Source organism: Gymnoscopelus microlampas (assembly GCF_963454915.1).
Source record: "Gymnoscopelus microlampas genome assembly, chromosome: 14".
NCBI lineage: Eukaryota > Metazoa > Chordata > Actinopteri > Myctophiformes > Myctophidae > Gymnoscopelus > Gymnoscopelus microlampas.
Genome location: NC_139951.1, coordinates 47616317 through 47688170, shown reverse-complemented (window position 1 = coordinate 47688170; position 71854 = coordinate 47616317). Strand labels below are relative to the sequence as shown.

At 41.3% G+C, this 71854-nt stretch overlaps 5 protein-coding genes across 9 annotated transcripts in view; all 5 read right to left on the bottom strand.

Annotated features, from left to right (window-relative positions):
- Nucleotides 1-6291, bottom strand: part of LOC311060824 (H-2 class II histocompatibility antigen, I-E beta chain-like) — an 11051-nt gene extending 4760 nt beyond the window's left edge. For all 3 annotated transcript variants that reach the window (XR_014602324.1, XR_014602325.1, XM_084079168.1), the window contains exons 1-4: nucleotides 6169-6291; nucleotides 5170-5442; nucleotides 4548-4761; nucleotides 1769-1836 (exon numbers count right to left, since the gene is read on the bottom strand). Coding sequence is in view for 1 of the 3 variants with exons in the window: in XM_084079168.1 (XP_083935294.1) it covers nucleotides 1769-1836; nucleotides 4548-4761; nucleotides 5170-5442; nucleotides 6169-6229 (616 nt within the window). In the remaining 2 variants the exon portion in view is untranslated. The remainder of the gene's footprint in view (nucleotides 1-1768; nucleotides 1837-4547; nucleotides 4762-5169; nucleotides 5443-6168) is intronic.
- Nucleotides 6292-17474: 11183 nt separating this feature from the next.
- LOC311060817 (H-2 class II histocompatibility antigen, A-U alpha chain-like) lies at nucleotides 17475-25149 on the bottom strand. The gene is made up of 4 exons (XM_084079160.1): nucleotides 25057-25149; nucleotides 23462-23719; nucleotides 20503-20784; nucleotides 17475-17799 (listed from the first exon to the last, which is right to left on the bottom strand). Exons 1-4 carry the CDS (start codon nucleotides 25121-25123, stop codon nucleotides 17669-17671), a joined length of 738 nt encoding a protein of 245 aa, XP_083935286.1. The 5' UTR covers nucleotides 25124-25149; the 3' UTR covers nucleotides 17475-17668.
- Nucleotides 25150-37467: 12318 nt separating this feature from the next.
- On the bottom strand, nucleotides 37468-44936 carry LOC311060736 (uncharacterized protein). 3 transcript variants are annotated; one of them, XM_084079043.1, is made up of 13 exons: nucleotides 44823-44936; nucleotides 43048-43204; nucleotides 42807-42942; nucleotides 42077-42190; nucleotides 41887-41969; nucleotides 41308-41388; nucleotides 40906-40980; nucleotides 40666-40713; nucleotides 40430-40526; nucleotides 40164-40292; nucleotides 39766-39857; nucleotides 39339-39539; nucleotides 37468-38187 (listed from the first exon to the last, which is right to left on the bottom strand). In XM_084079043.1, exons 9-11 carry the CDS (start codon nucleotides 40506-40508, stop codon nucleotides 39808-39810), a joined length of 258 nt encoding a protein of 85 aa, XP_083935169.1. In that variant the 5' UTR covers nucleotides 40509-40526; nucleotides 40666-40713; nucleotides 40906-40980; nucleotides 41308-41388; nucleotides 41887-41969; nucleotides 42077-42190; nucleotides 42807-42942; nucleotides 43048-43204; nucleotides 44823-44936; the 3' UTR covers nucleotides 37468-38187; nucleotides 39339-39539; nucleotides 39766-39807. The 3 variants fall into 3 exon arrangements, with proteins under 3 accessions (XP_083935169.1, XP_083935168.1, XP_083935167.1); XM_084079042.1 differs by lacking the exons at nucleotides 41308-41388; nucleotides 41887-41969; XM_084079041.1 differs by lacking the exons at nucleotides 41887-41969; nucleotides 42077-42190; nucleotides 42807-42942; nucleotides 43048-43204; nucleotides 44823-44936 and having other exon boundaries at nucleotides 41308-41880.
- Nucleotides 44937-48916: 3980 nt separating this feature from the next.
- Nucleotides 48917-53254, bottom strand: LOC311060828 (HLA class II histocompatibility antigen, DR beta 5 chain-like). The gene is made up of 7 exons (XM_084079172.1): nucleotides 53141-53254; nucleotides 52102-52374; nucleotides 51501-51714; nucleotides 51244-51311; nucleotides 50438-50551; nucleotides 50079-50109; nucleotides 48917-49060 (listed from the first exon to the last, which is right to left on the bottom strand). Coding segments are annotated over exons 3-7 (372 nt in total). The 5' UTR covers nucleotides 51659-51714; nucleotides 52102-52374; nucleotides 53141-53254; the 3' UTR covers nucleotides 48917-49059.
- Nucleotides 53255-66094: 12840 nt separating this feature from the next.
- LOC311060818 (H-2 class II histocompatibility antigen, A-Q alpha chain-like) lies at nucleotides 66095-71167 on the bottom strand (the record flags this gene model as incomplete). Its single annotated transcript, XM_084079161.1, has 4 exons — nucleotides 71044-71167; nucleotides 70224-70481; nucleotides 67617-67898; nucleotides 66095-66225 (listed from the first exon to the last, which is right to left on the bottom strand). The coding sequence occupies exons 1-4, from the start codon at nucleotides 71108-71110 to the stop codon at nucleotides 66095-66097; spliced, it is 738 nt and encodes a 245-aa protein (XP_083935287.1). The 5' UTR covers nucleotides 71111-71167.
- Between the last annotated feature and the right edge of the window lie 687 nt (nucleotides 71168-71854).

The window sequence follows — 71854 nt, the reverse complement described above, 5'->3', positions numbered from 1 at the left end:
TGTGTGTGTGTGTGTGTGTGTGTGTGTGTGTGTGTGTGTGTGTGTGTGTGTGTGTGTGTGTGTGTGTGTGTGTGTGTGTGTGTGTTTTTCATAACATGGACTTCAGATAAGGCCATGGGAACGCTGTGTCATTTTAAGATTTATTTGGCTATTCAAAAATAGCAGATATACAAGCTCATAGCATTCCTCCTACTGCATGTAATCCATGAAGCTATGAGCTTGTAGATCTGCTATTTTTGAAAAATCTTGAACAATTTTGTGCAAATCTTTGAATATATATATATTTATATACCGAACATTTGTAACTCAAATCTTTGCTTCTGGGGGGTCCCTGGAACAAAACATTTTGAGATGGGGGTCCGCGGCCAAATACATATCTAAAAATGTTTTCTAAATCCTAACAGTATGTTTCTATATCAGTGGCGCTCCAACTTTTTCATGTCAAGGACCACCCGAAATTATACGTATTAGGCTGCGGACCCCCATCTCAAAATATGTTGTTCCAGGGACCCCTAGAAGCACAGATCGGAGTTAAACATGTTCGCTTTAACACACGCACGCACGCACGCACGCACGCACGCACGCACGCACGCACGCACGCACGCACACACACACACACACACACACACACACACACACACACACACACACACACACACACACACACACACACGCACATGTATATGCATATTTTGGGCCAAGGACCCCTTAGCTGATAGAGAGATGAAGCAGGGACCCCATACTGTATATATTCTTATATTTTAGAATGCTTTCCATTCTGTCATACAGAAACGTGCATTGTGGCCTTGCATAGAACTTTTAAATTCTGTTCAGCTCACAACCCAGACATTGTCGTTGAAATGGTCAGCCAGCTCTGTGCTGTTTTGGAGAAGTGAATCTCCTGACTAGACACATAACTTCCACATGCGTGAGAACACTGTTCTGTGTGAAACCCATGAAACCTCAGAATGGTGAAGCAGAGCAGTGTGTTCTTCACAGCTTCTTCACGGCTTTCATGACATCTGACAATACAGCACTTATTTCACTTTCAAAAAAACTTTTGGTCCTTTTATCATCTACTCAGGCCTTTGTGAACCCCCCAGACAGTTTTTAAGTTGCTTGATTCATTATTTAGATATTTGATATTCATTTTATCAGACACCCCCCCCTTCCTATACAAACCCATTGTAACATCAAACTCCATTTTTAACCATGTTAGATTCATCAAAAACACCCGTCCTTGGTTCTGGTGACTCATCCTGCCCTCCTAATGCGTGAGGGGGCGTGTTTTTCCAATTACTTTTTTCATTTATTTTATTTAAATTTTTTATTGTATTTTATTTTTTTCATTTTCCCCAAAACCTCAACAAACTTTGTTGAGGTTTGAATTTGAAGTAGTTTTAAATCTATGCGTGTGCCTGCGCGTGCTAAATAGGTTCCTGCATGGCGTGCAAGGCCGTCCAGTGAGCATTGCACCCCTGTTCTACACTGACTCTGCGCGTGCGTGCGTGCGTGCGTGCGTGCGTGCGTGCGTGCGTGCGTCGGTACAACTGGTGTGTCTTTGATCATTGCTTCTCAACCTTTTAATTTCAAGGACCCTCTCTAACGATAATACATATAAATAATATAAATAAATAAGTAATAGTAATAATATAATAAATAGTAAATGTAAATAAATCAAAAAGTGACAATATCTGATCTATAAGCTCACAACACATCACATTAGATTAGAACAGATAACAGTATAGATTACAGTAGAGTAACTGACCCCAGTGCACAAATATAGGCTCGGTCAGGCTGGGGTGTTCCACCATGCATGAGATCTTCTCTCCTGATCTGTAACACACACACGCACGCACGCACGCACGCACGCACGCACGCACGCACGCACACACACACACACACACACACACACACACACACACACACACACACACACACACACACACACACACACACACACACACACACACACACACACACACACACACACACACACACACACACACACACACACTTAGTTTATTGCATTCATTATTAACATTTAAAGTGAATTAATTCATGTGTTTACTGATAATGGATCTGTCATGATTTGTCCCTCTGACTGTGAATTCCATCTAAATAATACAATAATAAAAGCATATAGAATACCACTTTATGAATTAGTATAGAATCAAATAGACAAGATTAAAACTGCACTATGTTTCCTGCGCTGAAGTGCTGGCATTTATACCATTGAGCTAATAGAGCCTGCTTGCTCAGGGGATAAATTGAATCTTGACCATCAGCTCAACATTCGTGTCAGATCCTGTGTCTAGGTGAGACATGACCTTTGACACCATCTAAATGTCTCAATAGAAGAGCAGGGAGACAAAATACAACCATGCACCCAATTATATAAGTTATATTGTATTAACATACTCTACCATACATAGTGCCGCTTTAACAGAGCTATATTAATTATAATATAATTAAATGTACTAGAATAATACTTAATGAATAATACAAGATTTGTACTGTAGCTTCTAGCTAGACATCTGATCTCCACTCTGACAACCCTCTGCTTGACATTCTGTCATTTTGAATGATTTTTTTAGCCATCTGGTCAGGGATTTTAACCGGCGACCATGCAACCAGTCCACTCTGTCTCTCAGGTTGTTCAGATCAACATGTCTCTCCCTAGTAACTGGTGATGTTTAATAAAACAATGATCCTGATTGGCTGCTGAGTGAACGAGGAAGTGAAATTAGTGTCTGGGGAGTTTCCTGTAAGAAGCTTCAGCAGTGAGTTCAGGTTTCAACACACACACACACACACACACACACACACACACAAACACACACACACACACACACACACACACACACACACACACACACACACACACACACACACACACACACACACACACACACACACACACACACACACACACACACACACACACACACACACACAGTGTGTTTTAAGGACATGTGATGATGTCAGCAGTCAGATGTAATGAGGCTTAGAATGATGTTTAACCCTTTAAGACCTGAGGCCCATTCTACAAATGCTTCTAAATCAGTCGTTCTCAAACCTTTTCGTGTTAAGGACCCCCAAAATGATATGTATTTTGCTGCGGATATACATATATATATATATATATATATATATATATATATATATATATATATATATATATATATATATATATATATATATATATATATATATATATATATATATAAAATAAAAAAATATATAAATTATGACATGCTGAATGGAATCTGGAATATGTTTGTGGTTCATGTAGTTAAATGCTGCTTCACCATGAGTTTGTTCTAACTGTGGGAACCAGTGGTGTAAAGTAACTAAGTACTGTACTTAAGTAGCCTACACTTTTGAGGTAATTTTTAACTTTACTGGAGTATTTACAATTTTCAATAATTTTACTTCTACTCCACTACATCTCAGAGACAAATATGGTACTTTTACTACTCCACTACAATTATATGAAAACTTTAGTTACTAGTTACTTTGTAGATTTGGATTATTATTACAAAACACACTAACCACTTCAGCCCTATACGTATATATTTCGGCCATTTGAAAATAGCAGATCTACAACCTCACAATATGCCGCGATGCGACGCATTGTGAGCTTGTAGATCGTCCTTTTAGACCGTACATTTTGAACTTGTGAAATGGGACATTCTGTACAATCAGTTCTTTTACTCTTGGTACTTTAAGTATATTTTGATGCCGAAACTTTTGTACTTTTACTCAAGTACATTTTGAATACTGGACCCATGTGGGATGAGTCAAGAAATTGTCCGGACATTGGAAATAAAATATCCATTAATTCATTGTACTTGTAACAGATATACAGCATATCTACATTCCGGTATTGATACTTTTACTTAAGTAAAACATGTGAGTACTTCTTCCATCACTGGTGGGAACAACCAGTAGGCCAGGCCCAGATGACCTAAGGGTTCTAGAGGGTTCACATGGTCCAGAGCCACAGAAACATGTTTTGTAGACAAGTAACAACATTTTAAAATCTCTTCTCTGGAATCAATGACCAATGTGTTTGTTTTTAAAGTCAATCGATGCTTTTAACAAAAGATTTGTAACAGTGAGATGTGATGGAGTTTTGAGAAACAAAGCTTTGTGGAAAATAATAATGATTGATTAATATGCAACTATTAAATCAAATCTCTCTCTCTCTCTCTTGCTCCCGAGCGCCGTAGAATGGCTGCTCACTGCACCTTGTAGTTATAGGATGGGTAGACGACACATTTCACGTAGTATATACAGATAATATACAGTGACAAAACACACCCTAAGGAGTGGGGACTATTCTATTATATCTATCAGTCAGTAGAGGTGTGTAGTGGTGTGTACTAACATGGGTGTGTATTTCTATGTATAGGTGTGTGTTAGGTGTGTACCGGGGTGTGTATTTCTATGTATAGGTGTGTGTTAGGTGTGTACCTGGGTGTGTATTTCTATAGGTGTGTGTTAGGTGTGTATTTCTATGTAGGTGTGTGTTAGATGTGTACCTGGGTGTGTACTCCAGGTAGGCGTGGTACTGGTAGTACCAGTCTCCATCAGGCAGCTCATCAGTAGAGGACACATCAGAGGTGATAGGTTCTTCATCTCTCAGCCAGGTCACCAGGATCTGTTTAGGATAGAAGCTGTAGGAGCTGCACACCAGCATGTGAGTGTGTCTGCTGCGATGGGGCGTTTCTGAGGTCACTCTCACATAGGGCTCCACTGGAGGAACAAGAACATAATAACAATAACAATAATTAGTAGTAGTAGTAGTAGTAGTAGTAGTAGTAGTAGTAGTAGTAGTAGTAGTAGTAGTAGTAGTAGTAGCAGTAGTAGTAGTAGTAGTATTATCATTATTATTATTATTGTTAGTTGTAGAAGGTCTCAAATGTTGGAAAAACAAAAACAGAGACCTTTACTATGATACATCATCATCATCAACCTCTACATTTCAGTACAAGAGGCTCTTTTTAAAGTTCACTTAAAATGATGAGTTTTGTATCCATTAGAAGATCAATGTATTTTTTTTTTACTACCATTAATCACCTCTGAATAGCAATTATTTATTATGATTTCATGTTATTGTTTATGAGGTGATGAGTGTTGAGTGATGTTCTGAGATCAGCTCACCTCTCTTATCCAGAGCAGCGGGGTAGTCGTTCTCAGCGTTGTGTTTGCAGTATCTCGCTGCCTCTGCTCTCAGCCTAGGCAGGTTTCCAGGTATTTTATTAAAGTGGTCTGCCACCTTGATACCATACTCAGTGTAGCCAACAAACTGCCCCACCCTGCTGTCAAACCTGACAAGCTGTTGTTTATTGTAATACCATGATCTTATGAACTGTATGTCCTTCAGGTCAGTGGAGTTAAACACACACTTATCAACATCATAGTTGAGAAATCCATCTGGAAATAGAAAAGTAAAAATAGCATCAATATACCTATTTCTATAATCTCTATAATGTCAACACAGACACATTGGGCCTGATTCACTAAGCTTGGGTATGCGCACCATATGCACACATGTTATACAAATATGCCTTTTTCCACAAGCAGAGTCTGATTCATCATTGTATGTGTCTGTGTTTTTTGGCGTCAGGTAGGCTACACTGAAACTCATGTCTGCTCTGGGGGCGTTGTGTGTACCACACATCATGCGTAGCTGTTATTAGCATAACTTATTCTTCACGCAAAATCAATTACAATAGGGCCAAACCTCAAATAAAATGTGTGTGCGCCCAGTGTTGTCATAACATATACAAGAAAAGAAAAAAAAATCAAACCAATGTTGTTTGTTTTTCAGTTGACGTATTTAGAGCTAAATATAATTATGTCCCTCAGTGTTTTTGCCTACAAGGCTAAGCATCTAATGAAGATGCAGTTTGGGTGAAATCTGTGTCCATTCCCAGTCCCGATGGATAGGATAGGTTTTCCTCTCAGTAATCAATATAAAATGATCAGTGCGATTTTTTCTTTCTCTACCTCAGCAAAGGCGAGCAATGCTTCAGTAGCCTAGAAAAGGATTATATACTATTCTGCCATGCTTTATTAGCCCATTATTTTATTTGTATATGCAAGCAATTCAATTCAACTCAAAGGAAAGCAATATTTAAGTAATAACATAAAGTTTACCTGTGCCATGGAAGGAGATGAAACACAGTGAAACACAGAGCCAGAGATTAGTAGAAGTCATGTTGATGAGTTGAGACGTTTCAGAGTTTAGTTGAAGTCGGGTTGATGAGTTCTGATGTGGAACTGAACACTGACTCACTTCTCCACCACCAACAGTCTACAACAACCAATGAAAAAACACCATTCACCCTCATCACTTGTTACCAGGCAGACGTCAAACCAAAACTACACCAGATTGTGACTTGTAATGGAAAGAAACCTTGTAAACTATCTAAGTTTAACTCTAACCATAAGACAGGTCTGGGGAACATTTTGGGACAAGAGATCATCTAAATTAAACTTCCATCTAGATGGTAAAGGTAGATGGTAGATTCTACCCTCACCAGCCAAGACTGTCATCACCAATGAAAAAACACTTTTCACTCTCGTCACTTGTTACCAGGCAGACGTCAAACAAATACAAAGGCTCTAAGTCTACATACTCACTCCGTATTGCCTCGACAGGACACCATTTTATGATTTTAAGACGTTTTAGTCCACAACCTTGCATTGTGTACAGCATTGGGACTGTACGTTTTTTTATTATTAGAGGGGGTTAGAGCTGATGTGATTTCGTCCCCCCCCAACCTCCAAATATTTTTTCCGTGACCCCCCTGAGTGACTGGAGGAAAATGCATGACCCCCCAACACCCACCACCATAAACCAGGAGAAAATAAAAGGAATGCTGATTGTTTTGTATAGGCGAATTTAACGCCCTATTTGACGTCCGGGGTCCATTTGGTTCCCTTATGTGCCCTCTTGGGTTTCAAAAGCACCCCAAACAAAATACAGATTGAGCATGTTCTTTTTTCATATTAACTAAATATAATCATGGTTTACAATCAAGCTGCGCAATCAAGTTGTCAAGTCGGGCGTGAGTTGTTTTCTCTCTCTCTCTCTCTCTCTCTCTGGCTCTCTCCTTTACCTCCTTCCCAGCCGGCAGGACGGCACAGGGTTGGCAGAGCAGAATGTCAGTTGCCATATTCAACAGAAAACACTGCATACGCATACAAAGTTTCATATCTGCATGACTGCATCAAATAACCAAAGTAGACAAAATAGTTAAAGAGGCTAACTACAGAGTGCAAAGAAACAGTAGCCTATACAGTCAGAAAACTCAAAATGCGGCACCTCTGGCAGCCACAATAAAGTGATCACATTGGCATGAAATGTGAGACACAAAAAAACAATCCAACCTATTTAAAAACTAACTGGCTCTCTTTTTTATTTAACCTTTATTTAACCAGTACAATCACATTGAGACCATAGTCTCTTCTACGAGTGTGCACTGGCCAAGAGAAGAGGCAAATAAATGTTACACAGCTCTGCCAGTAACAACAAATACTCTTGAGCACGCACACGCGCACGCACGCACGCACGCACGCACGCACGCGCGCGCGCACGCACACACACACACACACACACACACACACACACACACACACACACACACACACACACACACACACACACACACACACACACACACACACACACACACACACACACACACACACACACACACACTTCCAACTAAGATCAAAATATGAATCTGGCAGCTATAGGGGATACATTCATTCATGTGAGGTGATGAATACAGTCTGTTTATGTTTTTAAATGTTTCATTCTTAATTTTACAATGTCTCTGCTACAACTACTTCCACTCACCGTCGGGTGCATGACGGTCCCTCTCTCAATATAAACACATGGTCACTTGACCACAAATGGCCATCTCTCTCTTTCCCTCCCTCTCCCCCCCTCCCTCTCCCCCCCTCTCTCTCTCTCTCTCTCTCCCTCCCTCTCCCCTTCTCTCTCTCTCCCCCCCCTCTCTCTCTCCCTCTCTCTCTCTGTCTCTCTCTCCCCTTTAGCACAGCTGGCATGATGTACAGTAGGCTAATTAATTATTTGGGAGCATCTGTGTAAGATTCCAATGGTATAAACATTTCAGAAATGTTGTGGGGAAATGAATTGCTGAGAACATCCCTACTGTAAATGGATGGTTTCATCAGCAGAAAACCATTCTTTCACCTCTTTTTTAATTTAAATGGATTACAAGTTCCAGCAGGTCTGTCTGTCAGCCTGCATGCAGATGGATAGGGTGACCATATGTCCCGCTTTGTGCGGGACAGTCCGGCATTTCAGTGACTTTTCATGCGTCCCGCAAATTGAGACGCTGTCCCACATTTTGATTGATAGGCTCCAGTTTTCAAATGTGCGTTTAAAATCTTGGTTTTATCAACTAACTGGCTGTGCGCAGCAGAGCAGTGGAGCCTGTCATCAGGGGGCGGGCCGAGTGTGTGTGTGTGTGTGTGTGTCTGTCGAGAAACGCAGCCCAAAACACACTCACCCCAAAACACACTCACCTGTATGTTTTTCGCCGACCGAGGCCGCCGCATATACCCGGGGCGAGTGTGTTTTGGGACGAGGCGTTCTTGTATTCCACCAGCAACACTTCATTTCATTCACTGGCTTGTTTACAAGTCGGAAAGAAAATAATCAGGAGCTCAACAACATAATAAGAGGATACAAGAGCTATCTGTGCTAGCTGCAAAGTGTGCATATTTAAGCAAGTATTTTAAAACAGTGAAAGCTAGCGAGGAAAAAGAAACAGAAAGTGATAGACCCCCGCCACGACTCAAACAGTAAACTAGCGACAGCTCAGCTGCATTTAAGCAATATTACACGAGAGGGTGTGCTTTACCGTCATTATTGGCACGCCAGTGATGCAGTCAGGAACGAGGCGAAGCCGAGTTCCGCGCGCATCACTGAAGTGCCAATAATGTAAGGTAAAGCACACCCTCGAGTGTAATATTGCGATTATACAACAGTTACCAACACACATCCAAATGTATTCATATTGTGGGGCAATTAATAATAAAAATGTTTCGCTATTGTCCGTTTCCCTGTAAAGAGAAGAGTTTTTGACTGAGAGACATGAAATAGTCCCTGTAGCAGTGCTTTGAGTTTGAGGCACCGTCTCATCAACACAGCTGAGCTATCAATGCTTGCGCAGTGGAATGAATTCCAGTAGGCTATATGCTCCGTCGTACGACCGTGTCACGTGGCCAAAATAACTGATCTACAAGCTGACAACGCGACCCGTTGTGAACTTGTAGATCGGCTATTTTCGCCGTGCGATACCTTCGTACGATAAAGTATAACATACACTGGACTGTTAACGAAATGGGAGTAATTTTACTTTACACAGGAGGATATTTATAACCTTCTAACCATTGATCAACCGTAAGTCCACCAAATAAGTCAAAATTAACATAGTCCATTTTGCATAGCTGTTTGTTCTCCGGTGGCGGCGGTGGGTCAGGCTACTGTCTGTTTGTTTTCCTACCGTGGGACAGCGTGACTTCACAGCACAGCTGTGCCATATATGGTCTAATCAGGTGCGGAGTGATTTATTAATGTGATTAGGCCCGTGCTATGATGCTGGTTTGAAGCACGGCTAGAAAGCTATTTCAACCAATCAGATTGCTTGGTCGGAACTACCTGTTGTATAATTGTTATTATACAATAATGTACCTTACATTATTGGCACTTCAGTGATGCTCGCGGAACTCGGCTTCGCCTCGTTCCTGACCGCATCACTGGCGTGCCAATCTTGACGGTAAAGCACCCCCTCTCGTGTAATATTGCTTAATTAGTGTCCGTCTATCCTCTGAAACAATGGGGTTTATAGTGAGAACTTCGCATCACGGCCATTCACTGTGCGTACGACACGACACCCTCACTCTCACAGATGCGTGATTTCATTCCATTTTTTTTTATTGATTTCATTTTTTTTTTTTTTTAATCGGTCAAATCAGGCAAAAATAAGAATTAAATAACATAACCCTAACCTAATCCTAACCCTAAAACCGAAATAAAGTAACCAAAAATCGATGCATCACCAATGCCTTGTCTCACATGCTTACAGTAATATCTCACGTGAGTAGCAAGTAGGTCTACTGTACTCATGCTTCCGCTAAGAATGAGAAGGAATGTAAGGCATTTGAGAACGTCAGAGAATATGGAGACTCATCGGTATCATTCCTTCCTCCTCTGTAAAGTTTGGTGCCAGGACAGACTGTAACGGAAATACAATTTCCTTTCCTTTTAGGCTATTGATTTATCGATTATTGATTATACATTTAGTATTCATCTCACTTCAGTTATGTTAATATATGACTGTATGCTGATGTGTCTGAATGTAATGTTCCAAGGGAAGTAAATTAGTCTGATAATATGTCTTATGAGTACACCCTCAGTGTACTTATTAAGCAGCAGGCTCATACAGCAAGGTCAAGTAGCTATTCCTCTGTAGGCAAGCGGCAGACCTAGACAGCAAGACGACGAGTTATAAGGTTTTATGAACGCAAGGAGAATGTTTCTCGTATCAGTCAGTATTCTGGCTAGGGCAGTGACTATGGCCTCGGCATAATAGTGGGCCTTCCATTCTCAGTCAATGAGAATGGAACACATGTTTATAGTTGGTCGAGGGTATAGTGGGAGAGCTTAACAAGATAATCGAAACGAAGCGGATAAAAGCGCCAAATTTTTTATGAGGCTTCTTTAGGACCTACTGATGGATTCTAGCCTTGGGTACCAAACTTTATTTTGAAAAGTATCCATACAATTAACCATATCAATATTCATTAAAAAAAAACAGGCCGATTCACTTTTTGGCCTATAACTCTTGAACCGTAGGTCATAGGATAAAAAGTTTTTTTCCCTGGACTCCTTGGATCATGACGCAACTTCCCATATAGGTCCCGCCCCTTTTCCGATTTCAAAATTTTACGCCATTTTGTGTTATTTTCAAAACACACATTTTGCTATTACTCCTACAAATGTTGTCCAACTCATACAAATCCTGGGTGCGTTTACATGCACAATATTTATTCATTCAGAATGAACTCATTCCGAATAGAAATGTATACCCAACTGTTTACATGGCACCTGAATAAAAGTATTCCTGTTCCTCAATCGTTTACATGAGCAAATTCATTCGGAATAGAACTCTGGTCATGCGCAGAGTGCTTCGGGCCAGGTTGGGGACGGGGGGAGGGGGAGGGGGCGGGGGTGTTTGACAGGTAAACATATGTATTATTTACCTCTGGCAGCCTTGGTAATGAATAATAACAATTTTGGCTACACGTACATGGATCTTTTTCTAAACGCACATTTTTGTGTGCGTTTGGACCTTTCACTTTCAGCCACACGCAAACGGTGTTTTCGGCCGCTAAAACGGATATTTTTGTAAACGGATAAATAAGTGAAGGTTTTCCAAAACATGCGTTTCAGTGGATCTGTGTGGACATGTAATCCGGAGATTTTGAGAAACGATGACGTCATCGCGCATTCGCACATGGTCATTATAATAATAAATAATACAATAATACATAAACACCGGACCGCTCATGGTCATTATTATAATAAATTAAGAGAGAGAGAGAGCAACACTTACACTAGTCTATGAAACAAGGCACGCTCATTTATGGCTAAATAATGTCATACTTAATAATAAGACAGTGGTGGGAAAAGTAGCTCATTCACTGTGTGACGAAAACCCTCTTTCTCTGCGCCAAGCAGAACACACGGCGCGCACACAGATTGAATATGGGGTCTGTCGTCCTAAAACACAATCGCCCCGGTGCCGAGAGTCCCTGCTTTATAGTGGTGTTCGATGTTTTTACATTGCCAACTCTCACATGTACATAAACGTTCAGATTTCAAATATAAAGTGCTTACCCCTGAGCCACGGACGTTACAAGGCGATCCGGACCGCGATAAGTACCCGTATCTCCCGTATTGTTCAATAAAAAGCATTTTAATCCGATCGTCGGCCATTTTCTCCAAATTTTCTCCGATGCTTTCAACCATGCGACACCAATGGTTGGAAGGTGTATTGCACTCTGATACATTACCAAAATAAAAGAACAGAAAAAGAAAATGGCCGGCGATGGGATTAAAATGCTTTTTATTGAACAATACGGGAGATACGGGTACTTATCACGGTCCGGATTGCCTTGTAACATCCATGGCTCAGGGGTAAGCACTTTATATTTGAAATCTGAACGTTTATGTACATGTGAGAGTTGGCAATGTAAAAAAAAAAACGAACACCACTATAAACCAGAGACTCGACAGCGTCATGTGAACCATGGCTGTTTGTGCTGCAGCTGAGCCCTAATAATGTTGTTTTCGTTTATGTTCACGTATGCTGTTCACGTATGCTATTAAAATAATGCAGCTATTGCGCCTTAACATGTGATTACAAATGTATTTGTATTTGGCCCCTCATATATATAATTATAAAATAAATGTAAATATAAAATCTGATATAAAATTGAAACATGCAGCTGATCGATGCGTTTCTGCGTCTACGTGTGGACAGGGATTTTTGTTTATCTTTGTCATGTGGCCAGGGATTCTTTTTAAAAACGGAGGACTAAAATATCCGTTTAGTAAAAGATCCATGTACGTGTAGCCAAGGCCTAAGTCACGGCTGCCAGAGAGAAATAATAACAAGCCACAGCTTACAATCAATCAAAGCTGCCAGCTATAGGCCTATAGGTAAATGAGGAAGAAGAGAAGAGAGACAATAAAACAAGTTAAGAGAGAGAAGGTAGAGAGAAGGTTTGATAATGGAAGCACACCGCATCCTGGCTACGGCCATGGTCTGCTATTGATGAGTTTAATGCAGCAAAATCAGCTCCTGTTATATTTGCTGCTGACCCGGAGGAGGAGCCGGTCGGCGGAGAACTACGCGCGTCTGAGACTTGGGCTTGGAGCGCCAGACTCCACATGGCTTGCGCCTCTCCCCCCCCCCCCCCACCCAGAAGCACCGCGCTAGCCAATGACACATGCGCAAAAGAACAAATGTATACCAGTCTGATACCAGTGCGTTTACATGGGCAATGTAGCCCGATTCTATCGGTATATACCAGCCCTTCAAACCCGAATGAAATTTCATTCGGATCAGACCGGTATTGCCATACCGATGCGTTTACATGAGCATTTCTATTCTGAATGAGCATTCATTCCGAATTGAAGTGGAATAAACCTGTCCATGTAAACGCAGCCACTGTGTCTTTGGTCATGTGGAGAAGGAGAAGTGACGAGCTAATTGATTGCAGGGGAGTTGGCTGCCAAGCGCATTTAAATGCAGGTGTACAAATTTTAGAAGCCAATCGTAGCCAATCTGAGGGGAATATGAGAAATCGGACTGATACATCTACATCACATGACCAAAGACACAGTGTGTGCCGATTTATGTGAATTTTGGATTTAATAAAATGAAATTGGATTTAATTTAATTGAAATCGGAAAAGGGGCGGGACCTATAAGAGAAGTTGTGTCGTGATCCAAGGAGTCCAGGAAAAATATATTTTTGATTCTATGACCTACGGTTCAAGAGTTATAGGCCAAAAAGTGAATCGGCCTGTTTTTTTTTATGGATATTGATATGGATAATTGTATGGATACTTTTCAAAATAAAGTTTGGTACCCAAGGCTAGAATCCATCAGTAGGTCCTAAAGAAGCCTCATAAAAAATGTGGTGCTTTTATCCGCTTCGTTTCAATAATGTAAAAAAATGGGGTTAAGTTTCTCCACTAGTAGTGTTACCGCTCTTGGACGCTGAGCTGACCTTCCACTCAAGTGCTGAGAACACATCTTTTGGTCAGACAGAGGAATGTCAGTCCTCAGAACTATCCTAACAATGTGTATGTATCCTTGTAGATTCTGTATTTAAGCTGCCCCGACATCCAGATCGGTGTCAGACTCCCGTTGCCTTCCGAGACAACCGGACCCTGTCCACCTTTCCTTCCATGTCCTTCTATCCATTTCCCCCTGTCCACCTTCCCTTCTTCCATCTCCTTCCACCCCTGTTCCCTTTCCCTCTCTGTTCTTTATTCTTATTTCCTCATTATTATTGATTGATTGACATTTTTATTAGGCAAAACATGTAAAACATCACAATTACATTTATAATACTTTGTCTAAAAGGTCCGTCCAAAAAGTCCTTGCGGTCTTGTTTCCATTGAGGTCCTTAATATTAATTTCATAGACATATTAAGTAGCAACCAAACAGTTCAAAAATCAACACAAAAATACAAAGAAAATAACACTATGTACAAAAAAAAAAAGTACACAAAAAAAATGATAGGAATTATTGTTATATTATTGTCATCTGTTGTATTTAATACATCTACTGAAACCATATCAATATTAACACTTTTTTTTTTTAAATGAGTTTTAAAATCGCCCAATCTGGCAACACGTTCTCTCTCCCGTTCACTACGTCCGGGCGGGTTTGGTGGGACCGGTTGGACGTAAACAGAAGTGGGAGATATAGTCAAATAAGGGTCCTAAAAAAAGAATACAACTTCAAAGTTTAGTTCAAAGAGAAATACAGATGTGATAATTGTGATTTGCACATTTTCTGCTAGTGTTTGGCTGTTTATGTCCTGAAATAGTCAAGATGTGCTTTAATAATAATGTGCTTAATAATAACCACTTTAATTAATTCCTTGGGTTGTATAGAAAAATGTGCTAATTGGTCTCTGTAGGTTGTTTACTTCAAGAGTTATGGTATTCTCTGTTATCTCCATGTTATGGTTCAGAAGAAGGGATCTTACGTTCTTGGCGTGGGACAGAATTCTGTAGCTACAGCCGACGGCGAGACTTGAGTCAAACCGTTTCATGTTTGCTCATTACTTTTATTTGGGTTGATAGATTTGAACTCACTGGTAACACTCCTGAGGTGGTGCTTTCTGTGTCCTCAGGATAATGTAGGCTATATTAAATTGTCGGGCCAGTGAAAGGACAGAAGAGTTGATTTTGCAGATACAGAGACAACAACCTGCCGTGAATGGTGTCCCTTGATCAGTGTGTGAATGGGCTCCATGGGGTGTCACAGTCATGCATGTGTTTTTGAGTTAGCCACGCCCACAGCTGTTGTTGTATGATAATCAGTGTTGGGATAGTTACTAAAACATAGTAATATGTTACTTATTACATATTACTTGTTTAAAAAGTAATGTAGTTACTTTACTTATTACTCCCTGCCAAAAGTACCTAGTTACTTATTACTTTAGTTACTTTTTTTTTCTCGCCCCCAGTAATTTGCATCCTTTCTCCCCAAAAGTCTGACTTTGCATTTTCAACATTAGCAGTTGTTTTTTTTCTCTTTTCTGCAGCCTACATTGTAAAATCCTCATTGTACACTCATTTGAATTATATTAACACTAAGACTTTTACAGTGTATGAATTCATAACTTACAGACTAAATGAAAACCATTTGACGACTATGAATTGAATACTAAGGACCTCAATTATTTTAAATGTATTTAATGTATTTTTTGCCTAATAAAATATTCAAATTCAAACACCTGGGCTCAAACAGATAATGACTCATCATGAGACACAATCTGCGTCAGACAGAAAACAGACGTCAAACAGTCAGTGACCTATAGTATATATATATATTGAAAATAGCCGACCTACAAGCTTACGGCGCATCTTCATCGGTTAACAAGTCGCTTATAATAAGCAGACATGGCAACACTGTTTGTTCCGGTTTAAGGGCGGCCCGCCCTTCCGCAGCTGATAATAATTCACACAGACAAGTGCGCAACGTTTCCGTATCCGCTCTAGACCGGATCAGCAAGCAGCCTGCATAGCAACTCGATCCCAACCAGTCTATCATTATATCAATGGACCAAAAACAACACAGGATCAAATAAACACACTCAAACCCAGAGTACCACCGAGGCTCGTGAAAAAAAGTAATAAGTTACTTTTTGAAAAAAAGTAAAGGTAATATTATTACTCAAAACGTGAAAGTAATTAGTTACGTTACTAGTTACTGGGAAAAGGTAATAATATTACTTTAAGTTACATATTACTTTAGTTACTTCCCAACACTGATGATAATAAGGGGAGGGGATGGTTTTAGCACGTAGTAAAAGTGGTGCATTTCGATTGCGCCTTTTGACACAAAAGCTTTCAGCCTACAGGAAGAAACCAAAAATCCATCAAGACATATTTGCATATTATAACCACATCAGGGGGTCTATTAGAGTAATGTTATCTTCAAAGACACATACAAAACAAAAAGAAAGTACAAAACCGTGGCACCCCGTCTTTCATGACAGTGAGATTGAGCCAACAGTTATGTTTTGTTTGTCTATGCGTTCAGTTTGGGAAAAGTTGTCTAGCTCACAGCCATCAAAATGTTTTGTCTGGAGTGGCTGAGTAAACAGGTACTCTGTCTCTGTCAGACCACATGTATTTTCAGGATAACAGAGATAACACTTGAAGAAAGGTTGTTATTTTGAGAGCAAAATGCCCCACAATATGAATACATTTTTAGATGTTTTATTTTGATGGTAACTGTTGTATAATCACAATATTACACTCGAGGGTGGCTTTATCGTGATTATTGGCATTTCAGTGATGCGGTCAGGAACGAGGCGGAGCCGAGTGCCGCAAGCATCTCTGAAATGATGAGCCAATGATGTGCCAATAATCATAATAACGCACACCCTCTTGTATAATTAAGCAATATTACACGAGAGGGTGTGCTTTACCGTCATTATTGGCATGCCAGTGATGCGGTCAGGAACGAGGCGAACGCGTTGTGAACTTGTAGATCGGCTATTTTGGCCGCGTGACACGGTCGTACGACGGAGCATATAGCCTACTGGACTGTTAACGAAATGGGAGTCATTTTACTTTACACAGGAGGATATTTATAACCTTCTAACCATTGATCAACCGTAAATCCACCAAATTAACAACATAGTCCATTTTGCATAGCTGTTTGTTCTCCGGTGGCGGCGGTGGGTCAGGCTACTGTCTGTTTGTTTTCCTACCGTGGGACAGAGTGACTTCACAGCACAGCTGTGCCATATAATGGTCTAATCAGGTGCGGACTGGACTGCACTGCGGAGTGATTTATTAATGTGATTAGGCCCGTGCTATGATGCTGGTTTGAAGCACGGCTAGAAAGCTATTTCAACCAATCAGATTGCTTGGTCGGAACTACCTGTTGTATAATATTGCTTAATTTAACTCACTTTTGAATGGAAAACAACAAATGCACGGTGAGAACTTATCACCTCATCACCAGATATGGCAATAATAATAATAATAATGAGACAGAAGACCAGGTAGAGTTGCACTTTAGCTTCACTTTAGTGTAAACTATAGACTGCAGGTTACACAGAAGTAGAACATGAGACCGAAAAACGGGAGGCATGACAGTAGCTCAAACTATAGGGCTATCATACAAAACGCCTTGATTTTAATTTGAATGAAAAAAATAAACAATGTTATCCTGCAGACCTGTTAATTTATCATATAGTTATATACTGCATGTGTACAATGAAGATGATGTTAATGTTGATTGATTAAATTAACACATCATTTACAACATGAGTATCTGTGTTTGAATCAATTGTTTTAGTTGCATTCATTTCCTTTGATGAGGAAGAAGGTTCCCATGGCAACCCCCAGCAGACCCAGGGTCAGCCCCACCCCACAGAACACATCTGGACCCACGCTGGGCTGAGCTGGGATGTGGTGATCCACATCTGGAGACACACACACACACACACACACACACACACACACACACACACACACACACACACACACACACACACACACACACACACACACACACACACACACACACACACACACACACACACACACACACACTGAATGAGTGGAGTGTTCATGATGACATGATATTTGTGACAGAAGGGTACCAGCAAGAGTGAGAGGGATGATGTACAGTATAATGCTGCGTTCACACCAAACGACGCCTTTGTGAAAAAAACGCCTATTGTCCATTTGACTTGGCGTTTTTTGATCAAACTGGGCGTGTCCAAGGAGCTGTCACTCAAGTCTCCTCAAGTGAGCTTTTTCGAGGCGAGACGAAAACAGGCTGTTTGAGCAGATGCGCATTATGAAGTCAAAAATGAAAAATAGCAACTGTAGATGAGAAATAAGTCTATATTTAGTTACTACATAACCTATTTATGGAAAACAAATCTACAGAATGTTTATAAACAAGCTGATAAATAACTGAACGGGCCGTCTGGTCGCTACCCCCCCACGCTGCTTTCCATGAGCCCGTCATAGGGCACTCTGTCACGGGGAGCACCACTCGGTGTTTCCCCATGCTAGAAATGACCGAAAGCGAACTTAATAAATCTTAACAAAAAAGCACAAACTACCTACTTCACAAGAATAATGTTGGTGTAATTAGGAGATTCGACAGGGAATCTATATTTTATATACACAAATTAACAAGTTAAAGAAAAACTCATGTTGCAGTATTTCCTGTTTTTTTGCGGACGTTCACCTCTCGTCTCGCCGCTCAGCTGCTGCTGTCTCGGGCAGACTGACTGCGGGAGTCCCGCTCCCTCCAAGGCCGGAGCCCGTAGACAGCATCCCTCTGATGCTTCGCTATTAGTTGAGCGACATATACACTGACTATTTAGGAAAAAGAGAGAGACGTGTGTGTGTGTGTGTGTGTGTGTGTGTGTGTGTGTGTGTGTGTGTGTGTGTGTGTGTGTGTGTGTGTGTGTGTGTGTGTGTACACACATGCCGTGCTCCTCTCCTTTGCCCGAGGAGAGGGGTCGAAGGACAGCACGTACAATGCCAATTCAGAGCTCCTAGACCAGTGGTTTTCAAAGTGGGGTCCGGGGACCCCCAGGTGTCCTTGAGGGGGTACCAGGGGATCCCCAGCAAAAATGTGGTAATACAGCATCACAATAATTTTAACCTTTTATACTTTGGCTATTAAAAAATAGCAGATATACAAGCTCATAGCGCGGCACCGAGTGCCAAAATATTTTCGCTCCTGTTTTAGCATTATTACGGTCATTTCCGGGTTGCGCGGCCCAATTTTTAGTTACGTTAATGTTTGGGCTGGGATGCTTTCCAGCAGGGGCCTCAGTGCGGCTGCAGAGTTCATGTTTGGGCTGGGCTGAAACAGTGAAACGCTCTGAAACTGTGGCCATTTACAATTATTAAGACTATAATATTACTATTATTAGTATTTGCATTTATTTTGATAGAAACTAAGGCATACAAAAGTAAAAAGTAAAAAAAAAGAAGTAAAAAGTAAAAAAAAAAAAAAAAAATCTTAAATAATAAAAAATATATAAAATTAAAATCGAATTTTCAAAATCATTTTCGATTATGGAGACTGTAACGAATATTCAAAAATTCGAAAAATCGGTGGCATCCCTAGCAGTGAGAGAGGACATGCAGAGAGAGAGGACATGCAGTGAGAGAGGACATGCAGAGAGAGAGGACATGCAGTGAGAGAGGACATGCAGTGAGAGAGGACATGCAGTGAGAGAGGACATGCAGCGAGAGAGGACATGCAGTGAGAGAGGACATGCAGTGAGAGAGGACATGCAGCGAGAGAGGACATGCAAGTGGAGTGACCGAGGAAGATGCAGAGAACAGAAGCAGATGGAAACAGAGGATCGCTGTGGTGACCCCTGAGGGGAACTAGACCAAAGGAGAAGAGTTTTATTTTATTTGTTTACGTGTGGACAGTGGTCATCAGGACACTGTTTATTTATGTACAGTGTTTATTCAACAGGACAGTGTTTTATTTATCAGGACAGTGTTCTGATAGTGGCCATTTACAATTATTAAGACTATAATATTACTATTATTAGTATTTGCATTTATTTTGATAGAAACTAAGGCATACAAAAGTAAAAAGTAAAAAAAAAGAAGTAAAAAGTAAAAAAAAAAAAAAAAAATCTTAAATAATAAAAAATATATAAAATTAAAATCGAATTTTCAAAATCATTTTCGATTATGGAGACTGTAACGAATATTCAAAAATTCGAAAAATCGGTGGCATCCCTAGCAGTGAGAGAGGACATGCAGAGAGAGAGGACATGCAGTGAGAGAGGACATGCAGAGAGAGAGGACATGCAGTGAGAGAGGACATGCAGTGAGAGAGGACATGCAGTGAGAGAGGACATGCAGCGAGAGAGGACATGCAGTGAGAGAGGACATGCAGTGAGAGAGGACATGCAGCGAGAGAGGACATGCAAGTGGAGTGACCGAGGAAGATGCAGAGAACAGAAGCAGATGGAAACAGAGGATCGCTGTGGTGACCCCTGAGGGGAACTAGACCAAAGGAGAAGAGTTTTATTTTATTTGTTTACGTGTGGACAGTGGTCATCAGGACACTGTTTATTTATGTACAGTGTTTATTCAACAGGACAGTGTTTTATTTATCAGGACAGTGTTCTTACCCCACATCCTGGTCTCAGGTCCAGGCAGTGATTGGTGGTTGACTGTACAGCTGTAGATGTCTCCCTGCTCTGGTCTGAACTTCACACTGGAGAACTGGTAGAAGGTTCCATCTTTGTTCAGGAACGGCACGGTGGTTGTGATGTCACTGGTCAGGTTGAGGTTGTTCCTGGTCCATGTGACTTGAACCGGGGCGGGATAGAAACCAGTCACATGACAGATGAGAACGTTGTCCACTCCCACTTGAACCTCGTCTCTGGAGTAGATCATGGTGTCAGGAGCATCTGAAAACACATAAAATACACAAAGACACAGAGACATTATGTATTCTGCCCTCACCGCACGTACAGTATGCATATGTGGCTATGCAGCGAGCTTCTACAAAATCAGCCAAGACAGTAGCTTATCTTGACAAATCTTTAATAGAAGCCGTGAAACTACAAAAGAGGAAAATAAAGCAAGTGTAAATTTCACATACATTATGTTTGCATTAATCTATCATCAAACCAATGAATGATGGTAAACTAATAATATAACATTAATTATCACTGTAGCAAATAGCAATGAGCTGTTGATATCCTTTACACAGTAGCATATCTAGCAATAACACACAGGAATGGACTAAACAGGTAGGTATACTAGGCAAGTATGCACAAACACAAGTAAACATACAGGTAAGTATACAAATATACACAAAAAAATACACCACTCTTTCAACTAAGCGCAAGGTTTACAATGTATTCAGAAAAAAAATCTACTTAAAATCTTTGCTTCTTAAGAGCACAAACTAAAAGCATGACTGTCAAATAAAGCTTCCTTCTCACACTGCCTCAAAAACCTGCCAGCTGCTAGTAATCAATGGCTGCGGTTACATGGACAGTTGTATTCGGAATGAATACACTTCTATTCGGAATGAATGAATGGATGAATTCATTCCGAATAGATTTGCTCATGTAAACACCCCAATTGGAATAGAATATTCCATTCCAGTCTGACCCGAATGCATTTTCATTCGGAATAGGAGGGGTGGTATAGACCGTTTGAATCGGGTTAAATCAATCGGAATTGACCATGTAAACACTTTATTCCAAAGGCTCCTGTCTGTTTGGAATACATGCATTCCTTTGCGCATGTCCGTGCTTAGTAGGGCTGTCAGAATTGTCCAAAAATGACCTATCAAATCTCTAATTCGGCCACGGTTGGTGCTGAGAAGCGCTCGCTCCTGCGGGATAAAATGAATGATTCTAATAGCGTCATTTAATAAGCCTGTAAATGGTTAAGCCCAGACTTGTCCAGGAGAAAGGACGCTCCGAGGATTGCTGGCCTAGGCTACACTTATATGGATCTTTTTCTAAACAGGTATTTTAGTCCTCAGTTTTTAAAAAGAATCCCTGGCCACATGACAAAGATTTTTTTTTTAAATCCCTATCCACACGTAAACGCATTGATCATAGACTGTAGTGTTGCTCTCTCTCTCTCTCTCTCTCTCTCTCTCTCTCTCTCTCTCTCTCTCTCTCTCTCTCTCTCTCTCTCTCTCTCTCTCTCTCTCTCTCTCTCTCTCTCTCTCTCTCTCTCTCTCTCTCTCTCTCTCTCTCTCTCTCTCTCTCTCTCTCTCTATTTATTATTATAATGACCATGTGCGAATGCGCGATGACATCATCGAACGGTACCTACATGAGAAATGTGACAAATACTATAGGCTAGCCTACGTTTTACCGTGTCTGGTACCAATACAAAAAAAGAAACTGGTCTGAACTTGTAGATCTGCTACTTTTGCATTAAAACGGCGATGACAACGGAACACAGGCTTGCACCGCATACAACGCTGCCTGGCCAGGAGTCGGTGCGTTGCTTACCGGCCTGCCTACGACCGATAGACCGCCGCCGCGGAGGCACAAGGGGGCTATTGCCTCCTCCCATGCCCACCAGGGGAAGCTCTGCTCCGGGTAGTGGCCCCTGGTCCATGCCCGGGCGTAGGCGGGAACCACTTTGTGCATGTCAAAAGTTATATTCTGAATGAATGCTTTGGTCATGTAAACGAGGAATACTTTTATTCAGGTCCCATGTAAACAGGTGAGTGGATCAGATTCCTCTATTCAGAATGAGTTCATTCGGAATGAATTCATTCTGAATGAATACATGAGTGTCCATGTAACTGTGGCCATTGATTGCTGATAGCCAACACCTAGAGCATTCACAGCTGCAACTAAACAGCACTGAGAATGTCAAAATATGAAGTCCTTGTATAGTGGGGGCAGAATATTATGTACATCATCCAGCAGACCCAGGGTTGTTACAGATTAAGTGTTATTTATAACACTTTATAATCATGGCCAAGCTATGTTTAAAATGCTTTTATTTATCAGAATTTGTATTTGTATTCATTTATCTTCTAAGCTTGATTTCAATCAATTGTTAAATGGGTCTACACAGATACGCAGCTATTCTCAAACGAATTGACTTAGTGTTAACATCAGACAAATCTAACATCTCATTATTGTTTTTAGCAGTAGTTCACAATCTTGTCCCAGTAAAGGTAGTTAGGTTTAAAGTTACAACTGAACCCTGGATCAATGCAGATATTTTAGAGGCTGTCAAGAAATGACACTTTTACCAAATCTATTAAATCTAGGGATGAACGATGCAAATTGGAAATGCATACCCCAACCGTTTATGCAATACCCATTATACTTGTTGTCAGAGAACCCTTTTACCCATTGTCAGAGCACCCGCTGTGGTACTACTACCATACGAACAATCAACTAAATATGGAGATACAGGGATTCCTGATGTGGTCAGTATCTTACATGTTTATTTAATCACAACTGTACTTAATAATTATCTCTATCTGAGATACAATAGGAGCCTCTCTCTCTCTCTCTCTCTCTCTCTCTCTCTCTCTCTCTCTCTCAAAACTGATGTTCAACAGTTGTTGTGTTAATATAGTTAGTATTTATGTACCTTGTTCCACTGGTGGGTTCTTCAGAGCGGTGCGAGCGTGGTTCAGGTTGAATTTGCAGGCCTCCTGATAATTCACAGCTACTTCATAACCGTCTGGGTAGGTCATACGATCTACAAACTTAGGCTGAGGCTCCACCCCCTTCCTCTGGTTGAAGTCTGCGTACCACATCACTTCACCATCCAGTCCATACACAAATTCTTTATTTATGTTTTTATCTGTGTCTGAACAGCCTGCGACTCTAATCTCCTCGTGTAAGACTGTAAGGAAAACAAAGATGACATTAAATTAAATGACTTTAACTTCTTCACATGATCTGGCCTTCAGATATTAAACACTCAAACAAAATACAAGTATATATTTTTTTAAATAAATGAATGACTACTATAACTACTTCTTTGTGCAACAGTGTTGCACAAAGGTCACATAAGATAGCCGATCTACAAGCTCACACGTGTCGCATCGTGACACTCATACTGTTACATCATACTATACTGTACAGTTACACCTGTTTCTTCATAGCATTATTCATCCCATCATACTGTACTGTTACATCTGCTTCTTTAACATGTTGAACAATAAACAACACCGCTGTCAGGATAATTGGGCTCCTCACACCCAACCTCACAACTAAACATACACGCACGCACACGCGCGCTTACGCACACACACACGCACACGCAGAGAACAGTGGATCGTCTTCTTAAATTGAAGGTGTATTTTCTGTAGATTTCCTTATTCATATTTGATTTCATTACATTAAAAGAATAGAAAATTTAACACCAATATAAACAACTCTTTCTTACTCTGAGGGCAGGAATTAAATGGAGGCCGTGGAGGCCGCTTTACGTGTGAAAAAAAAAAAAAAAAAAAAAAAAAAAAAAAAAAAAAAAATAATAATATATATATATATATATATATATATATATATATATATATATATATATATATATATATATATATATATATATATATATATATATATATATATATATATATATATATATATACATATATATATATATATATATATATATATATATATATATATTCAAAGATTTGCACACATTTTCACGATTTTTCAAAAATAGCAGATCTACAAGCTCCGCAGTACGGCACAAAGTGACACGCGGCAAGTTGTAAAAATCTAAAATGACACAGATGCTTTCCTGGTTTTAATGGGTTAAAAGAGTCCAGTGACTCTGACTAGTCCAGGGCTGAGCATGTGAATTTTCTTTCTTTTTTTTTGTTGGACAAATTGTAATTTGTAAATATCAATAATTTATTTTTGTGAAATAAACAGCTTTATTAGTGAGTTATTTCACTGATTGTTACAGTATGCTATGTTTAGAAAATGATGTAGCCTAATTAAATAATCAATTATTTCCGTGGACTTAGAAACATTGTTTTATTTGATGGTCTTCCTGCCCTGGCATTCAGCCTTTGTGCCCACAAAGAATGTAAACCACCAAACTGACAACCTGACCTGATGCCCCCTTCCTATCTGTGCATGTGCCTGGTAGAAATATAAATGTATATTTTATATGATTACAATACAGTTATAAATGTATATGTTATATAACTCTGATGTACTTACCACCTGGGATGGCTTTGACATGAAGCACAGAGGAGAGGATGAGGAGGGTGGCTGTAATCTTCATCATCACGGACGGACACAAAGTGAGCTGAACTGAACAGATCAGAATAAACAGGCGTTTACTTCAACACAAGTTCTGCTGTCTGACAAAAGGAGTGGTTTAGAAGAATCAGCCAATCAGATTACAGATACAGTGTTGTGTCATCTGTCTCCAGAAAGACCACATTCTGAATTGTTGAAGGTAAACATATTTAATAGAGTCAGAGGCTGTGTTCATAAATACAATATGAAGGTAAACATATTTAATAGAGTCAGAGGCTGTGTTCATAAATACAATATGAAGGTAAACATATTTAATAGAGTCAGAGGCTGTGTTCATAAATACAATATGAAGGTAAACATATTTAATAGAGTCAGAGGCTGTGTTCAGAAATACACTATGAAACAGGGGTCTTCAATGTTGTTCAGGTCAAGGACCCCTTGGCTGAGAGAGAGATGAAGCAGCGACCCCCACCACATATTGTATCAAATGAAAATGTTTTATTGATTTCATAGACTTAACGTTGCGTTGGATTCATGTTCATTTATTTATGTTATTTTCAGTTAACCAGTTAAACCCTCAATGCTTAGAAAACGTGTACTTGGTCTACTCTTTTTTCCCACTACACCAAACCTATTTTCGGCTTATATTCCCCTCAGAAAAGGTTACTATAGGGTTCAAGTTGTTAAATCTAATGTAAAAAAACAGTTCCTATCACACAAAGATTTGGCAGCCACCTGTAGTACCTCTGAGGACCCCCTAGGGGTCCCGGACCCCCTGCTGAAGACTCCTGATCTGAAGGTAAACATAGTTAAATAAAGACAGAGGCTATGTTCATGAATCCATTGAAAATCTGCTCTGTTTTTACTGTCACAATAATGTTCTCATTTCACACAAAAGTGATTTAGTGACAGTAAAATGTATTCATGTTCATCAAATGATTTAGTAACAGAAGATTGAATTCATAAAGTGATGTTTATTCATAAAGTGATGTTTATCAAAGTGATTTAGTGACAGTACACAGTTGTTTAAAAATGTATTCATGTTTATAAAATGATTTAGTGACAGTAGACAGCTGTCACAGACTGTAGTCACATGATTAAAAGCATAAGATGGAGGAAGTCCAATGATTCCAACAGAGTGTGTGCGCGCGTGCCTGCGTGCGTGCGTGCGTGGTCGAAACCTGAACTCACCACAGAAACTTCGTACTGGAAACTAAACAAACTCTATTTTCACTTCCTGATTCACTCAGCAGCCAATCAGGATTATTGTTTTGTTAAACGTCACCAGTTACTAGAGGCAGACATGTTGAGAGACGTTACAAGGCTGGTTGTAATGTTATATCAGACTGGGCTGGTAGGAATAATAGGTGGACCGTGACACCTTGGATGACAGGTAACCCAGAGGTTAGAGAACATATAGTAGCCTGAAGGTTGCTGGTTCCAACCCCTGGCTCTCAGGCCTCTCCAGCTTATGGCTGTGTGACTGTGATTGTGTTTATGGGCTGTTTGAATGGGTTCAGTGTAGAAGTTAAATTTCCCTTGGGCATTAATAAAGTACTATCATACACTATGATATTTTATTCTACTCTAATGTATAAATAACTATTTGAGGCAGGGAAATATTAAAGAAGCATTTAAGTTTGCTGCTAATCTATTATTATGAGTCGGTGGAGGGCAGATTGGTTTAACATTAAAATAAAAATCACACCCTGTGTGAAGGAAGCGGCGCCTTTGATGAGCCTCGTGCTCAAACATACACGGATGTTGTCATCAATATTTGTTTATAGCCCAGCCAATAAGAATACAGCGGACACACGGACACACGGACAAAGTCAGATATAGAGCGGCTGGCGCCGCTAAAAATATCTGTCTAATCAGTGATATGTAAGGTATTTGTTGTGACCATAGATGGCTCTGACTCCTGACAGTGTGGATAATCAACTGACACACACCCTGAGAGCTGTGCTGGCTGGCTGACAGACAGAGGCACAGACAGACAGACAGACAGACAGAGAGAGAGAGGAGAGAGAGAGATTTAAAAAGTGTTTTTGACATTCTGTCAGAGAGTGGTTTTATTTCATTTCAAGTGAACCTGTAACCATGTGACAACTACCCTCGGATCAGGAGCATTATACCAAATTAATCACACCTGTGGGTGCGACGACACCCTATAAGTGCGTCACGCACCCACACACTCTCCCTCTTTCTTCCTCCTGGTCGGTAAGAGCTTATACCAGCTTGTGATTTGACTTTAATTCCTCACGGTGCTGGATGCCTACTCTGGGCTGCCTTATATGTGGCACCCCCTTGGCGTGCCGTGAGGTTGTCTCATCCTCTGTCATAACGCAGCACTTTAATCCGCCCTTGAATTGGGCTTGCATGTTAAATTGCTGCATGTGTAATTTGAATTTGATTTCTCACGGTACTGGATGCCTACTCTGGGCTGCCGTTGAGGTACCCCCTTGGCGTGCCGTGGGGCTATTATTCATCTGTGTTGTTGTTGCAGGTGACAATTGTGTTTGTTGCGTGCAATACACGTTCCTCACGTTCCAGTTTGGTAGCAGTTGTGCGCTCGTTGCGCGTGAGGGATACTCACATTCCTATTTTGGTAAGTGTGTTACATTTTTACTCCTGCAAGCATAGCCTACTGGCAGCACTCCACAACAATGGAGCAGGCTTGTGTTAGCCTAGCGCTGCTGTTTACACTGTCGGCTACGGCCGTTTTTCTCCTGTGGTATTGTTGGGCCACCCGCATCTTGGACAGTGCGCTGTCGCCACCTATGCCTCCGGAGTGTTGTTGCAATCAGGCTTTGCATTGTTTGGAGGGTTGTTTTGATTTCATTGTTATAAAACAGCAATTCTGTCCGCCCATAAATTGGGCTTGCATTATTTCATGTTACATGCATGCATGTGTGTGCTATGTGTGCATGTGTGTTTCTCCAGACTATTTGGTGAGAGACATATTGGCTTTTCCCTGCCATATGGAGTATCAGGGAGTGATGAGCGGGACAATGGCCCAGAGGATGGTGTGCCACCTGGCCAGGATCCGGTTCCTCACGTTTCGGATGCTCCAGCCGTAGGACGGAAGGCCGGTGAGAAGCGGAAGCGGACCGAACAAGGCCGCATCTGTGACCCAAGAGTGGACCTCATGCAGAGGCACTTGGAGGATATGCGTAAGACCATTGAATGTATGGCTGCACAACAGCGCCACAGCGCGCAAAGGTCGTGGGCACGACCCAGGGAGGCTGCTGCACCCCGTTCTACGCTCAGCACCCTGAATGGTGCGGCAGAGCATGGCCTAGATGGCATAGCCAGAGTGGGCCCAACTTTTGCTCTGTTGGCTGGGGCTCCAGCCACAGGCAATAGGGCTGCCCGTCACCCAAATAAAAAGTGCCGGTCCACTGATGGGTTGGTGGTGAAGGCTTATCAGTCTACAGCCATGGCCTCTAGACTGGCGAACACAAATACACTTGCTGTCATGGAGGCCTCAATAACACCTGGGGAAGTGTTCGGGCCTGCAGCAGATGCTGCACTGAATGAGGCCCGGAAGGTCAGGCAGCGCACTCGGGCCATGCTCCAGCCTAAGCCAGAAAGGCGAAGGGGCTTCTGGCAGCCTCGTTCTTCAGAACGGAGCTCCTCTCGGCAGGGGCGGGATCCTCTGCGTTTCCAGCCTCGATCTCGAGAGCGCACCATGGGTGGATCTGCCAAGCCCCACCAGCGCCCCTTTTGGTGCAAGTTGTCTGGCACTGTTTTTTCCAGCGCCAACCTCAGCGCTTGGCGTCAGTGTACCACTTGTCCGTGGGTGATCGGTACTCTGGAGTTTGGGTACCGTCTGCAATTCAGGGACCGCCCCCCCTCGTTTTCGAGGAGTTTTTGGAGACAAAAGTAAGAGACCAGTCTCGTTCTGCCGCTCTGGCCAAAGAGGTTTCTGCCTTGCTGGGGAAAGGTGCTATAAGGCTTCTCTCTCCAGGAGAAATGAGACAGGGGTTTTATTCCAGCTACTTCCTTGTCCCCAAGCGGACCGGAGGCTTTCGCCCAATTCTGGATTTGAGGCAACTGAACAAGTTCCTCAAGGTGCTTCCCTTTCGAATGCTCAGGTTGAGAACTGTGTTTCAAGCCATAAGGGCAGGCGATTGGTTCACGACAGTGGACCTTCACGATGCTTATTTTCACATTCCAATCAGGCCGGTTCACAGGCAATTTCTCAGGTTTGCCTTTCAGGGGAGGGCTTTCGAATACAACGTCCTCCCGTTTGGTCTGTCCCTGTCACCCCGAACGTTTACAAAATGCATGGATGCTGCGCTGATCCCCCTGCGGCGGAGGGGCATTCGGGTGTTGAACTATCTCGATGACTGGCTGGTGTGTGCACCATCAGAGAGCCTGGCACGGAGCCACACAGAGGTTGTGTTGGCACATCTGGTTTCGCTCGGGCTGCATCTGAATGCAGAAAAGAGCAGCTTAGTCCCAGCTCAGTCAGTTGAGTACTTGGGACTTCTTCTGGATTCTGTCACCATGAAAGCATGCCCGACACAAAAAAGGAAGATGACAATTGGGAATTGCATCACAGACTGCTTGTCACGCAGGTCGGTGTCTGTGATGCAGTGTCAACGGCTATTGGGCCTCTTTGCAGCAGCTGCCCAGGTTGTACCAATGGGCCTGTTGCACACGCGTCCGCTCCAATATTGGTTTGGACGCCACAAGTTCTGTCTGCCCAGGGACAAGTCGAGGGTTATTACCCTGTCCCGCGGTGGCCTCAAGGTCCTCACATGGTGGAGGCGATCCCAGGCCATCCACAGAGGCGTTTCCCTGGGCCAGGGTGGCTCCAGGATGACCATAACGACCGACGCCTCTGGCACAGGCTGGGGCGCAGTCATGGAGGGCAGGTCTGTTCGGGGTCGTTGGCCTCCTGTACAGCAGGGGTGGCATGTAAACCTCCTCGAGATGGAGGCGGTTCGCCTGGCTCTGAGACACTTCCTCCCACTTGTGTCGGGGAAGCAAGTCATGATAAGGACAGACAACACAGCCGTGGTGTGTTACATCAACCGCCAGGGTGGGCTGAGGTCCCCATCTCTGCATGCAAGAGTGCACCAGTTGCTCCTGTGGGCACAGTCCAATGGTGTGACCCTGAGGGCTTTCTATCTTCCGGGACCCCGGAATGTAGCGGCAGATCTGCTGTCGAGGGGAGGTCCCCACCCCGGCGAGTGGCGCTTGCACCCCCAGGTAGTGAACCAGATATGGTTTCACTTTGGTCGGGCAGAAGTAGACCTCTTTGCCACGGAAGAGAACACTCACTGTCCTCTCTGGTCATCAATGCATGGACCACCAGGACCACTGGGGATAGATGCTCTGAGCCTTTCATGGCCACAGCAGAGGCTGTATGCTTTTCCCCCACTTCCTCTCCTGCCGGCTTTCCTCAGGGTGGTGAGGTTGCTGCGCGCCCATGTATTATTGGTGGCGCCAAATTGGCCACAGAGACCATGGATGGGAGAGATCTACGAGATGCTGGAGGGCCAGCCATGGTGTCTTCCAGTCAGACCTGACTTGCTGTCCCAGGTGCAGGGCAGGATATGGCACCCCAAGCCTCAGATGATGAGGCTTCATGTGTGGCCCTTGAGAGGCGGCGTTTGAGCACGCTTGATGTAGATGCGGTGGTGGGATTGGCTGGAGTGCCAATCTACCTTCACCTGAGTTTATTTTGTTTACTGTTAAATATGGGCACCCTGGGTTTGCGCTCCAGAATGTTGCTTTCCTTGATTGGAACACTTCAGTTTATTGGTATTAACCTGAAAAATGATGTGTTCACATGTGTTTCAGTTAAAATAAAATGCTTGAACTCAATTGGTTGTGTTCTGCTGCATTACTGTGATGAGGTTTACTCCTCCTGTATGGCTTTTGACCTGTAGGTTTGGCCACTTCACTCTCCTCATGACTAATTTGGTATACTGTACTATGTACCCATGTTGTCACATGGTTACAGGTTCACTTGAAATGAAATAAAACGTATGTTTACGTATGTAAACACGGTTTTATGAATGAAAAGTGAACCTGTAAATCAACTAAAAGCAAGAGTGAAGAAATAGGTCTTGAGCTGTGCTTTAAAGCAGTGGTTCTCAAACTTTTTCACGTCAAGGACCCCCACATTGACACTTATTAGCCCGCGGACCCCCATTTGAAAAGATAAGCCAGGGACCCCCACAAGAGAAGATTTTTACGGCACTAGCAGTGATTCTCAACCATGTTAATTTCAAGGACCCCCAGTTTGACATGCATTATGCTACAGACCCCATTAATGGCATCTCTATCTCTGGGACCACAATTCATATCGTAAAATCAATGTTAATTTAACTCTGAGAGTGTACAAATGGAACCAATGGACCCATAAGGTTCCATTTACAATGACATTTTGTCCAATCTGTATGGTAGAGTATGTTAATGCAATATAACTTATATAATTGGGGTGGCCTATCCATCATTTTGCTGGGGACCCCCTGGAACCCTCTCAAGTACCCCTGGGGGTCCCCAAACCACACTTTGAGAACCAAATATGCTTTAAAGCTATCCACAGAGGCTGCCTGTCTTAGGTGTAATGGGAGTTTATTCCACGCCGTCGACCCGTAGACCTCTTGCTTCATAAATGTATCTTTTTCTTTCAAGACCGCAAGTCCAGTCTTACCGTTCCACGCTGGAACGTACGAGCACTAAGGCTTCACTCTATCTTTTCCTATGAACCCGGAGTGCACGGGGCCGTTACTGGTGAACGTAATATCGGACTTCACCAGCCAATCTAACAGGACATCATGGGGTACAGGGAATTCAAATGACTTAGTGTTGCACAAAACAACATTAAAATAGCAAAAACTTACTTCATAAATGTATCTTTTTCTTTCAAGACCGCAAGTCCTTTTTTTATGAATACAATGACATTTTGTCCAATCTGTATGGTAGAGTATGTTAATGCAATATAACATATATAATTGGGGTGGCCGTATTTTGTCTCCCTGCTCTTCTATTGAGACATTTAGATCATGTCAAAGGTCATGTCTCACCTAGACACAGGATCTGACACAAATTTTGACCTGGTGGTCAAGATTCAATTTATCCCCTGAGCTAGCAGGCATGGATCTATCTCATTGGTAAAAAAAAAATCAGCACTTGAGCAGGAAACCGGGATCAAATCCGGCGTCGAGCGGGAAGGTTTTTTTTATTTATTTTTTATAGGGGACCATACCTCTGTATTTAAAAAGTTAGACTACTAGAAATGTCTTGGGCCCAGAAATGTTACATTTTATTATTGAATGTTGATGTGTGCCTGTGCCAGAGCCCTTAAAGCCCCCTCCCCACCAATACTTTTGTACTTTTACTCAAGTAAATTTTGAATTCCGGACATTTACTTGTAACTTATTTTTTCTAGATTTTTTTGATACTTTTACTTGAGTAAAACATTTGAGTACCTTTTCCACCACTGCTAGGAAGTCATGGCATGACGCTGCAGTTATTTGGAAGGTTATTAATTTAAGCAGCTTTAACGGCTGTTTAGACCACAGCTGCTATAACGATCAATGCGTTATCAAGCCTGAAGTTGCTTACCAGGGAGCGTACTCTCATGTTAGGCATCATGACCCTTAACGCTTAACAAGCATCATTTAATCTCCATGCAGTGATTCAGGTGTCATAGCAGCAACAGCAGTAATAATAAACCCATCACAGCATACAGTATTATACAGTACCTGCTCTAACATACAGTAGCTGGACGCTTTGTATTTGTATCAGCCGTGACGCGTCACACAACGCGCCATGGGGAACTCTCAAGCATGTCAGCAGTATAGCATCTCTCTCACACACAGTGATATCGTGAGTGTTCATTGAATCAATTTGTAACTGTAACATGTATTTATGTTACGATATTGGATACTTTTGTTGCGCTCCTGCCCCTCTAATTATGGATAAAGGGCCCAGAGTTATTTTGGTTATCCTTAAAATACGATTACATTTAGTTTGATTTATTTCGTATGTTTCAGGTGCACGCCGGTAAGATTTTTTTATTGAATAAATTCACAGCTACTGTAGATATAATCAACACTCTTTTCTTTCTTCCAGGTAATTAGAACGTAAGTATCTTAATTCCCAGGTTAACAGGTGAGTATCACTTTGATTCAGGTTACCAGGTGAGTAAAAGTAAATGGTTCTATTATTTAAATACCCAGTAACCAATTTCCAGTCAGGCAAGTATAATAAAATCATAATATTTACTTAGACAAACACAGACAACAGACAATAACATGACATGGATTGTTCAAAGTTCAGTGAAAGTGTTCAGCCTACCTAAATGTACCCTTTTGATACTATTTCAAATTAGACAAAACATTAACACCTTTGGCCTATATTAAATGAATCCTTTTAGATTATAAATTAACCCGGTGGATTACCTCATTAAACCAAATACACTTTGTTCAAAGAACAATATATTTCAACCTGAAAATGAAGCAATAAATGTGGGCCCACAACCTTTCACACCTTACACACTAGCAAGCAGCAATAAAGAATTAAACCCAATTATTTAAAACCCAGGCCTCTAGTGATGCTTGGGTACGTTGTGTTCTAAAGCGGATGGCCCCTTCGCTCTCCTGAGCAAGGAAAATAAAACGGTACCTTTTGTGTGATGAGTGTCTGTAGGTGATGATGCAACAGTTTAGAGGCCCTCTCCAGCAGCACACCTCGGTCCCAGCTTCCAAACGGGAGGAACAGCAGAAGAATGTTCAGGATGCATGAGCTGACAGCTCACTGCAGAAAACATATCTCCTCCTCCATTATCTCGACGTATAGCAGAGACTTTAAAGGCATTTTGACTGTCTTTAGCTCCACCATGTCTCTCTACACTAGTAAGTAGTAACTAAAAACGTCACTTGCCCTTCCTGGTTTAGCAAGCACTGATTCACTCTTTCTGACGTTCAGTCCACTTCCACAAATGATTACTGCAACTTCACTGTAATTGTTGAGCAGACACACACAGAAACTACAGCTTATACTTTTTTTTACATAATAATATCACAACATTTTGGATCACTGACAAACTGACACAGCCTAGTCTGTGCTCCTGTCTTCTCCTCTCTCTCTCTCCTTGATTGGAAACCACACGCACCTGTCCACTCACTCACTCCTGGCCCCTGACTCCACCCATCCCCCACTTCTACCAAGTAATCAAGTACACTAATAATGACATTTGTATGCTTTTCAGCTTTAACCAAAAATACAGAGACACATTACAAAATAAAAACACCAGTACATTTGACAAAATAAAGTCCACCAAGTTAAAACAAATTACCCACAACATAAAATATCCACCGGGTTACACTTTGTTAAATAAAAAATGTGGATTTCCAACACCCTATCTTGCATATAGTAACAGTAATGGTTGTAAAACAGAACAAATTGTTAGTCTCAGGTACCTATACTATACATTTCAGGTATATTTCTAACAGTGGAGTTATGACAAGCTTCTCTGCATAATATGGAGGCGGTGTTGACATACAGTACTGCCCCACTGGCCAATGGGGCGTCTACCTCAGGGACGTGCAGAGAATGTTAGCCGGGCTGGGGCTGAAGTTTCTAAAAGGGCACTTTTGGCGAAAATACCAAAAATAGCAGATCTACAAGCTTGCGACGCCCACACACACACACACACACGGGCAGCCGGACGGACCCTCACGCGCACGTGTTCCGTTGCCGCGTCCTGGACCCACAGTGAACACTCACACGCGAACCCACACAGATGCACATACACACACACACACACACACAGACACACACACGCAAGTTTAAGCACGTTCTCTGTGTGTGCTTGTGGCAGACAGCAACAGTGCAACACAGTGCAGTGTGGATTCGACGCATGCGCAGTTTGATCATTCGTCCCATAGCTCGGGGGGCCATCCCATAGTTCGGGGGGCCGTAACCATGGCGACATTCTTTTACATAAAAACGCTAATAAACAGCTGACATTTGGGGAAAGCGAAAAACAGGCTTTGGTGTTCCGTGCACATGGTAATGGTCAATGGCTGTGTGCAAATGCAGGCAAACACAGAAGGAGGGAGTGCACACCTGTGTTGATGAGGTGCTGGCCACGGCAGGTAACAGTACTGACAAAGGGTGAGGTTCAAACAGCTCTTAGCCACGATGCAAAATGTTTATTTTAAAATTAAACCAACGTTTTGACCGTGAAGTCTTGTGTGCAAATGCAGAGCAAATGCTCCAGCCACTGAGGAGAACCGGACAGAAGAGATTTTGGGCTCACCGCACTGACATCCCACAGAGCTTTGTAGAAGACCCCTTAACAGACAACGTCACACTGATAAGAACCAGTATGCGTGCAACCAGTATGCACGCGATGAAACCCATTCTATCAGGTCTCGCAAGGACGCGCCTCACTAGCCAACACACAAGAGGGGTTTGGGGTGTGCTGAAACCAGCGCATCCCGAAACAACAGGTTGGGAATTGATTGCGTGAAACAATCACCTGTGCGTCCAGTCTCAATGTTAGTAAACAAATAATTGGTCTAGGAGGATGCTTAAAACTACTCTCTTCAATAACATATAGAATCATACTGCCACCTATTGGACTGATGGGCACATGTCATTACTAGACGTTGACTAGACCTTGCCTCCTTGCCTCCCTCCCTGCCTGCTTGCCTCCTTGCGTCCCTGCCTTCGTGCCTCCTTGCCTCCCTCTCTCCCTCCCTCCCTCCCTGCCTCCAGCCTCGCCCTGCTCCTCTCACCACTCCTAACCAACACCACCAACCTCCCCAATTCCTCCTTTGTTTAAATAAACACCCTTGGACTTAAACTTTAGACTCTGTGTTGTATCTCCAGTTGTTCTCGTGACACACATACAACACAACAACAGAAATAAACACAGGTGAACAGAAATTAAGACGTTGTCAAATACAGACAGAAACATTGTTTGATTTCATCAAAGAGCTCAGCTGTTGGTGGAAGAAAGTTGGACATAAAATATTTGAAAATATATATTTTTTTTTACACAGAATCAAATGCTTTATGGTCATGATTCACCAGGAGCCTGGATGGCTTGATTCCAGGCTTAAAATTATGTATATAAATATTCGGTCTGGTGTCTCTACTTATTGAGCCCCTGGCTCAAGTATGTGTATAATGTTATAATAAATAACCGAATCATAAATTATACATAGTAATTATAATAATATATGCATCTAATTTTTGTTTTATTAGAAATACATGGCCATATTGTTGGGTTCATTTTGGCTTGTTTTTCAAGGCCAGATTTGGCTTATTTCTCTCTCAAGATTTGGCTTGTTTTTGGAGGTGGGTTGGTTTATTTCTCTCAGGAGAGTTGGCAACAGACCAGGTGCCACCCCATACACACTTTGTACATTCAAAAATACGCTCAGAGAGCTTTGGAATGCAGGGAGCTCTTTCTTGGTCATTAGGAGAGAGCTCAGAGCATCGCCGATCGAAAATTCAAAGCACTGAACTAAACGGTTTTCTATGTGTCTTAACATTAAGTGACAAGACAAGACAACAATGACGGTTAGATGCAGTGTCATTGCAAAATACAACGGTTGTGGCTTCTTTGCTACTCTATAGATTATTCAACATACTTCTACATGTAACAAAACAAAACAGATCATAATCACGTTTATACGTGGGATGAACGATCATTTGAATGTATTTTAAAAAATCTAAATGGAAAATGACCGTTCTTAAATAAATCAGGCCTACAGTATGCACTGTCTAGAGCACTCTGAAATCTGAGCAGATTCTTACAACTTATTTACGAATCCACACAAATATTACATGTGTATGGTGCCACACACTCGTATTGCAACTAGTAGGTGTATTATCTTTAAATTGTTCTGTTGTTCCCAGAGGAAAAATCTGCTTCTCATTTTAATCTCAGATGCTTCTCTTGAGCAACCAGCTTTTATTTCTCATTTGAAGATCACTTAAAGATCACCTATGGATTTTATGGCTCCTAACTTGAATACTAGGATCCGTAAGCGAGACATAGTGGGAGACAGCGGTATATACATTAGAGCTGTATTTGAGAGATAGATGAGGAATAGACAAGATACATTAAGAGCTGTATTTGGGAGATAAATGAGACATGGGCGAGATACATTAAAAGCTGTATTTGAGAGATACATGAGACATAGGCGAGATACATTAAGAGCTGTATTTGAGTGATAAATGAGGCATAGGTGAGATCTCCCTATTGGCTTTGTTAAGTCTCTTTAGCTTCTCATTGAGACATACATTAGCAATAATTGAGATTTAATTTCCCATTTCTCATTGAGGTATAAATGAGTGAACATGCTAATAAATATTTAAAAAACAGCATTAATTGTGGCAAAAACACATTTATTGAAGTATCCACAAACAGCAGGCAGCTTTAACATATATTTATATGTACAAAAACAAAAATGTATTGGCATCAATTTACATAAAAGTTGAAACTTAGGTATACTGGGAGTGGGGAGACTAAAACTAAGACGAAAAATGTTCTACCTTTTTCCACTGACAAACTAAATGGAAACTAAATAAAAGCTATGATGACTAAATATACTGACAATTTCGTCAACAAATAACTAGACTAAAATGTTAGGAAGGGACTAGTGGACAAGCGATCTAGTATATGTCATCTTACAATTAGTTGCATGCTGAAAATTGCAGATCTACAAGCTCACGTGTCGCGGTGCAACGTGTTGTGAGCTTGTAGAGCTATTTTCAGCAAGTGCAAAAACAGTCATTACGACGGCATCAAGGCCCGACAAAATACATTTTTAGTCGACTAAATCAACTGTAGATTTAGTCGACTAAAATCTTATGACATTTAGTTGACTAAAACTAGACTAACACTAAAACATTCCAGGTGACTAAACTAAGTGAAAACTATTCAAGAGACTAATGACTAAAACTAAAATCTGCTGCCAAAAACACTGGGGAGTACATAGTCCTTTGCAGCACGGCTTCGGCACTTGTTGGTCATGGCTTTCTTCAAGCCCTCTTCACTGAAACCATTGGTCCATGATGCCAGAGAGGAACACCGCAAGACGTAGTCTGCAGACAGAGAAGATGACATGACACAAGTCAGTCAACATGGGTTTCCCCCGGTTAAATATATACATTTTAAAGACTATATGACTCTACAGACTGAGCACAGCATAGCCACAGACGAGGCCAACCTGGTTCAGAGTGTACTGTACGTCCCACCAGCGCAACATGTTGGAACATGCATTTTTTTTACTGCACAAAGGCAGCCAAATTGCCCAATGATAATGTATTGGTGACATCATAAATTGAGAATATAATTTACAAAACCAAGATTTGTCAAGGATCAAGAATATTTATATGTCCCAAGCTGGGCCTTTCACAGCAGATAATAAACGCCCTAAAACACAATACAGTAAGACAGACATGTGTATATTGTCACAAGATACCCCCAACAATCTTTTTAGCCCCCTTAAAAGGAGAATTCCATGCTAGAATGCTTTCTTACCTTTCTTTGTAGTTGTTACGTCCCCACCAAAGAGGTCCAGGTGTTTATTTTGTGCAAAAACTCCTTATTGCCTATTTCCCCTACCGTAGGCCCTCAATGAATTGCATTGAATGGAATGGGAATTGAATGGGGCTATGGGGTGTTGTGCTAATTCGCTTATTTCCATCGAAATAAGTAGTAAAGTGTGCCGCTTGGGATATTATTTACATTATGGAAAGAGGATATATACAAAAATAATAATAATTTTGAGCAAAAGAAATAAGCGAATTAGCACAACACCCCATAGCCCCATTCAATGCAATTCATTTAGGGCTCATGGTAGGGGAAATAAGGCCAATAAGGAGCTTTTGCACAAAATAACACCTGGACCTCTTTGGTGTGTACTTAACAACTACAAAGAAAGGTAAGAAAGCCTTTTAGTATGGAATTCTCCTTTAAGGGCATTTTTCTGTCTAATACCTAGATTATCATACCAGCAAATAGCAGCAAAGTATATGACATTCATATCATTGATTTGTTTACCTGAAACCTGGCTAACTTCCTTAAACAGAAAAGGCACTGCTGGCCTTTCTTGCAAACAATTTCAGTATTGGAATCGAATTTCAGACGATTGTCGATTATGGTCCCAAGATATCTATAAGTGGTTACCAACTCCACTGACTGGCCATCTATAACACTACTCTGAGGAACTAGTGGTGTGACAAATACTTACTGAACAGTGCATCCCTCTTCGCCTCATCCAGTTTGTTCTTCCCCTCTGGGATGACACCATGCTTTCCGCATATGACGGCATTGCGGCACTCCTCATGGGTGAAGAACACCTCGAACAACGCGTGGAATAGCCTCTTGCAGTCCTTCCTGGCACGCTGGTGTATGGCTGCCAGCTGCACAGAGGAAATCAACTGTCCACAGCCTGTGAATAGAGAGCGAGCAATTAACCAACTGCATTTTAAGACATCAGTTTTGCACTTGTAAGGCTCAGCTACATTGACCCCTTTCTGCGCTCAGTGCACCATGAAAACAGACAACTGTGACCTTCTGAAAACTTCACTATCTAGTTGCAGCTCACAACACGGATCACTCGCTACCAAGAACGTCAGGTTCAGTGTGAAATGTATGGCAAACGTAAACATCCATACCTGGATATAGCTCCTGCTGCCCGAGACTGGACACTCCAGACTCTAGGTCACCAGGGTGATAAAGCCCTTCAGTGCGTCTAGTTGCTCAGAGCCTAGAACAAAGACAAAAAAATCTGAGTCTACTGAGTGTATTTGTAAAACAATAAGATTGAGTACTGTTCTATATAGCTCTACAGTATATTCTGATAGCAGTCATTGATGAGTATTTGTTCAGTAGCAGGGGTCGATCTCCCCTGCTCTTCAGTAAACAGAAAATGTAGGGATATTTTGGGATACCAAAGTTTTCCAGTCATGTCAGAGAACTCACAAAAGAGGTACAGGATAAAGTAAAGTTTCAAGTGAGACAAAGACATTAGCAGACAACTGAAAACTGCAACATTACAGGCAATAAAACTTACTGATACTGGAGAGCACAGTGGTTATCCTCCTCAACTGGAGCTGGAGCTTCTCCACCTCAAACCGACAAGAGTCGCAAGGCTGCCACCCTTGACCCTCTGGTATGCTCTGGTCCGATGGATTTGGTTGACCTGGAAAGATTGAAAGCACGTCAAAAACTGTAAAGAAAAGTAAAAAAAAAAAAAGTAGAATGCAAAACTCATCTATGAATCCTGAATTTGAAGGACAACAGTGCCAAGTCTGCTGACACTTAGCTGAGGAACCACACCTTCTACTGGAGCATCACTGGACGGAGATGGAGGTTGCAGTACACTGGGTGTTTCTTGGTTCCACTGATCCAAGTCCATATATGTAGCTGCATACGGCTGTGCAGAAAAGAGAAAAGGCCCTTAATTGTACTTGGTCAAAAATCATCAAAACTATAGGCTACTATACAAGCTCATAGCGCAGCACCGAGTGCTGTGCTCCGAGCTTGTAGGTCTAAATGGGTTAAGAAAGACATACCTCATCAACAGGTCGGCAGGCCTGTGTAGAAGAGGCTGGAGGGTATGGCTGTAGATCGGGGTAAAAGGTATCACAAGGTTGCAGAGACATAGAAAAGTAACCTTAGTTTGTAGTCTGTCAAAGATCTTTAAAAAATAGCTATGCCTTTATGCAATGCATTGTGGATTTTAGATAGACCAATCAAAAGCAATGTGGAATGTAATACAAGTCACAAATAAATTCAATCTAAAGAAAACATACCTCTTCAACAGGTCGACAGGCCTGTGTAGAGGCCGGAGGGCATGGCTGTAGACCATAGTTAAATGGGTCATAAGGCTGAGAGACAGAAAAATGACATTAGTTTGTAGTCTGTCAAAGATCAGTACAAATACATTTACTAAATGAAGTTGTGTTCAATGGAGTGTTGTGTTCATCACATAACATTCACCACAGTATAAATACACCCGAGATCAGTTGACTCAAATGAATTCCCCCCTCCTCCCCAACAAACCTTCTCATCCACAGCTTTGCCCTGCGATACTGTTAAATTTGAGCAGAAGGTGTGGTCTCTTACTACTAGTGAACCCAACACTTACAGTATATCTGAAATGTTACAAAGTCACAACTTAAATGTAGACATTAAATGTATTGAAAACATTTTACCGTGTCAAGAGCTGGGCAGAGGGCCTGGGGAAAGACCGGTGTGGCCCAAGGGCTAGCCCCACTTGAAAACGGATCATAAAGCTGGAGACATAGCAAAATAACATTAGCGGTAGTTTGTAGTCTGTCAAATTGAAAATCTACAGCCAATTGTAGATTAACTAACCAACACTTACGACATTTTTATCTTTAACCCATTTTGTACGGGACTCCTTTTGGTGTTTTAAGCATTATGTTATACTTTAGCTATTGAAAAATAGCAGATCTACAATTTCATAGCCCGGCACTTTTTGAAAAAACGTGAAAATGTAGTGCAAATCTTTGGATATTTTTTTTCAGAGCGTTTTTAACTGAAATCTTTGCTTCAGGGGGGTCCCTGGAACAACATATTTTCAGATGGTGGTCGGCGGCCAATTACATATAATCTTGGGGGTCCTTGACATAAAAATGTTTGAGAATGACTGACATAGAAACAGGGTTTTTTCAGAAAACTGTCAGGATTTAGAAGACATTTGTAGAATCGTTCCCAGGTCTAAATGGGTTAAGTAAAGACCTTACATAGTATTGAAAAGAACATTGTACCGTGTCAGGAATCTGTGGACAGAAGCCCTGGGTGTGATGGCCTTAGGGCTTGCTAGCTGTGGTGCAGACCATTGAGCAGAAGGCTGGAGAGACATGAAATCTAACATTAGAAAAAAATATCTGAAAATAAACCAAAACAAAAAAAGAGAAAAAGGGCGTGGAACCAAAACTCTTGAGGCATAAAACTCACACGGCAAACAAGTCCGTTAAGGAGATGTCAAAAGTCCATTCAGGCAGGATGTCTAAACCAGCAGGCATCCACCGGGGTGAGGAACTCATGGTTGGAAATCAGTGACATGACAATCTGGAAGGGCACAAAAAAGAACAATATAAGTATTGAAAGCTGATTATGAGGTGTAGGTGGGAAGACAAGCAGAGAAGGTCAGGTATCTACAGGGCTGAGAATTGGGGACAGTTGTCATGTGATACAGGTGATGAGGAAAGGTGTGTGGACAGTTAGAAGATGGCAGGTCTGGGGAGGTGAGGGGCAATCCAGAAACTGCCCTGTGATCCTTTCTTCTTACATTAGTTGACTTTCCCTTTTCTGAACAACACCTAATAGGTAAAGTCCTTTTGCACACCTACTTACAAAGGACATGCAGTTACACAGGAGATGACAGCCAACGTAGAGAAGAAAATAAGTGGTCCTGCACACCATATTCAATTACTTAAGATTTATTTGCTTAACTACCTAATGAAGGTCAGCTAATCGAAACGTTCTTACAAATAGATAAATAAAATGTAACTTAAGACAGTGTTCTGACCACTTCTTTACTTCTGAACAACTCCTAAAATCAGAGCCTGAGATAGAGATCTAAAAAAAACTAATTAAGTAATAAAACTCTACTAAAATATGACCATGACAATGTCATTCATATAGTGGGGAAGAGAATGGTCCAAATGTTTTGCACATAACTTACACTCAAAGCCAATCGAAGTCCATCAATTGCTTCAGGAGGGAGGAGACAGGAGGACAAACCCACTTTTCTGGCTGAGCAGCTTTGTTGTTTGGTGCCACCGCCAAATTGCGCCAATGGGTTGATCCCAACGAAACATCTGAAATCACAAAACACATATGGAAAAGGTGCACTCACAGCTGTTCTACAAGAGAGCACATCTTTTGAGTTACACATGATGGTTCTACTTCAAGCAGAAAGTTACCTTTGAATGAATTCCAGTGTGTAACAGGCGTGCTCCTCCTGGTACACCAAAGTTGTAATAACTGGAAAACTGCCATTCCAGCCAGGAAGTTGATCTGTGGAGCCACAACGACCGACCTCAATGCTCAGCATCCATTGTGTAGCTGTGAGAACTTCACCTAAAGATAATTTGACATATATGGTTTGCATGTTAACAGTGTTTGTCTGTTGCTTTCCACATAACAATAGACTGTTAAACTAAAACATGACCTCCATATAGTCTCCGTATTTGCAATGCTTTAAAACAGATTAGAAAAAAACAGTAAAAAGTGTGCAGACTAAACTCAGTGTTAATTTAACTGTCTTAAGCAGGGGTCTTCAACAGGGGGTCCGGGACCCCTAGGGGGTCCTCAGAATAACTACAAGGGGTCAGAATTACTACAGGGGGTCCACCAAATCTTTGTGTGATATGATTATGTTAATTTAACTGTCTTAAGCAGGGGTCTTCAACAGGGGGTCCGGGACCCCTAGGGGGTCCTCAGAATTACTACAGGGGGTCCGCCAAATCTTTGTGTGATATGATTATTTATTTTACCTTAACCAATTGAACCTTAGCATCCCTTTTGTGAGGAGAACTTTAGCCAAAAATAGCAGATCTACAAGCTCACAACGCCTCACGCTGCAAGCTTGTAGATCAGCTATTTTTGGCAAAGAGGGAAAAAGAGCAGACCAAGTAAACAAAAAAAGTTGAATCTGAAACACAATTTTATACAATATAGAGGGGGTCCCTGCCTCATCTCTCTCTCAGCTAGGGGGTCCATGGCCTGAAAACGTTGAAGACCCCTGGTCTTAAGGATCCATTCATTCCATTGGTACATTTGTACTCTCTTTCCCTAAATTAAATGATTTTACTTTGTACTGTAGGTTCAAAACAAAATTCATAGATGTAATAATAATAATAATAATAATGAATTACAGTCAAAACAAATGAGGCCAACATTAGCTCTCACTGATGTGGTCTGATTTATACCTGAAATAAACAATGACATCATGCACCACATGGAAATTAATATGCTAATGCCATGTCTAAGACTGTGTTGCACGCCCCAAAAAAACTGATTTGAAAGCTCACAATGCGTCGCTGTGAGCTTGTAGATCAGTGATGTTTGGGCATGCGTGAGTCTGTATAACCCCCTGTATTATGACAGTCATGACGAAACTTCAACCTGGTGTTTGCACGTTCTCCATGTAATGCCCTACATCTACATTAACGTTCAGATTTCAAATATAAAGTGCTTACCCCATGGCCACGGATGTTACAATCCACTTCGGGTCGGTGTAAGTACCCGTATATTCCGGATTGTTAAAAAAAAAAGCATTTTAATCCGATCGGTGGCCATTTTGTCATAGAGTTATAATGTAACAGAGTGCAGTACTCCTCCCAACCGATAGGGTCAAGTAGTTGAAAGCGTACAGAAATACGGAGAAAATGGCCATCGATCGAATTAAAATGCTTTTTATTGAACAATACAGACGATACGGGTATTGCCGAGTGCCCGAGTAGACTTGTAACATCCGTGACCATAGATTGAGCACTTTATATTTAAAATCTGAACGTTTATGCAGATGTACAGGTTGTAAATGGAGAAAGTGCAAAAAACTGGTTGAAGTTCGGCCGTGACGCTCGTGATGGACGAGCGTCGTGTGATCCATAGCTAATACACGACAAATGCACGACGTTTACGATACTAACAAGTTGGATAACACACTTTAATTCCATAAAGTAATTCATCTTACCTGTTATCTAGTAGAGTAGAAGCACGGAAGCAACTGGTTTGTAAATAAATGTTCTCTTAGCCGACGGTTAGTTTCTCTGGCTGAACCCGACCGGCCGGTTCAAAACTGATAAGCTCCGCCTTGAACAGCTGCGTGACGTAATGACGTAATGTCGCACTGTAGGTCTGGTCAGGTTCTCAACCTGTGGATCGGGACCCCCAGGGGATCCCCACCTGATTGGGGGGGATCTGTAGGTGGCAGTGACAGTGAAGTGACAATTTAAGTAACCCTTTTAATACCTAAAAAAAAAAAAAAATACTGCATCAAAAGTAATCAACAAACTATATTAAAAAAATGGTCGAAGAAAAAAAAGAAAATAGCTGATCTGCAATAAGAAGTTATAGATTTTTGAAATAGTTCAAAGTTAAGCTTTTCTCACATTTTTCAAAAATATTTTTTTTAAATTAAAAAACATGTTTTCAGACTCAAAAGAGGACGCTGAATCAAATAGGCTAGGTCTCGATTTTGTATGACCCTTATAAAGTGGTTTAAACAAGCGTTAAAATTTCATAAACTTGGAAGCTTTTTTCACAAACATATTATTATTATTATTATTTTATTTTGACCCTTCCACCCTCTTATTTAGATCATTTTGAGTCGAATGGTAGGTTACACAATAGTCTAGTATTGTTTAATAGGGAAGTTATAGATTTTTGAAATAGTTCAAAGTTTATCTTTTCTCACATTTTTTAAAAATATTTTATTTTTAAATTTAAAAACACTTTTTCTGACTCAGAAAAGGACGCTGAATTGAATGGAATAGGTCTCGATTTTCTAGGACCTTGGGAAATACAAAAGCTCACCAAAAAGATTGGACGTTGACTTTTGTCACAAAAGTTAGCACAAAATCTGGAACTAATCGCTCCAGATATTTTTTTTAAATCTAAAACTTCTCTCCATCCATATTGAGAGTAAGCCGGATATTTTGGCACCAGCCCTGATTTTTTTTGACACTGATAAAGCTCAAAGTTCAGCGAAAAGACTGCAAAGGTCAACTCTTGCTAAAAGAAGAAAGAAATTATATTTTTCTTCGAGACTCTGGTTTTAGACAAATATGATGACACTGATTCCAAATATTTACGTTTTATTTTTCTCGGAAAACAGGAAGTGCCTCAAAAGGCCACTTCCTGGTTGGTTTTAGGGTGTTCCAGGCCCGTGATTTCCCCGATATATTTTTTTCCTAAATCTACACGTAAAATAATGCCAAAAGTCGAGATGATCAAACACTGATATCAAATCATGATTTAATTATCCTTTAATTGGCTATGGTTACGGCTTCGCTATCTTGCTCAATATCTCGAATACGATAAGGACTTAGGGTCCACTTTTTGGATATGTTGTAGAACTGGCTGAGACGCACGCATGGATGTCTTGTTTGTCCCGTTACGGCACTTTTTTTTTTTGACTTTGTCCTTTGGTATGGTCTTAAGGTTTAAGACTCTATGAGCCTTCCAAAAGTATAGAAGGTCAACTTAGGAGTGTCGTACCGTGACAAACAAGACGTGTGCGCCTTAGCGAGTTGTACAACATATCCAAAAGGCAGATTCTAAAGATGTATGGTTATTGAGATATATCACTTTATTGCACGTATTAACTTGACATTGGACCCTAGCCAATTCTCTCGTAGAAGCGCTGCTGCGCTGAAAATAGCAGATCTACAAGCTCACAACGCGTTGCGATGCGACCTGTTGTGAGCTTGTAGATCTGCTATTTTCAAATAGCCAATGCAGCCATACAGATCTGCAAGCTTAACCGAATGACTGTTAAAGAAGTTTGTTTAAATTAGTTTATAAAATGATATATTTTCACAGCGATTATTTATTAGTGTAGATATACATTTATGAGTGGATTATGTGTCCAGATGCCTCTCAGTCAAACAATGCTTGCTCCGCAGGTCTAGGATGGAATAAACGGGTGCAGCCAACGTCAACAACTGGTCTCGACCAGACGTGAGATTTCAGCCTACCGTAGGATAAAGCCCACGTCAGGATATATTGATAAATGCCGAAAGGTGCGGTGATCTCGCCGTACGCCCATTATTTGGGCTGCACCGCGTTGATAAATGAGGGCCAAGGTGTGGGCCAACATGCATGCTGTTCAGTTTGTCTTTCAGAAGGGGGGGGGGGCTGTATGGTGTTAAAGGCGCTTCGAAAATCAAAAAATAATATCCTCACAGCACCACTTTCCTTGTCCAGGTATGTACTGTAGTCGAAGCTATTGAGGTCAGAATTAAAATCCCTGTATAAGGTTGCAGGTACCCCAACTTTAAGCTGGTTCCCTAGGCCTAGTAGAGCCTAGGGAAGTTGAATCGCATTCATTTTAATTGTTTATGATACTAGTCACCTATTTCTTGGATTATGAACGTTGTCCCAAACGTTCATAATCTATCACGTGGTTTCCCAGTTTTTGTTGCCAGACCCAGGGGGTCGGCCTACATGAGGCTTTGTCCGTCCCCCTTTCGTCCATACATGGGCATAACTCGGTCCCTTTCGTCCTTACATGGGCATAACACGGTCTGTCCCCCTTTCGTCCATACATGGGCGTAAAAGTCTGTCCCCCTTTCGTCCATACATGGGCATAAAAGGGAATTTATTCTGGGTCTGGCAGAACCAGGTCTCCTGGTCTTGTTGTATTTGTATTTCATAGTAAGTCCCAGAAATAATGAATTAATTCCTTATTGGTGTCAAATGAGATATCCTGAAGGCTTTAACAAATTGTTAATAATAACTGAAATTAAATCACTGATACTGGACATTTTGTCTTGTGGAAAAAGGAGAAATGTCCAATTACATTGGACTTTTTTAGATTTGAACATAAATGGTAAATGGTGCATTTATATAGCGCCTTTATCAAAGGCACTTTACATAGATTGTGCATCAATTCACCCATTCACACACCGATGGCGGCGGAAACCATGCAATGCACCAACCAGCACATCAGGAGCAATATACTGTAGAGGTTCAGTGAAACCGGGTTTGAACTGGCAACCTTGTGGTTACCATCCAGCCACAGTGAGCCACTCTACCCCTGAGCCACTGCCACCCATAAATATGAATAAATATGCTTATAATGACTTAACTATTATATAATTGATATGTGCTAATTGGATCACCAAAATGATTTGTCTATGATGAATAATAAATTAAGGAGTCTTTTGAGTCATTTCTAGTGGTCAGACTTTGGTAGACTTTTGATATGTTATGAATAATTAAGGTCTGGTGCCTATCTGAGTCTTATGGGATTTGATCGATCTCAGTATTAAAGAGCTCTAAATGAGATTATGTTGAGCTCTCACTCTGAGCTATATTTGAGAAGCAACAATTCTGCTATACTGAGCAACATTTAAGCCATTTTTGATATCTCCTGTATAGCTCAACAGAGCTCCATCTGAGACATACTGAGTCTATTTCTCAGGAGAAAACAATGAGAAACATACATATGAGATGCAACAATGCTGCTACATTGAGCAACATTTAAGACATTTTTGAGATATCCTGTATGGCTCATCAGAGGTTCCATCTGAGACATACTGAGTTTATTTCTCAGGAGAAAACGATGAGAAACAGGAGCCATAAGCTGAAATCTCCTTTTTGCCTCACATTTATCTCATTTATGGCTTAAGAAACAAATGAGCCAGAGATGAGAGCTCAAACTTGGATTATGCTTTCCTCTGGGTTAGACTGAACATGCTGTCTTAGAATGATTTGTCTGAAAAGAGAAAATAGATCTCTAGAAAATAGACACATCTGGCTAAGTAGAAAAAAGCCAAAAACACAGTAAGACACTGTAATGTTAGTTATATATGTCTATAGTGGAGACAAAAATACTATTTTCTAACTGTGTGTGTGGGCTCTCACGCCCCAACAGGGCCTCGCCAGTCCAAACAGTGTGGACACGCCTCCGCACAGCACAACTATAGAATGTGATTTGATGAAGGGTCACAAACGGCAAAACTTCCACAGCTTAGCTTTGGTTAGCATTTGAGCTAAGCTATCTTTTTGTTTAGAATACACATCTGTGGAAAAGGTTCATTAGGGTCTAAAGGTCATCTTTGTGCTGCTGTTAAAGGCATTTAAAAGGTTCATTAGGGTCTAAAGGTCATCTTTGTGCTGCTGTTAAAGGCATTTAAAAGTAGTTGATTGAACAGATGTGTATTTCCTCCTCTCTCCACCTGGGGGCAGCGACGACTAGCTGCGTCTCTGAAAACACAAACTTACAGTTAGAATGACAGAGAAAACAATATTATGAAACAGTGTAAAAAAATTAAACAGTTAAAAGTTTACAATTTTATAAACGTTTGTATTAGTTTTAACAGTTTTATAAATGTGTGTATTAGTTTTAACAGTTTTATAAATGTGTGTATTAGTTTTAACAGTTTTATACATGTGTGTATTAGTTTTAACAGTTTTATAAATGTGTGTATTAGTTTTAACAGTTTTATACATGTGTGTATTAGTTTTAACAGTTTTATAAATGTGTGTATTAGTTTTAACAGTTTTATAAATGTGTGTATTAGTTTAACAGTTTTATAAATGTGTGTATTAGTTTTAACAGTTTTATAAATGTGTGCACTATATAGTTATGGGTGAAAAAAAAAAGAACATAACAGACAAGCAGTACAACCAATGAATGAGCGAGGACTGATTGAATGACATTTATAAGACTGACAGACAGGCTGCACTAAAGGACTTTGAATGACAGATTGACAGGCAGGAATTAGACCAAATGAACATTCAATCTAATGTCATACTGAGGATTTTACGTCTCCTTTACTAAATATAAATAATGATCTTTTTGCAAACAGCTTCACAACAACAATGCTGCTGTAACTAAGACAATGGCTGCATAAATTATAATAGCTTCATGGAGTACATGCAGTAGATTATCAAGTCATTCTACATTACATTTTGATACTTTCACATTTCCTGCTAGGTTAGGATTTGACTGTCTTTTGTTTCTGCTGGAATACTTTCTAGTTCAAGAGGCTGACTTTGATTGGAGAAAATTAAGTGTATACAGTTGTTAAAGTCTTCAAATAGCGATGTTGAATAAGCAGCCGTTTCATAAACATATAGGCTAACAAACATAATGTCTGTGTTGAAGAGGAAGTGGAAGTGTGGAAAGAGTCTAAACACAATGTGTTTATAAAACATAACAATCATAATGTGTTTGTGCCAAAGAGAAGGGGAAGTGTGGAAAGTGCCTAAACATTCTCACCATAAGTTGGTGGTCGGCACCAGGATACGACCTGATAGAAGAACAACAAATATTAAAGGGATTTAAAGAGGTAACAGACAGACAGACAGACAGACAGACAGACAGACAGACAGACAGACAGACTTGTAGATTCAATTATAATAAAGTGTTAACTCTGATCGAAGGTAAGGTCAGTGTCATTGGTGTTTAACTTAATCCAATGACCTCAATCTAATTAAACTCAAGCTATAGCACCACATCGATCTAATTAGACGTGCAGTCTAATCAGATCACTGTAGATCTGTAGATCTAACCTTGTTTCTTCCACTGTTAGCAGATTAATTAATTAATTAAACGTGTTAATTAAACATTGTAATCACCTCGTTTCTTCCACTGGAAGTAGATGAATCCAGACAGGAACAAGACCAGACCCAGAACCAGACCTGATGCTCCGATGGCCAGCTTGTTCTTCTCTGACTCTGGCATGGAGTCATCTGATAATACAACAATGATGATATAATTATATGATATGATATGACATTTTCAAATTAGGGTCAGGGTCAGGGTTAGGGTCAGGGTCAGGTGGGGACATTCATTCCCTCATATGGAATATGTAGCTGTGAAGAAATAATATAGCTAGACCAAACTACTCGGTTTTACTGTGACAAAACTGTTTTAAAACAGAGTATAGTTTACTGTGTTACAGTAAAGCAGAGCGCCGTAAACAGAGTACAGTACAGTACAGTACAGTACAGTACAGTTTGAGTGGTTCGTGCTGTGAGACTAGACCAGATGTGTCTTAGGTTTTAGTGACAACCACACATAATTATTGCAATTCATTACAACCATACCAAAAGTTACGAATTATATTTTAATTTACTATATCAGTACAAGTAATGCACACTGACAGGACTGTATTTCCCAATGTAGAGGAAAATATTATACCAAATAATATACATATATTTTAATTACTTTCATCTTGGCGTCCCTAATTATAGGCAATTTAAAAAAAGTCATTTCCCCCATGCATTTAAATAAGATAGTGACAATAGCTGATCTATAAACTCACAACACATCACATTAGATTAGAACAGATAACATATAGATTACAGAATAGATTACAGTATAGATTACAGTAGACTACACTACAGTATAGATTACAGTAGACTACAGTAGAGTAACTGACCCCAGTGCACAAATATAGGCACGGTCAGGCTGGGGTGTTCCACCATGCATGAGATCTTCTCTCCTGATCTGTAACACACACACACACACACACACACACACACACACACACACACACACACACACACACACACACACACACACACACACACACACACACACACACACACACACACACACACACACACACACACACACACACACACACACACACCCACCTCTGATGTGATCACACATAGGTGTGTGTTAGGTGTGTACCTGGGTGTGTACTCCAGGTAGGCGTGGTACTGGTAGTACCAGTCTCCATCAGGCAGCTCATCAGTAGAGGACACATCAGAGGTGATAGGTTCTTCATCTCTCAGCCAGGTCACCAGGATCTGTTTAGGATAGAAGCTGTAGGAGCTGCACCTCAGCATGTGAGTGTGTCTCCTGGCAGAGGGCGTTTCTGAGGTCACTCTCACATAGGGCTCCACTGGAGGAACAAGAACATTATTATTTATATGTTTATCATTATCATTACATTATTATTATTATTATTATTATTTCTAAAATGTATTATTAGTTTTAATCATTGCTGTACAGTAATAACTGAGTGTTGAATATTGCGTGTATTTCGGCTACATTGAAAATGAGGGCCTGCCCCTCAATTGTACTCCGAATTAAAATAAATGGTTATGATGATGATGAGATCTTTACTATTTACATCATAATCAAACCTCTACATTTCAACACAAGAGGCTGAAGTTTTGTACTCATTTTTTTGTACACCATTCATCTCTGAATAGCAATTATTAATTATGATGTCATGTTATAGTTTATGAGGTGATGAGTGTTGAGCGTTGTTCTGAGATCAGCTCACCTCTCTTATCCAGAGCATTGGAGTAGTCGCTCTCAACGTTGTGTTTGCAGTATCTCTCTGCCTCTGCTCTCAGCGCAGGCAGGTATCCACGTAGTTTATTAAAGTAGTCTGCCTGCTTGATACCATACTCAGTGTAGCCAACAAACTGCCCCACCCTGCTGTCATACCCGACAATCTCTTGTTTATTGTAATACGATGATCTTATGAACTGTATGTCCTTCAGGTCAGTGGAGTTAAACACACACTTATCAACATCATAGTTGAGAAATCCATCTGGAAATAGAAAAGTAAAAATAGCATCAATATTCCTATTTCTATTATCTATATAATGTCAACACAGACACATTGGGCCTCATTCACTAAGTTTGGGTATGCACACCATATGCACAAATATTTATACAAATATGCCTTTTTCCACAAGCAGAGTTTGAGTCATCATTGTATGTGTCTGTGTTTTTTGGCATCAGGTAGCCTACACTGAAACTCACGTCTGCTCTGGGGGCGTTGTACTACATACCACACATCATGCGTAGCTGTTATTAGCATAACTTATTCTTCGCGCAAAGTCGATTACAATAGGGCCAAACCTCAAATAAAATGTGTGTGCGCCCAGTGTTGTCATAACATATACAAAAAAAAAAAAAATCAAACCAATTTTCTTGTTTTTCAGTTTACGCATTTAGAGCTGAATATAATTATGTCCCTCTGTGTTTTTGCCAACAAGTCTAACCATCTAATGAAAATGCAGTCTGGGAGAACTCTGTGTCCATTCCCAGTCCCGATGGATAGGATATGCTTTCCTCTCAGTAATCAATATAAAACGATCCATAAACTATCAGCTAGTATCGCATGCCAATACATTCCTGGATTCTAGCATCAACTTTTTTTTCTTTCTCTACCTCAGCAAAGGCGAGCAATGCTTCAGTAGCCTAGAAAAGGCTTAAATACTATCCTGCCATGCTTTATTAGCCCATTATTTGCATATGCAAGCAATTCAATTCATTGGAAAACAATGTTTAAGTAATTACATAAAGTTTACCTGTGCCATGGAAAGAGATGAAACAGTGAAACACAGAGCCAGAGATTAGTAGAAGTCATGTTGATGAGTTGAGACGTTTCAGAGTTTAGTTGAAGTCGTGTTGATGAGTTGACATTCTGATGTGGAACCGAACACCGACTCACTTCTCCAACACCAACAGTAAACAAAAAACAATGAAAAAACACCATTCACTCTCATCACTTGTTACTAGGCAGACGTCAAACCAAAACTACACCAGATTGTGACTTGTAATGGAACCCTAACCATAAGACAGGAATGGGGAACATTTTGGGACAAGAGATCATCTTAATCAACTACCATCTAGATGGTAAAGGTAGATGGTAGATTCTACCCTCACCAGACAAGACTGTCATCACCAATGAAAAAACACTTTTCACTAGGGTTGTCCGATATTGGCTTTTTTACCGATAACCGATATACCGATATTGTCCAACTCTTAATTACCGATACCGATATCAACCGATACCGATATATGCGGGGATTATTGTGATTAGGGTAAGCTCAAATTTCATATCACACACACCATATACAGTAAGAACTCCTGTAACTTATTTATAAAGCAAAAAAAAAAAAAAAAAAAAAATTCAAAAACCGATACCGATATTTTCCCGATATCAATTTTTATGCTAATATCGGCCGATAATATCGGGAGGCCGATAATATCGGACATCCCTACTTTTCACTCTAATCACTTGTTACCAGGCAGACATCAAACACATATAAAGGCTCTAAGTCTACATACTCACCTCGTATTGCTTCGATACCATATTATGATTTTAAGACATTTTAGTCCACAACCTTGCATCGTGTACAGCATTGGGAACTGTACGTTTTATTATTACTAGAGGGGGTTAGAGCTGACAACCGGACCCTGTCCACCTTCCCTTCTTCCATCTCCTTCCATCCCTGTTCCCTTTCCCTCTCTGTTCTTTATTCTTATTTCCTCATTATTATATCACATAGGGTTAACCCTAACCCTTTACATATGAATTATTGTATTAACGCTTCATTCTCTCACCGAGGAAATATTGAATTTCCACAACACAGACTTTAACCTCCTGTCCTGTGCATGGATGAATTATGGCACGCAGTGTTTGTAGGTTGCATTCCAAAACTCACACCGTTTCTGATTGTCTTTGATTGTGTATTGGCCCGCAACAGGGGTGATCCACATATTTAGCTTTGGGGTTAGACTCCCATTCCTTCCTATGTAACTTTTTAAACTTCAAGTCTGAATCAGACTCAGAGCACTGAGCAGTAGAAAGAAACCAGGCTTGGTGACGTGAGAGGCTAATAAAACCCGCCAGAGGAAACGTCCGGTCTGGCGCAATGGAGTAGACGGACGTGCGGGCGAGCCGCTCTCTAAGACTTTTAACATTTCCTCCTTAAACAACTCGATAACTCAACAATACTCGATGGAATAGGGAGATGGAAGAAGGAGAAGAACCAAGAGCCAAATAATACCGAAGGGGAGCCCAAACGAGCAATAAAACACGACGACACAAGAGTTTAACAGCAACGCACCAAACAAACAGCGAGTGCCCCGCCCCCCCAGAGGAATATGGAGTCTGAAGAGATCATCAAGGCGATTACCGAGCTAAAAACGGAACTCACTGGGTTTAATAGTGGTCTGAGACAAGACCTCAACCAGCTGGGACAAGAAATCAATGGAGAACTTGACAAAATTGGGGCAGAAATGCAAGGTCCCAACGAACGAGTGGAAGAAGTGGAATCGCGCGTGGAAAAAATTGAGAATTGGGCGGATGAAGTGACCGAGGCCTTGTGCATTTGTCTGGGCAGAGAGGAGGCTACGCAGCTAAAATTAAATTCTTTAGAATTTCACGCACGGCGCTGCAACATCCGTATCTTTGGGGTGGTAGAGGGGGAGGAGGGGGAGGACCCCATGTCAGAGTTTGTGGAGACACTTCTCAGGAACAATCTCCCCCTACCAGATGCATTGGCCTTAAAAATACAACGATCACACAGATCAAAGCCACAGCGATCCCCCCCTGACAAGCCCCCGAGGTCCATTATCGTCAACTTCCAAGAGTTCACAACCAAGGAACTAGTGCTGAGTGAGGCATGGGCGAAAACCAAGACGGACAAGATTCAGCTGAATGGCAGTTTCCTCTCCTTCGACCACGATTATCCCATTGATGTGATCAAGAAGCGCAAGGAATATGCCTGGATAAAGAAGTCCCTAAAAACAAAAGGGATCCGATTCAGAACACCATACACAAGTATGAAGATCCATTGGGAGACGGGAGCCTGCACATACAGCAGTGCTGAGGAGGCGGGGCAGGAGCTGAGGAGACGGGGGTACAACATGGAGGAGACGACATCTTCTGACGAGCAGAGGGATTCGACAACAACGACAACAGCGACATCTACTGACGAGCAGAGGGATGCGACATCATCTGATGAGCAGAGGGATGTAGGAGGACAACTGCGAGAGCTGCTTGGATCCTGGAAGAAGGTCCCAGAACGCCGTGGGACGGAGAATGAGCTGATCCTGAGAGCGAGGGGCAAACTACAGTCCTACCAGAGAGGGCATTGGCGCGACTCCCCCAGAAGGAATCCCCCGAGGGGCGGTAATGGAAAAAAATAGATCTAATATCTAAAAAAAAAAAAAAAAAAAAAGTAAGAAAGAAATGCATAATGGTACGATTGCTATAATTTCGAGGTTGTAACAAAAGGATGTTAATATATAGTATTTGGGTTTTTCTTTTGGCTCACAAACATTTAATTTTTGTCTGAAAGAGCGGTTTCATCTGTAGTAGTTATACGTTGGTTATTTTCCTTTTGGAGGGTGAGGTTCGTTTCGTTTTAGGCGACCCAGAAACCTTCCTATTAGGGCCCTTTCTTAGAGATAGGATTTTCCCTCGACCCACCAACGGGGTCATGGTTGAGGAGGCAGGAGTTCCTCCTTTCAACATGGAAGCCAGTTTTTCCTTTCAGTGTGTTTTTGTATATGTGTTTATGTGTCTTTCCGTTTGGGGGTTTTACACTATGTTACCATATCTTTGCTGGGATTTAGATGATGGGGTCACGTAATCTAAAAATAGCCTCTCTGAATGTGAATGGCTTGAGTAGTCCAATAAAGAGAAGTAGGGTACTGGCGAAAATGAGAAAGGATAAGACACAAGTTGTTTTTCTCCAGGAGACACATATGTCAAAACAAGAACACGAAAAGTTGAAGAAGTTTGGTTACTCAAATTCGTTCTTCAGTTCATGCAAAAACAGTAGACAGAGAGGGGTTGCTACAATGTTATCCAATTCTTTACATTTTGAATTGATTAAAGAAAGGAGGGATAATGATGGTAGATATATAATAGTCAAGGGCAGGATAGACAGCGTTGTGGTCACCTTTGTTAATGTGTATGCCCCTCCAGAGAGCGATAGAAATTTTTTCAAAAAACGTTTTGATATAATTATTACTGAAAGTGAGGGAATACTTGTCTTTGGGGGTGATTTTAACACCATTCTGAATTACAGTCGGGACACAACAAGTGCGAAAAACAACAAATCTAGAAAGTCAAAAGACCTCAATATTCTGATTAAGGAATCGGGACTATTTGATGTATGGAGGACTTTCCATGCACTAGACAAGGAGTTCACTCACTATTCGGCTACACATCAAGTTCACTCCCGATTGGATCTTTTTTTAATGAATACAATAGATAGGCATAGAGTTAATACATGCTCAATAGGTACAGCAGACATCTCGGATCACAATGTGATCTATTTAAACATACATTTAAATAATAGGCCAAAAAACACGCTGTGGAGGCTGAATACTGGAATATTGAACAACAAAACAACTGTTGAAGAAATTGAGACAGAAATCAGGGAGTGTATAGCTGATAATAATAATGGACAGGTTGCTCCAACCATTTTGTGGGACACGGTGGAATGCATAATGCGGGGAAAGCTAATATCTAGAACAGCACACTTACAGAAAATGAGGAGGGTAACATATGATCAACTAGAGAAGAAACTGGAAAAATTAGAGAAACAACAACCACAAGCTGAAAATAAAGAGTTAATAATGAAACAAATCAAAGAAGTGCGAAAACAGATAGAAAACATCTTGAATGAAGAAATAGAGAAGAAATTGAGATTCACGAAGCAAACTTTTTATGAATCTGGTCCAAGGGCTACAAGAATATTGGCAAGGCGTCTGAGAACGCAACAAATTACAAATTCAATAAGTAAAATTATGGATCCCCTAACAAACACGTTGAAACATGAACCAGAAGAAATCCATAGAACCTTCAAGGACTACTATGAGACATTATATTCTCAACCTGAGAAAGTAAATGAAGAGAAAATACAACAGTTTTTATTATCATTGGATCTTCCCTCAATAGGCAGGGTGCAAAATGCTTTTCTAACAGCCAGCATCACAGAGGACGAACTAGACTCAGCCATAAGTCGTTTGAAAGCTAATAAGAGCCCCGGCAGTGATGGATTTTCAATGAATTCTATAAAAAATTTAAGGGAGAGTTGACCTCTGTTCTATTGGAATCATTTAATTGGACCCTCAAAAAATCCGTAATCCCACCATCTTGGAAGGAGGCTGTGATATCAGTCATCCCGAAGGAAGGTAGAGATAGGGAAAAATGTGAGTCATATCGTCCCATTTCAGTCCTGAATGTGGACTACAAACTATTTACATCCATAATCACACATAGACTGGAACATTTTTTACCTGAACTGATACACGAAGATCAGACAGGATTTATTAAAGGACGCCAAACACAGGATAGCATTAGGCGCACCCTTCATATCCTAGAACACACGAATAAACACCATATAAATGCTGCCTTATTCAGTTTTGATGCACAACAAGCTTACGACAATGTCTCCTGGGCCTTTCTGTACAAAGTACTAGAGAGAATGGGGTTTAATGAACAATTTATTAACTGTATAAAAGCACTGTATACAGACCCAACTGCTAGAATAAAGATAAACGGTCATTTGACGGACAGTTTCAGGCTATTCAAGGGTACGAGACAAGGTTGTTGCGCAAGCTCGGGTCTCTTCGCGATTTTCATAGAGCCACTCGCCCAAGCCATTAGACAAAATGAGAAGGTGATAGGGGTCTCTATAGCAGGAGAAGAGCACAAGCTGGGCCTTTTTGCAGATGATTTGATCACCTACCTCCAGAATCCGGATGTAACACTCCCTAAATTAATGAAGACCATGGAAGAATATGGAGAGATGTCAGGCTATAAATTGAATATACTGAAAACACAGGTTCTTCCTCTCAATTACATACCGAATAAAGAAATCAGGAGTATGTATAGATTAAAGTGGAAAGCTACATCAATAAAGTATCTGGGAGTACTAATCACTCAAGAAGCCGACAAATTGTATGAAACAAACTATAATGTAATAAATGACCAGACAAAGAAGGATGTAGCTAAGTGGTCTACAATAATATTGGACTTTAGTTCAAGAATTGAAGTGGTCAAAATGAATATTTTACCAAGGTTGCTATATCTCTTTCTGTCACTCCCAGTTAAAATACCAGAATCACAGTTCTCTGCGTGGGATAAGTTGATCTCTAGGTTCATTTGGGCGGGAGCTCGACCCAGGGTAAGATTCAAGACTCTGCAATTAGACAAAGAAAATGGAGGACTAGCACTGCCAAATTTTAAAGAATACTACTATGCTGCACAATTGAGGTATATCGTCTACTGGTGTTCCCCAAACTATGTATCCAGGTGGAAGGAAATTGAGGTGGGCGTGGGTCGAGCTCCCCCTCAGGCCATGTTAAGTGGAAAAGAATTTAAGGGAGACAATTCTATTGTAAGCAAAACATTGGGAATATGGCATGATGTGGTTAAAAAGTATAAATTGACAGGTGACAGTAAACTCTTGATCTGGCCCTCCCATAATACGAAATTCAGACCTGGGGAACTAGATAAGACGTATGAAAGATGGAGAGAAAGGGGAATAACAGCTATGTGTACACTTTTAGAGGGTCAAGAATTCAAATCGTTTGACCAACTCAAGAGGGAGTTTGACTTGGAAAATGGTGACATGTTCAGATTTTTTCAGCTAAGACATTTTTATGACACAGAAATTAAAAAGGAGATATCAGTGGAAGGAAATGAAGTGATTGGTGTTTTGACAGGTGCATATAAACAAACACCTTCAAGGATTGTTTCCAAACTGTATAGAGGCTTGCAGAAGCAACATGGAAGAAATACAATGTATGTGAAATCGAAATGGGAATCTGAATTTAATATTGAGGTGTCTGAGAGTGAGTGGCGTTCCATGTGTTCCACACAACAATCTTCAACAAACTCTAAGCAATGGAGGGAATTTGGGTGGAAGAATTTAATACGCTTTTTCATTACACCTAAAATCAAAAGCAAACAACTGAGTAAACAGCAGTTTTGTTGGAGAGAGTGTGGGCATCCGAACGCCAATCATTCACACATTTTCTGGTCATGTAAGAAAATACAGTCATTCTGGGACAGTGTTCTCCGGGTTTTGGAGGCAGTAATGGGCTACAAGATTGTCTGTGATCCCCGGATTTTGTATCTCGGTTTGACACCAGATGACATAATAGGACACGAGGACGTTTACCTGTTCAAAATCTTGACACTGGCAGCTAAAAAAGCCATCACAAGGAAATGGCTGAAAACAGACCCTCCTAGAGAGGAACACTGGTGTGATGTTATTGAAGAAATATGTCTTATGGAAAAAATGACTTATAATTTAAGGATTAAGGCAGAGATCTTTGAGAAACGTTGGGAGAAATGGCATATGTATAAGAGTAAATGAATAGTGTATACCCCCCCCCCCCTGTATTGTCCCTTTCTTTTCTTTTTTGAATTGCTTTTCTTTTTTACTGTTCTGTCTTTTTCTTTCGTTCTGTTTTTTGTTTTCCTTATTGTATTGTCCTTTTTGAACTTTTGTTTTGTCTGTGTGAAAAATAAAGACAAAGTTTAAAAAAAAAAAAAAAAAACCCGCCAGAGATGTTAAAAACAAGCCAACAACTTTTATGTTTTAAATGCCCAATGAGTTTTTAAAATCGTCCAATCTGGCAACACTGTCTCTCTCCCATTCACTGCATCCGGGCGGGTTTGGTGGGACCGGTTGGACGTAAACAGAAGTGGGAGATACCAAGCCAAGCACACCGTAAGGATCCTACAAAACATATAGTAAAAAAGAATATACCGTAAAAGTTTAGTTCAAAGAGAAATACAGATGAGATAATTGTGATTTGCACATGTTCTGCTTATTTTGGGGTGTTTATGTCCTGAAATAGAATCAAGATGTGCTTTAATCTTAATAATAACAACTTTAATTAATTCTTTGGGTCAAAATGATATAGAAAATGTGTTAATTGGTCTCTGTAGGTTGTTTACTTCAAGAGTTAAGGTATTCTCTGTTATCTCCATGTTATGGTTCAGAAGAAGGGGCCGAATTCCGTAGCTACAGCCGACGGCGAGACTTGAGTCAAACCGTTTCATGTTTGCTCATTACTTTCATTTGGGTTGATAGATGGTACTTTTAACTCACCGGTAACACTCCTGAGGTGCTGCTTTCCTCAGGATAATGTAGGCTATATTAAATTGTCGGGCCAGCGAAAGGACAGAAGAGTAGATTTTGCAGATATAGAGACAATACGTGACCAGGCGTGAATGGTGTCCCTTGATCAGTGTGTGAATGGGCTCCATGGGGCATCACAGCTTTTGAGTTAGCCACGCCCACAGCTGTTGTTGTATGATAATAAGGGGAGGGGATGATACAGGGATAGCACGTTGTAAAAGCGGTGCATTTTTATTGCGCCTTTTGACACAAAAGCTTTCAGCCTACAGGAAGAAACCAAAAATCCATCAAGACATATTTGCATATTATAACCACATCAGAAGGTCTATTAGAGTAATATTAACTTCAAAGACACATACAAAACAAAAAAAGTACAAAACTGTGGCACCCCGTCTTTAATTACAGTGAGATTGAGCCAATTATGTTTTGTTTGTGTATGTGTTCAGTTTGGGAAAAGTTGTCAGGGAAACAGGGACTTTGTCTCTGTCAGACCCCATGTATTTCCAGGATAACAGAGATAACACTTGAAGAAAGGTTGTTATTTTGAGAGCAAAATGCCCCACAATATGAATACATTTTAGATGTTTTATTTTGATGGTAATTGTTGTATAATTTAGACTCGAGGGTGGCTTTTTTTTTTAAATAAAAACAATTTTGTAACCCCATTTTCTACACCCAGTGCCAATCTCTATGTAATCCTGGGCACTACCTTCCCTCTGTCAACCTAAGGAGGCCAGGGCCGAGGTCATGCCTCCTTCAATGCATGAGAGCCAACTGACCTTCTTGTCACCTGACAGGGGGGAGTTTCCCTGGTTAGACGTAGTGTGTGGAAGGAACACGTTATTCCAACCAGTTCCTTTCCCCTCCATCAGGCGCCCCGGCTGGCCAGGGGGAGGCAGTATAGTGACCAGGATTACTACATGTTTTTGTGAGGGTACCTACCCTGGCTTTATCATGATTATTGGCATTTCAGTGACGCGGTCAGGAACGAGGCGAAATGATGAGCCAATGATGTGCCAGTAATCATGATTGAACACACACCCTCTTGTATAATATTGCTTAATTAAACTAACTTTTGAATGGAAAACAACAAATGCACGGTGAGAACTTACCACCTCGTCACCAGATATGGCACTAATAGTATTAATAATAATAATGAGACAGAAGACAGGTAGAGTTGCACTTTAGCTTCACTTTAGTGTAAACAATAGACTTGCAGGTTACACAGAAGTAGAACAGGGAACCGAAAAACGGGAGGCATGACAGTAGTATTTATCATATAGTTGTATGCACTGCATCTGTTCAATGAAGATGATGTTAATGTTTAAATGATTAAATTAACATTATCATTAACAACATGAGTATCTGTGTTTGAATCAATTGTTAAGGTTTCGAGGCCAATAGGCTCGAAGCCTTATTGCATTCCTTGGCTTTCACTATTATTATTATTCTTCCGCCGTTTTTGCCAGTTCTGGCCTAACCGCGTGGTCACTTTTTATGAAATTCGGCAATATGGTAGAGGGCTATGCCAAACGGCGAAAACCCAAAACTCACAACCATTGGCCAAAGGGTGGCGCTGTAGCACTCAATTGAAAATGCCAACTTTGAACAGGTACAGCTCATGCCCTGTTTGACCTACAGCCATGAAACTTTGATACACACATGCGTCTCCTCATGCCTAACAGCTTTCACTGTTTGACTTTTGACCTCTGACCTTTAGATCTCCCACCATTTCGAATTCTATGAAAAGCAGTAAAAAGCAGTAAAAATCAAACTCCTCCTGGGATTTTTGAGCAATCTGTACGAAACTGTCTACACATGAACTTTGGACCAATGCCGACAGAACTAAGCAAGCGGATTCTCCATAAGTGAAAACGTTAAGCTTTTATAAACCAATGAAAGTTGCATGTTTTATGACAATTATTCATCTGCCCCTAACACATACATGCAGACTCACATTTGTTTGACACTTTGCAATATTGTAGAGGGTCATTCCAAGTATCACTGAAACCAATCTTACTCCAATTGGTCAAAGGGGGGCGCTATAGCAATTTTTTGAAAATGCAAACTTTAAACAGGCAAAAGTCATGCCTCGTTTGGCCGACAGCCGTTAAACCTGCTTACACATGTGCCTTGACTCATGAGGAACACATGTATCACTTTGACCAGTAAGCTCTGCCCTTAGATTGTCTGCAATTTTGAGCAGTTTGAAAAACATTTAAATCCAGGATTTCTGAGCAATTTGCGTGAAACTGTGTCAAATACATGTTTGAGGCCCTTTTTCACAGGTTCAGGTGTGTTGGTTCAATAGCTTGATCGCTTAATCATCTGCCTTGAAACCATAGGGTAGCCGGTTCGAATCCCACCTCAGGTAGACTTCATTATAATTGCATTGCACACAACATGAGTATATCAATGAATACATGTGCAATTGTTAAAGATGACGAGAAATGCATACTTGAAAGTAGTTATTTTCAATGTATGATGTACTTCATTCGCCCTTTTGTTTTGTTTTGTTGGAGTCTCCCTTTTCACTGTCTAAGGCTGTGTATTGGATAGCTCCACCAGTAGAGTGTGAGTCTCATGTGCCGAAGGTCCCTGGTTCAAATCCCACTTATTACAGTTCACATTTAAATTGCATTGTACAAAACATGACCCTGTTCATTCAGACATGTGCAATGTTTAGACAATAACACGAAATGCTTTTGAGAGTAGTTGTTTTTTATGTATGACATACTTTCTTGTGAAAATAGCCGATCTACAATCTCACACCTTTTTAGATAGCAACGTGTTGTGAGCTTGTAGATCGACTATTTTCCACTAGTTTCCATTCCGAAATATATTGAGCAGTTTGAAAAACATTTAAACCAAGGATTTCTGAGCAATTTGCGTGAAAGTGTGTCATGTGTGTGAACTCCCTTTTCACTAGTACAGGTCTGTTGGCCCAATGGCTTAATCATCTGCCTTGATACCGCAGAGTCGCCGGTTCAAATCCCACGTCATGCAGACTCCAACTCAATTGCATTGCACATCAATGAATAAGCATGCAATTGATAAATGAAATGCTTATTGAGAGTAGTTATTTTCAATGTATGACGTACTTCATTCCCTCTTTTGTTTTGTTTTGTTGGATTCTCCTTTTTCACTGACTAAGGCTGTGCATTGAATAGCTTGATCAATACACTGTTAGTCTCATGTGCCAGAGGTCCATGGTTAAAACCCCACTCGTCACAGTTTACATTTAAATTGCATTGTACAAAACATGACCCTGTTAATTCAGACATGTGCAATTTTTAAACAATAACATGAAATGCTTTTGAGAGTAGTTGTTTTTTATGTATGACATACTTTCTTGTGAAAATAGCTGATCTACAATCTCACACCGGAAGAACCTATAGGACGGAAAAACCTATAGATATCAACAGACACCATCAGGGAGGCCATATCTTTAGCTCAATGAGAAGAGAGGCAGCCTGTGAATCCATAGGTCGCTGGTTCGATCCCTGTCCCCAACAATGCGTTGAGGTGATCATCATTTGGAATTCCCCCTATTCCCATGGATTGGATCCACCCCTCTCACCTGCTCTCACTCATCACCAATCACACCTGCCACATGCACAGTACAATTTTTAGGTACTTTTACTTTACTACTCTACTCTACTACAATTACAGCAGATGACAGCTTTAGTTACTTGTTACTTTGCAGATGTAATTATTAATACAACACCTACAGTAACCACATACAGCCGATCTACAATGTGACGCGTTATGAGCTTGTATGTATATATGTATATAATAAGCAACCCATGCTGTATGATAACTTACCACATATGAAATCCAATTCTGTCTATCCAATGGCTCAGTCTGTACTGTGGCCATAGCTGAGTGGTTAGTGAGCCCACCTAGGGAGCCAGAGGCCCTGGCTGCCCCAGGTACGATTCCAGGCCAACAAATGTGTCGATGAAATGAAATGTGTCTCTGAGCAAGACTCTTAACCCCTAATTGCTCACAGGCCCTCATTGGAAACAAGACCGCAAGGACTTTCATGAACGGACCTGGAATTATCCTTATCCTTTACACTGTCTACCCACAAGTCTATAGGTCCCTGGTTCAAACCCCAATTTAACCGGTCCAAATATAATTTACTGAACAAAAATCATGACTTTGTTAATTAATGCATGTTCACTTCTTCTCTCTCGCTCTCTCTCTCTTACTGCCTCTCTTTCTCACTGCCTCTCTCTCTCTCTCCCTCTCTCTTTCTTTTCTCTCCCTCTCTCTCCTCTCTCTCTCTCTCTCTCTCTCTCTCTCTCTCTCTCTCTCTCTCTCTCTCTCTCTCTCTCTCTCTCTCTCTCTCTCTCTCTCTCTCTCTCTCTCTCTCTCTCTCTCTCTCTCTCTCTCTCTCTCTCTCTCTCTCTCTCACTCTGTCACTGTCTGTCTGTCTGCCAGTCTGCCACTCTGTCACTGTCTGTCTGTCTGTCTGCCAGTCTGCCACTCTGTCACTGTCTGTCTGTCTGCCAGTCTGCCACTCTGTCACTGTCTGTCTGTCTGCCATTCTGTCACTCTGTCACAGTCTGTCTGTCTGCCAGTCTGCCACTCTGTCACTGTCTGTCTGTCTGCCAGTCTGCCAGTCTGCCACTCTGTCACTGTCTGTCTGTCTGTCTGTCTGTCTGTCTGCCAGTCTGCCACTCTGTCACAGTCTGTCTGTCTGCCAGTCTGCCACTCTGTCACTGTGTGTCTGTCTGCCAGTCTGCCAGTCTGCCACAGTCTGTCTGTCTGCCAGTCTGCCAGTCTGCCTCTCTGTCACTGTCTGTCTGTCTGCCAGTCTGCCAGTCTGCCAGTCTGCCAGTCTGCCACTCTGCCACTCTGTCACAGTCTGTCTGTCTGTCTGTCTGTCTGTCTGTCTGCCACTCTGTCACAGTCTGCCAGTCTGCCAGTCTGCCACTCTGTCACAGTCTGCCAGTCTGCCACTCTGTCACTGTCTGTCTGTCTGCCACTCTGCCACTCTGCCACAGTCTGTCTGTCTGCCAGTCTGCCACTCTGTCACAGTCTGCCAGTCTGCCAGTCTGCCACTCTGTCACAGTCTGCCAGTCTGCCAGTCTGCCAGTCTGTCACAGTCTGCCAGTCTGCCACTCTGTCACAGTCTGCCAGTCTGCCACTCTGTCACAGTCTGCCAGTCTGCCAGTCTGCCACTCTGCCACTCTGTCACAGTCTGCCAGTCTGCAGTCTGCCAGTCTGTCACAGTCTGCCAGTCTGCCAGTCTGCCACTCTGTCACAGTCTGCCAGTCTGCCAGTCTGCCACTCTGTCACAGTCTGCCAGTCTGCCATTATTCTCGAAACCGCTCATTGCTGCTTGCAGCTATATTTTTAGTTGCATTTGTTCCCTTTGATGAGGAAGAAGGTTCCCATGGCAACTCCCAGCAGACCCAGGGTCAGCCCCACCCCACAGAACACATCTGGACCCACGCTGGGCTGAGCTGGGATGTGATGATCCACATCTGGACACACACAAACACACACACACACACACACACACACACACACACACACACACACACACACACACACACACACACACACACACACACACACACACACACACACACACACACACACACACACACACACACACACACACACACCCCCCTCCGGTTGATTATTTCCCCCCCTCAATAATGCCAATTTGTTTTGTGTTTTATATCATTCATCAGCTAAACGTGTGGTAGCGCCTTCAAAGAAATTGCCAAAATTGCCCAATATGCTTCTGTTGTCAATCGCTCTTGTTTTGAGCGACCTGTCAGGAGGTGTGTGACTGCCTCACAGGTGTGTGACTGCCTCACAGGTGTGTGACTGCCTCACAGGTGTGTGACTGGCACCTGAACATGGGTCTTGCAACTTTGTTGAGTTTGTGTATGCTCCAAGCAGAAACACTGCACAGGCCTTATCCTGAAGGGACCAACGTGACATCTTTCCATGGGGGCAGTGTTGCTGCTTGGAGCATATACAAACTCAACTAAGTTGTAGAACCCATGTTCAGGTGCCAGTCACCAAAAAAGTATGAGTCAAACCTGTGACTGGCACACACCTCTCAGCAGGTGAGTGCTGTCAGGTCGCTCAAAACCAGAGCGATTTACAAAGAAACATATTGCGGGATTTTGGCAGATTTTTTGGGGACGCTACCCACACGTTTAGCTGTGTTGTTCATTCCACGAATGCCCGATCCTTACAAGCTGTACCTCGTTGTAAAGATGACTAATCAATGATAAAAATGATATAAAACACAATACCAATTGGTATTATTGAAGGGGAGAAATAATAGACCGAAGGTAAGTTTCCGAAACTTTGTGGGCAGTTAATATGTAAATACATAAACAAATTAATATGCATCTACTGTACGCACGCGCACGCACACGCACACGCACACACACAAATTCAATATCTATGCATACTGCATGGATATTGAATGAGTGGAGTGTTTATTTATGGACAGTGTTTATGATGACATGCTATTTGTGACAGAAGGGTACCAGCAAGAGTGAGAGGGAAGATGTATAAGACGGCAGTGAGACCAGCCATGCTGTACGGTTTGAAAACATTGGGTGAAGGACGCTGAAGATGGAGCTGCCAGGTAGAGGAGAAGAAAAAGGCCAAATAGGAGGTTTATGGATGCAGTGAGAGAGGATGCAGGTGGAGTGACCGAGGAAGATGCAGAGAACAGAAACAGATGGAAAAAGAGGATCGCTGTGGTGACCCCTGATGGTAACTAGACCAAAGGAGAAGAGTTTTATTTTATTTGATTACGTGTGAACAGTGGTCATCAGGACAGTGTTTATTTTTGGACAACGTTTATTTATAGACTGTGCTTTATTTATCAGGACAGTGTTCTTACCCCACATCATGGTCTCAGGTCCAGGCAGTGATTGGTGGTTGACAGTACAGCTGTAGATGTCTCCCTGCTCTGGTCTGAACTTCACACTGGAGAACTGGTAGAAGGTTCCATCTTTGTTCAAGAGCGGCACGGTGGTTGTGATGTTACTGGTCAGGTTGAGGTTGTTCCTGGTCCATGTGACTTGAACGGGGGCGGGGTAGAAACCAGTCACATGACAGATGAGAGTGTTGTCCACTCCCAGTTGAACCTCGTCTCTGGTGTAGATCATGGTGTCAGGAGCATCTGAAAACACATAAAATACACAAAGACACAGAGACATTATGTCTTCTGCCCTCAACACACGTATGCATATGTGGCTATGCAGCGAGCTTCTACAAAATCAGCCAAGACAGTAGCTTATCTTGACAAATCTTTAATAGAAGTCGTGAAACTACAAAAGAGGAAAATAAAGCAAGTCTAAATTTCACATGTATGCTATTAATCTATCATCAAACCAATGAATGATGGTAAACTAATAAAATAACATTAGTCATCACTGTAGCAAATAGCAATGATGCTGTTGATATCCTTTACAGAGTAACGTATCTAGCAACTAGAAAAAGTGCTCCCCGTAGCACAGGTCTCCGCCAGGTCAGGTAAGTTATTGTGGCTTCCTGGTGGCGCTATAATAGGCCAATGTGAAAAGAGTGCCATTTCTTCCTTGGCCGTGCGGTGCAATCTGACACTACATTCATGTAAAGTTTGACCGCAATCGGACAGTGCGTTCATGATTTGCGGCATTTTGTTCAAAACAAGCCACTACTGCAAACTTTAGATGTGAATCAGGATGGAATTTGAAAAATCAAACAGATCCGTATTCATCACTTGACTATAGAGCTCATGTGTAGTATACCGATTTGCGTGAAATTTGGATACAATGGGAAGGAGTAATATTAAAAAAATGTTCTACATAAGTCGGCCTCCTGGTGGCGCTATAAAAGGCAGATGTGAAAAATGCAAGGCAAAGGTTTTTCCTTGACCTGTAGGGAGTGTGCATACAAAGTTTTATACAGATCGGTGCAGTTACAGGTAAAAACACAAATCGGCCTGTTATAGCGCCACCATGAGGCTGATTTGAAAATGTTTAATTGCCATTTATTCCTGGGCATAGTGGGAATGTGCGTGCAAAATCTCATGGGGTCAGGATGGAATATAAAAAATCAGAAATACTTGTTTCATTTAATGACTATAGAGATACTGTGTACCGATTTGCGTGATGTTTGGACAACATCTGTAGGAGTACTGTCAAAAAAAATGTTTTGCAAAAAGCAGCCTCCTGGTGGCGCTATAACAGGCCCATGTGAAAAATTTGGGGCAGAGGTTCTGAATTGGCATCCAGGGAGTGTGTGTGCACAGTTTCGCTGCGATCAAGCCAACGGTGTCGGAGATTAGCTGCTCAGAGACGGCTGGACACACACACGGACGGACGGATGGACGGACGGACGGACGGACGGACGGACGGACGGACGGACGGACGGACGGACAGGGTGCAAAACATACTCTCTCGCCATGCCTTATTATGTACATCATCCAGCAGACCCAGGGTTGTTACAGATTAAGTGTTATTTATAACACTTTATAATCATGGCCATGCTATGTTTAAAATGCTTACATTTATCAGAACTTTTATTTGTATTCATTTATCTTCTAAGCTTTATTTCAATCAATTGTTAAATGGGTCTACACAGATACGCAGCTATTCTCAAACTAATTGACTTAGTATTAACATCAGACAAATTTAACATCTCATTTTTGTTTTTAACTGTAGTTGACAATCTTGTCCCAGTAAAGGTAGTTATGTTTAAAGTTACAAATGAACCCTGGATCAATGCAGATATTTTAGAGGCTGTCAAGAAATTACACTTTTACAAAATCTATTAACACAATCTAGGGATGAACGATGCAAATTGGAAATGCATGCCCCAACCGTTTATGCAACACCCGTTTACTTGTTGTCAGAGAACCCTTTTACCCATTCTCTCTCTCTCTCTCTCTCTCTCTCTCTCTCTCTCTCTCTCTCTCTCTCTCTCTCTCTCTCTCTCTCTCTCTCTCTCTCTCTCTCTCTCTCTCTCTCTCTCTCTCTCTCTCTCTCTCTCTCTCTCTCTCTCTCTCTCTCTCTCTCTCTCTCTCTCTCTCTCTCTCTCTCTCTCTCTCTCTCTCTCTCTCTCTCTCTCTCTCTCTCTCTCTCTCTCTCTCTCTCTCGTGGCAGCGGTGGCCTAGTGGTTAGAGGGGCGGCCTTGATACCGGAAGGTCCCTAGTTCGATTCCCCAATTCATCACATCGATCATGAATCACCACTGAATAGCCCTTGAGCAAGGCTTCCATGCAGGGTCCGGCTGGAAACAAGTTTCGTACTTAGTCCGACACCCTGGGTAAACAACAAACTTTGCTCTGCTCTCTCTCTCTCTCTCTCTCTCTCTCTCTCTCTCGAACATATTCATATTTACACCCATTCATTATAGAACATTTTAACATAGAACCATAAATGTTTCATATGTATTTAAATGTTTATTGATGTCAAATTGATGTTCAACAGTTGTTGTGTTAATATAGTTAGTATTTCTGTACCTTGTTCCACTGGTAGGTTCTTCAGAGCAGTGCGACGGTGGTTCAGGTTGAATTTGCAGGCCTCCTGATTAGCCAGAGCTGATTCATAACCTCCTGGGTAGGTTATACGATCTACAAACTTAGGCTGAGTCTCCACCCCCTTCCTCTGGTTGAAGTCTGCGTACCACAGCACTTCACCATCCAGTCCATACATGTATTCTTTATTTATGTTTTTATCTGCGTCTGAACAGCCCAAGACTCTAATTTCCTCGTGTAAGACTGGAAAGAGAACAAAGATGACATTAAATTAAATTACAAACTTCTTCAAAGTGACAATGACACATGATCCAGCCTTCAGATATTAAACACTCAAACAAAATACAAGTACATCTTTTTTAAATAAATGAATGAACTACTTCGTGCAACAGTGTTGCACAAAGGTCATAAGATAGCCGATCTACAAGCTCATACAACGTGTCGCATCGTGACACGTTGTATGAGCTGTTACATCATACTGTACTATTACACCTGTACTGTTACATCATACTGCACTGTTACACCTGTACTGTTACATCTTACTGTACTGTTACACCTGCTTCTTTAACAAGTTGAACAATAAACAACACCGCTGTCAGGATAATTGGGCTCCTCACACCCAACCTCACAACTAAACAACCTCAATAGAACAAGACATCATGCACACGCACACGCACGCGCACGCGCGCACGCACGCAAAAGTACAAGAACTGTGCATGTGCCCGGTAGAAATATAAATGTATATTTTATATCGTAACAATACAATTATAAACGTATAATAATAACATAACTCTGATGTACTTACCACCTGGGATGGCTTTGACATGAAGCACAGAGGAGAGGATGAGGAGGGTGGCTGTAATCTTCATCATCACAGACACAAAGCGAGCTGAAGTGAACAGATCAGAATAAACAGGAGTTTACTTCAACACAAGTTCTGCTGTCTGACAAAGGAGTGGTTTAGGAGAATCAGCCAATCAGATTACAGATACAGTGTTGTGTCATCTGTCTCTGTCACTTTGGGTTCACTCTGTATCCCCATAAGGTAGATCTGAGACGCTGTCTGTGAAGACCGAGGGAGGCCTATATTTGGCAAACAACCTGTGCTGAGCGATTAGCACTGTCATTTGTACAATTGCCCATAATAAGTATAGTGGAGTTCATGTGATGTCAAATGTTTATTTTTAAACCAGGCCATTTGGAAAAGCCTAACTTTACCTTAATAAGTGTAACTAATAATAATTGTAAACACAGCAGGTTCTTGGACAGATTCAATAAATGTACTGACTTTTCAGAGAATTCTAAATAATTGTAATATTTTATGACAAAATGTGGTTCACTGTCTTCTGTCTTCCCATTATGCCGACGGAGGGGTCTTCAGACCCGACAAAACGGACTCAATGGGATTAACGCAATGAATCTTTCGATGTTGGTGAGTGCTAAACTACACATCAATGATAACACTGAACATGGCCGGATGTCTCCTTTAATCTCCATGCAGAGATTCAGGTGTCATAGCAGCAACAGAAGTAATAATAAACCTAGTCTGGGAGGCATTGCCTCGGCGTTTGGACAGCGGGGGCGCGGCCACTGCGTTGTGATTCAAATCAATAGCC

Coding starts and splice junctions, on each gene's coding strand:
- LOC311060817 (XM_084079160.1), bottom strand. CDS start 25,123: ATGATGAAGATTACAGCCACCCTCCTCATCCTCTCCTCTGTGCTTCAT. Junction 23,720..25,056: donor TGTCAAAGCCATCCCAGGTG/GTAAGTACATCA, acceptor TTTTCCTTACAG/TCTTACACGAGGAGATTAGA. Junction 20,785..23,461: donor GAACCCACCAGTGGAACAAG/GTACATAAATAC, acceptor ATGTGTTTTCAG/ATGCTCCTGACACCATGATC.
- LOC311060736 (XM_084079041.1), bottom strand. CDS start 41,411: ATGTTATTTTGCTATGTCTCCAGCTTTATGATCCGTTTTCAAGTGGGG. Junction 40,714..40,905: donor CCTGTCGACCTGTTGAAGAG/GTATGTTTTCTT, acceptor CCCGATCTACAG/CCATACCCTCCAGCCTCTTC. Junction 40,527..40,665: donor CCTGCCGACCTGTTGATGAG/GTATGTCTTTCT, acceptor TTTTCTGCACAG/CCGTATGCAGCTACATATAT.
- LOC311060828 (XM_084079172.1), bottom strand. CDS start 51,658: ATGCTGAGGTGCAGCTCCTACAGCTTCTATCCTAAACAGATCCTGGTG. Junction 51,312..51,500: donor TACCTGGAGTACACACCCAG/GTACACACCTAA, acceptor TGTGTGTTACAG/ATCAGGAGAGAAGATCTCAT. Junction 50,552..51,243: donor GCCTATATTTGTGCACTGGG/GTCAGTTACTCT, acceptor TTGTATTATCAG/ATGACTCCATGCCAGAGTCA.